Genomic DNA, 71,248 nt, shown 5'->3' with positions numbered 1-71,248 from the left:
GGGAGGGGACACGCCCAGCAGAGGGAAGAACGACCCAGCCTCCACATCCACGGGGCTGAGCCCCATCACGGGTCCATCCACACCTGCTTGTAAACTGCTCCCCTTTAGCCCCACCTGCCCAACAGCTTTCCCGCTCTTGAGACAGTGATGTCCCCCAAGCAGGGAACGGAGGACATTCGCCCAGAGTCTCCAATTTGCAGTTGGGAGGCTTCAGCGCATCACACAGGCACCAGACACCAGTGTCCCTATGTGTTTTGCCCAGTCTCAAGATTTCAGGTTCTCGTTGCTGATGAGAACAGCCGCGAGGTCCTCACAGCACCTGGAAGTGTTAATGCCCATTCCGGCATGTACACCACTCTAGGGCTCACAACAACCTCACGGGCCCCTCCTGGCCCTGGACAGCACCATGTTCTCTCTCCACCTCTGTGCGCCTGATGCTTTCAGAGGCCTCCCATATGTGCGGTCAGGCAGGTTCTGTCCCCGAGACTGGGCTGTCTCAGGAAGGACAAGGCCCCCAGGTTCACCCATGAGGTTGACAGGGCAGGATTTTCTCCTTTTTCATGACTGAATAATATTCCACCCCAGAGTCAGCTAACACTCCTGAATCTTCACTGACCTTGTCACCTTCTCCCATCTTTATGCTGGTCACACTCCCACCAACACCTGCCAGAGTTGCCCTCTCATGTTAAATGTCATTGGCGACCATGATGAAAGTCCTACAGCTCAGGGTGTTTCCCGTGACGCTGACGTCCTTCACCCCTGGAGATGATGCTATCCCTCCCCATAAAGGGCACTTAGGGCCATCGAGCATGGGGCTGCAGTTGGCAAGTTCCCACTTAGTCTCAACTTGAACGTCACTCTGAGTTGCCTCAGGCCAGCCTAACCCCTCTGAGGATTACTGGGTCTCTCTGGGGTCATGGGCAGGCGTGACCCGGTTTGGATTAGGAGCTGGACCAAAAAGACTCGAAGTTTTTCTTTCCGAGATCCTGAGTAGTGCTTAACCCAGACCCCCTCGCAATGAAAGTCTCACCTGCCATCCTCATCCCCTCTGAGATACAAGACTCGGAGCCAAACGTCACAAGAGGAATTTAATCCAAGGGAGACCCCAGATCACAGGGACAGCTTCAGTTTGCCCTGACACAGCGTCAGACTGAGCTGGAAACCCCGGGACTGTGGGGACGGCCATCGGGACGTGTGTGTCCCCGTCCGGGGCTGGGTGTTAAGGACCCTGGCGCAGCCTTGACACTCACTCCCCCTCGGATTACACTTTGATTCTGAACTTTTTCCTCCCGCAGGGAACATGGGAAACTTTCTGAGCTCAGCTGCTCATTAGGTCACCCCAGTCATTGCCCAGAGCTGTCCCCTGTGAGCCGAGGTGACTGACGGTGAGGGACTGGGGTGAGACTCCCCGGATCCTCTCAGACTCTCCACGCAGACAGTGTGTCTGCGGGCAGGTGACGTGATGACAGGGTGTCTGTGGGGAGGGCAGGGCAGGGATCACTGTCTCTATAACAGGCCAGGCCTGCTGAGCTCTCCCTGCACAGTGCTGGGAGAGAGCCTGGCCAGGTGAGTGCTCCCCTGCGCCCTATTGGGGGTCTCTGGGAGGGGGGAAGGCTCAGCCTGGGTTGTGCAGGACTCAGCAGGCTGGGGCTGGATTCACTCCAAGTGTTTGCTCTGTTGATATTCACGTGAACGGGACAGTTTCTTCCTTTCTCCTTCAGATGTTTCATGGGGGGAAAGTGACTATTTGGGTTCCCGTCACAGCTGCCAACTGGCTTCACTGATTCCAGCAGTTTTCTGGTGACTCTTTGGATATTTCTCTATCAAACCATCCCATCCTTTTAGTTTTGCTTTATCGATTGGCTGTCCCATGTCTCTTAGTCTTGCCCGCACCCAGCTGGCACCCTGTGTTCTCGGGCACGAGGGAGTCCTGTCCCATGGTGGGCATTAGAGCAGGTGCGTGGAGCCTCTCCGCTGAGTAGCCCCTGGAATGCGGGTGCTCACCATGTTGAGTTACGTTCCTCTTATGCCCAGTCTCTGGGGCTGCTGTTTCTTCGATCACGAGAGGAGGCTGTGACTGTGACAGCCTTTTCTGCCTGTCCTAAGACGACCCTGTGGCTTCCCAGCATTTGTACCCGGGCACCTCTGCTGGCCGGCGTGTGCTAAGTGCTTGTGTCTCAAGCATGGACCCCACTGGGCCATGGCGCAAAATCCTTTTACGTGCCCATGAGGGTGTGTCCTCGTGTCTGTAAGCATGTTGCCTGTCTCCCCACCAGACGCTGGACACGGTTGGCTCCTCCTGTGTGTCCCAACCGGATTTCGCATCAAGGTAAAGCTGGCTTCAAACACCAGCTTGGAAGTTTTGCTCTTTCTCTGTATGTTGTAAGAGTTGCAGGAAGTGGGTGATTCCTTCTGTTTTGGGAGAATCTGGATTCTCTGCTTTCAGAGGCTTGTGATGAGTGATTGAATCTCTTCACTTTATCAGCTGTTTCAATTTCCTCTGTCTTCCTGAAGAGTCTGGTGTGTTGTGGGTTTCTAGAATGTGTCCATGTCCTGTCGGCTGTGCTGCTCCTGGCTGGTCCCCTTCAAGGTGGTGTCTTAGGATTCTGTTTTTCTGCAGAGCGAGGGCGGTGCCCCTTTCACTACAGACTGCATTTCTTTGCATCTCCTCTCTCGTTGTTATTCTGGCGAGAGATCTGTCCACGTTTCTTGCTCTTTTTGAAGGCCCAGACCTCAGTTTACCTGTTGCATTTCCATGTTGTCCTCACCTCTACTTCACTCATTTCTGCCGCATATTTTCCACTCGCTCCCTTTTGCTTCCTCTGGGCTTAGTTTTCTCTCCTCTCTCTATCCTTGAGATATTTTTTATTTTGAACTTTAAAAATGTGCTACCCTGTGCATTTATTGCTGCAAACTTTCCTTCTACAATGGCTTTGGCTTCATCCCAGAAGCCTGTGGAGCCCCTTCAGGGCACCCTCCTTTACCCAAGGCTTACTCTAAAGTTCTTTATTGCCCCCTTGCTGACCTCTGTACTGCCTCATTTATTGAAGTTCTTTCTTTTTTAAAAAAGATTTATTCATTTATGCATACAAGTGCTGGGGTACAGGCCAGAGGTGTCTGTGGGGGGCGGTGAGAGTATTCCCCAGAGACAGAGTGGGGAACAGAACAGGCAGACTCACCGAAACACATGGCTGAGGGGAGCCGAGGGCTACAGGAGAGGTCTGCTGCGCCATGTGGGTATCTCCTTGGCTGACCGAAGAATCAAACAGGTGCTACAATGGCAGCGGACAGCTTTATAGGTTGCATCTTAACCCCTTGAGGCACCAGGCAGGCCCTAGTGAAGGTATTTTCATGTTGTTATTGTGTTTGCTTAGATTCTGGTCCTGGACATCCAAGTACAGCCCCAAGGGCAGGAAGTTCTGACTTTCATGTCCTCGAATGGCCTCCTGTTCTCCTGCTCTCCGCAGTCATCCCTACAGGCCTGTCCTGGTGTTCATGTGCTCGCTCTTCCATGTGAACTGCTGCTTCAACGCTGCTTAGTAAGTTCTCTCTCAAACTGATACTTTTCTGCTCCAGAATTTTTTTTTTTTTCACTTCTGTCCTTGGGGAGAGCCTCCTCTGCTCGATGATTGATTCCCCAGGTCCCCGCATCACCCTCTGCGATTCTGGGGCTTTGTGAAATTCCTCATCACAGCTGTCTTGCACTCTTTATCCCGGTGAGCACAGGTTCCAGGCATCCTGGTTAGTTGCCGGGATACTCTCATCACTTTGTGTCATCAATGCTTTCTCACAGTGCTGATAAGCGCCCGTGCCACCTCATTTACAGGGTGAACACGCTCCTCTAGGTGAGGTTCTGCCCATCACCCCTAATGCCTCATCAGTGGGTAGTTGGGAGCCCAGATTGGTTGCCAGGTGGGAAGGGGACTGTGGCAAGAGGCTCCACTTTCCTTTGCCAGAGTTCACTCTCCACTACGTTGGGAGGCCCACCCCTAGTTTAAAAAGTCCCTTCATTCCCCTCTGCCTCTGTCAGCAAGTCTGTGCTCCCTTGTCAGCCTGGCAGGAGCTGGTCTGAGAGCCTCAGCACACCAGAGACCCGCCTGTCCACATGTGGACCCACAGCAGGTGGCTCTGCAGTGGCAGCAGGCTCCTGAGCTCATGGACCCACACTGCTGGGCCTTGAGAAACTGAGGAGAAACAGGAGTCAATACAAAAAAGGATACTGGATATGACACCGGGGTCAGTGATATGCTCCCCTGCCTCAGCTCCTTTGGGGACACGACAGTGGCTGCCTTTGCAGGGACTGATGGCCGAGATCGTTGCACAAGGATGAGGAACGAGGACGCCAGCAGAGCCCACACACCCTTCAGCCCCGCTGAGGTGCTCTCCAAGTCCTTCCAGAACCACCACCATCAAACCACGGGAGAACTGACCATACACATCACTTGTCTTTTATTGATGGGGGTGGGGACCCCAGCCAACGTGCTCCTCTTCTTGCAAAATGTCTCCCCAATCATTTCAGGATACAGGCAGAAGCTCCCCAACACGATTCTCTCCCACATGGCTGTGGCCAATGTCTTGGTTCTTCTTTGCATCGGGATCTCAAACACAATGGCAGCTTTTGTGTTCAGGTGGCCCGTGTCCTGTCTTGGGTGTAAGTTTTTAAACTTTATTCACAGGACGGCCCGGAGCACCACGCTGTGCGCCACCTGCCTCCTGAGCACCTCCCAGCTCTTCACTCTCAGCCCTGGAAGACTGGGGTGGACGGTGCTCCCGGAAGTTTTCCCCAAGTCCCTGGGTCCTTCCTGCAGCACCTGCTGGCTGCTTGGTGTCCTCATCAATGCCTACATTCCTGTGAAAGTCACTGGTCCACGGAGCGTAGGCAATGGCTCCGAGCCCCGGGGGTCCTGGTTCTGCTCTGCCTCAGGCTCCAGCGCTGCTGCTGTGGTCCTGTGGTTGGTGCCGGACACCATCTTCATCGGCCTCATGGGCTGGGCCAGCGTCTCCATGGCCCTCCTCCTGCGCAGACACCAGCTGAGGGTGCGGCACCTCCACACCCCCAGGGCTGGCCGGGGGTGCCCCCCTGAGACGAGAGCCACTCGCACCGTCCTGATGCTCATGGTCATGTTTGTCAGCTTCTACCTGCTGAATTCTAGCATTGTGTTCTACATGACAATCTTCTTAGACACCCCTCTGTTGCTGATGCAGGTCTCCAATGTCCTGGTGTCATGTTTTCCTGCTTTCAGCCCCTTCCTGGTGATCCTCATGGACCCAAGAATGCCTATGTTTTGTCATCGGTTTTTCTGAGCCCACAGGTGTGCCTCCCTCACTCCTGATTCCCCACACAATGGAAGATAAGAAGCCATTTTGATTCAGCCTCCCCACTCTGAAAAGGTGAAATATCACATTCTGCTCTGTCCAACGTGCAGGAAGGGATGTGACAGCAGACCACCAGGGTTCCTCCAAAACCTTCATTGGAAGTGGTGGATGCCTTGTTGGGGGACTGGGTGCCATGAGGGTGGTCTTTGGTGGGCACTGCAGTCTGCACACTCCCCAGGAATGACACGACTTGCTGTGTTTGTGCCTCTTCAACTCTTGTTCCATTCAAACCTGCACTTTGCAAGGGACACCACTCCCAGAATTTTGACAGACTTGACAAGTCTTCTCTGAGAGACACAGATGTGCTTTGCGATGAGGGAGCCAACTAGGTCATGGGCCCTGGCCCAGAGAGCTTATTTCTGGGCTCCTCTGGGTCACGCACATGGAGAGGACAGCAGCTCTGTGCATCCTTGTCATCGGGGTCAGCGGGGGATGTTGCCAATTCACAGTCCTTCTTCCCAATGTACGTCCCACCACACAGGCCCATTAAATTCTGGTCTATGCTGAAAGCATCCTTAACGTTTTATTTCAAGAGCAATCATGAATACTGTTCTTGGAAATTAAAAGCAGAGATTACAAAGCCCTAAAAAGATGAGGAAGATAGGGCCTCCCTGGTGGCGCAAGGGGTTAAGCACCACACTATGAAGCGATCCACAGCCTCAGCAGCACGAGTTTGAACCCTGGCCAGCCAGGGAGCAGCCCATGTGGCGCATCAGACCTCTCCTGATTCTCCAGCAGCTCCCCTCAGCAGTGTAATTTGGTCAGTCTGCCTATTCTATTCCTGGATCTATCTCTGGTGAATCCTCTCAACCCCCGCATCTCTGGCCTGTACCCCAGCTCTTGTATGCATGAATAAATAAATCTTTAAAAAAAAAAAAAAGATGAGGAAGACAGTGGATCAAGAGGTCTCCGGCGGGTGTTCCAGCAGAAGCAGAGCTGGGTCATCAGGCCAGAGTGGGATGTGGGGCTCAGCATGCCCTCTTCTCTCCCAAGAATGGTTGGTCTCCAGGGGAAGTGATGGGTGGGCCCACGTGGACTTGATGACCCTGGAGCACCAGGGATGCCGCTGGTATGTAATGCACAGGAGAGGGGGCGGGATGCGTCTCTGCTCATCCTGTTAACATGGGGCATGGGTGGGTGGTGACCATAGTCCCACCACCTCCCCGAGGCAGACACTGGGGACTAGGTGTCTACATTCATGTTGAGAATACTTCCTGCCTCCCCCTTGGGTGGGGAAGAGAGAAAATACGGCGCCATCAACCACACAGAGCAAACGTCTCATTTAGAGATGGAGAGAGAGCAGCAGGTTGTGCTGGGAACGGCGCTCGGGTGCCTGCGAGCAGGGGAAGTAGTGGGTGCTATAGTCCAAGGACTGCATCACTCTGCCGAACAAGTGGTAAGTAGGAAGGGAATACTCAGCTTTCCAAAAAAGCAAACTCAGTTCTGCTGACTTTTCCAGTGTCTTCCTCCTCTCTGTCCTTTCCTCTCTCTGGTCCTGGTTCTGTCTGCCTAGTGATCTGATACTGGGTGGACTCTTGTTTCCTTTTAGTTCCTTGAGGCATCACGTTAGGTGGTTTGAGATGTTCTCTTCTAAATGTAGGTGCCTGTGACTGTGAACACGCCTCCTGAACAGAGAGCTGAGCCCCCGCTTGTAGCATGTTGGATCTTCACTTACACTTGTCTCCGTTCTACCCACTGTTCGTGGGGGTGGCTAATCCCCACTCTCTGTGACTTCTCTGACTATGCTGCAGTCAGTGATCTAGTTTTGTATCCAGTGTAGGAAAGAACACCGGATATGACTTCAGTTGTCTTCAACGTGTTAAAACGTGCTGGTGGACCTAACAGTTGACCGACCCCGGATGATGTCCCCTGTGTTAGGAGGAACCATCAATATGTCTATTGAGCCCAGTGGTCTAAAGTGTAAGTCAAGTCCATCGTATCCTTACTGATTCCATGTCTGGACGATCTTCCCATTTCACAGTGGATGATACAGTTCCCTGCTTCTTGAAGTACTATTTCTCTCTCTGGCTCTGTTACTCTGTCTGTGTATAGCCTGGTGCTGTCATAGATACACAAACATTACTATAACCACTTTTACAGTGATTGCTGTACCCATCCTACGATGCAGCCCTCATAGTTTCCGTTCCAATTAAAACTGTTTATTGCTTCACAGAATATTACTGAACCTTATACAGAAATTTTCCACACCTTTCCACCTGCTTTACCCTGATTTTCTATATTTAAATTCCACATTCCACCTGTGCAGAGCATGTTGTTTTTGCTTTTACATTCAGAGTTCTCTACCAAAGTGAACACTTGAAATAATAGTCCTGCGGTATCCAATATTGGATTTGCTGGAAATATTTTCATATGTTGCTTTATTTTTATATTTTATAGTTATATACAATATAAGATGGCATATTTATTTTATATTATGTATACAAACGTTTATATTTAATTATGTTTATAATGAGTCCAGCTGAAGGATAGTAATGGCCATGCAGACCTGCTTTTAATAAATCATCTCAACTTTATTTAGTTAAAAGCCGGTGCTAACAGTTGTCTCCAGATGGATCTTGTGGGAGTAGTTTCAAGCTGAAGCCCAGACCCAAAAGGACCCTGGAAAAGCCACTTCCAGTCCTTACGGCAGCATCAGCTCAATTCTGGCACCCGGGAACCAGGTGGTGACTGCTGACTGCAGAACCTGCAGTGACATGCCCAGCACACCTCCAGTGGGCCTGCCGGGAGAGCGTGCTGTTCTCGACCTAGTCACGGCCCCCTGCCACCACCCCTGCCCTCCATGATTAAGCGTTTTCCCACACTCAGAACACTGTGGGGTCCCCATATTGTAGACCCGACACCCACATTCCCCAACTATCACCCGGGTGCTCTGACCTGGCGCCATTGTTTGACACTGACTGACCACTTCCCCCTGAGAACGTTTTTGATGTGCTATGGGTTTACAACAACCCCAAGGGCCCCGGACCTCCTTTCTCCTGGCCGGGCCCCAGGCCCAGGGGTGTGGAGAGCCCGGGTCGGGGTCCTGGTCCTGTTAGGGGGAGAGGATGTGCTGAGCTCATTCCACACAGGCCCGGGGTCTCCACCCCCCTCCAGACCAGGCCGTCAGGACCCAGCCAATGACACATCCCACCGTCACCCACGGGAGGGGGCTGGAGCGGAGGGTGGGGCGAAACTGCGGGGTTTGGTAGAAAACCGGACACGAGGGCCTCGGGCCGCTCTCGGCGTCACGGCTCTGGGCCCTTCGCCAGCTCTCAGCGCGCCCGGGGGGCTCCGGGTCGGTGGATCGGGGAGGACGCCCTTAGGCCTTTATCTCCCTCTTGTCTCCCCGCGTTGGACGTTCCCTCATCGCCTTCCCCGGGAAATACGCCTCTTCCTAACCTTCCGGGCGCGCCTGCCGTGGAGTGTTAATAAGACCCTTTGAAGCCCGCGGGTGAGGACCCAGGGCCAGGCCACCCGTTTCATATCGGGGCTGCCTGTAACTGTCTCGCCGGCACCCACCGCCCTCACCAGCAGAGAGGGGTGTGGTCGGGCCCTGGGGCACCCAGGCCCTGCACAAAGGCAGCCGAGCCCCCTGGGCGGAGACCCTTCCCCTCAACCGCCCCTCGCCTGGCCGCGATGCTCCCGAGCTGTGTGGGGGGAGCCGGGGCCGCCCAGTTATAGGGTCGGGCCTGCTGCCTTCCCCACAGACCCGTCACTGTCACTGACTACAGGGACGCCTCTGCGGGTGCAGGCATGTCCGGCCGCGTCCTCCCCGGGGACACCCCCACCCGCTGGGACACTTGCTCAGAGGCTCAGGTGTGTGCTGGGTGGGGCGGGCGCCAGGGCCTGACCCTGTCCTCTTGTCCCTCCAAACAAGAAACTCTCACTGCACAAGGGGCTGCTCCCCAGACTCAATTCCAGGGGTCACAGGGGGGCCCCCAGGGAAAGGGGAGACTCCACGTTCCTTGCCCCACCCAGGCAAGTGTGGCGCTGAGCAGGGAGGAGGTGCCTGGAGAGGAGGCTGGGGAGAAAAGAAGATGGAGGAGCCCCGAGGAGACACGAGGCACAAAGACCTGGGAAGAAGCTGCACTTGCTTCTAGACCTGGGACTCGGGGGCCTGGAAGAAGACACGTGACACAGACGTGGCGTGAGGCTCGTGGGGAGGTGACAGGGGCAGCCTTCATCTCTATTGGGTTTGGTCTTTTCCTCCAACTCGCCTTGCCCTACCTCCCTTTTCTGTGGGACCCACCGGAAGATGCTGCAGACTTGGGGTGGACGTTCAGGCCACAGGCATCTGCTCTGGTCCAGCCCCACTAGGCTGGGCCTTACCCACGAGGCTACAGGCCACGTCTGGTGCTTCATGTGGACACGCATTCTTAGTCCTTCCTTGCTGCACACAGATGCATTAACGTTCCTTCCACTGAAGGTCTTTGACCTAGACTATGTTTTGTCTTGATACAGCAGGTGGCAGAAGCTATTTAGAGACGGCTTGTTTCGGGGTTGTGGGGTGTCCCTCCCCCTGCTTGCAATACAGTTGGTGAGTGAGCCAGGAGATGGGGCGTCTACACTTAGTCTACCGAGGGGGAAGGTGGCTTCCGTGGGACTGGCCACCGTAAGGCCAAGTGTAATTTTTGTTTTTTTAATATATTTGTGTAAGTTACTTGTAGACTTGCTGTTGAAAAACTTGCATGTGTTGGGAGGAAATTCTGTGTGTATGAGTGAAATCTGCTTCCAGCAGTAGTTCAGTGGCTGGACCTTTGTGGAAACTGTTCCATGTGGTAACAGAGTTTTACTCAAAAGCTGGTCACTTGGACCATGTGGGCAGGTCAAAGATGGGGCGAGGCCAACGGGGGGGCTTCTCCAGAAGTAACTTCTCAGAAGATTATGCCCTATTATCGCCTAAGATTTAATATGCTGTGAGGTGGGCTGTGACGAAAGTCCAGGAAGGGGAGCTATCGATGATGTGCAGAGACCCTCAAACATTTCTGGCTGCAACAGAAAGGGAGGGACTGTCACGGAAGAAGCTGGGAAAGGCTGCGTTGTGCTAAGAATAGAATTGCCGGGAGAGCCAGCGACCGTTGCTGAAAATATGAGGGACATGAACACACAAATGCAGACACCCTGGAGCCCCACCAGGTTCCCTGCAGGGCCCTGAGTAGCCCAGAGTGAGAAACAACCAGGTCCTCACACCCGATGGACAGATAAAGAAGACGGGACACAACACTCGGGGGACTACTACGCCTCTGTGAAGTTGGTAAAACCCTGACATCTGCAACTAATGAACAGAACTGGCCCACAGGTCTCATTACAGAAAGTCACATGAAGAAAAACACTGTATGATCTTACTCTCTGCGGCATGCAAGCACATTCATGAACTGACTAATCTAAACCACGCTCTCAGACAATAAACATTCATCAGGGATGAAGGGAAGGCGCTGGGAGTGAAGCAGGTCAGCGGTACAGGGATGAAGGGACACCTGAATTCTGTGAGGATGATGCAGGTGTTCACGCACAGTCCTCCATGGATGCACATGGATGCAACAAAACGGTACAGGGAAAATGGGGAGGAAAGGGGTGATGTGATGCTGAGCCCATTCCTAAGAGTTCAGGAGCAGAGCCCTCGCCATCTGGAGGCCCCGAGGTCCATGAGGAAGGGGCAGAGAGTAGGGAACTGGACACCTGTATCAACCGCAGACTAGTGTCTAAGGCAGCCACGATAACACAAAAGCAGTGATCAGCATGCGGAAGCTGACAAAGATGACCTGAGGATGGTGAGGGTGGCCCTGGTGCGGTGCGAACCCCTGGCCGGCCCTGGGGTTGTGGAGGTGCCGCACCCTCTGCCGGTGTCTGCACAGGAGGAGGGCCACGGAGATGCTGGCCCAGTTATGAGGCCAATGAAGACGGCGTCAGGCACCGACCACAGGACCACGCTGGCACGGCTCACCCCTGAGGACGAAGACATGGCCGAAAGACATGGCGTGGGACCCATGAGCAGGAAGACGCCAGGCACACAGGTCAGAAGGTTTCAGACCCTGAATGTGCCCGTGCTCTGCCATCGCCACTCACATAGAAACGACCTTCTTCTCAACAACAGCAGAAACGATCTAAAATTTGGATGAAACCACAGAACACGCTAGAGGGCAGGAGGAGTCAAGGCTAACGGAACAGGGGTGCGTCTCCTTCCTGATTACAAATTGTCCCGCAAACCGCAGCAAAACCACAGGCCACTGCCCAAGACCCGGCCACGGGACGGGCGGACGGCCCAGGATAAAAGCAGGCCCGGAAGCCGACTGGCACTCAGGAAGGACCCCAGGGCGCAGAGGGAGAAGATGTCACTCAACACACGGGCCTGGGGAGGCGGAGAAAACATGGACAGTGAAGCGGACCCGCCAGCAACACCCACACCCCACACCACAGCGGCGCTGAGTCTCCCTGACCCGACCCCAGACGCCCACGGCCGCAGAGGGAAGCTCAGGGACGTTGGGCTCGGGGGGAATCTGGCGGCTGAGGCCACAGACAGACATCAAAACTCAACCAATGAGCCGAAATTCAACCCAAACACCACAAAGCAAAAGACACACAGGGCAGGGCGCGGCCCTTTCCACCCGCTGAGACACAAACAGGGCGCCACGCAGGGACCCACAAGCTCCCTGGGAGACACGGGGACGCCTGCGTCCCGTGGAGCATCTCAGAGGGACCTGTCTGAACCCGCGCCCTCCCCTCCGCCCCACTGCTTGAGAGCCTGAGGGCTGGGGCTGGTATAGGGATAGTGATCCCTGCCCTCCCCTCCCCACAGACACCCCGTCATCACATTACCTGCCCCCAGACACACTGTCTGTGTGGAGAGTCTGAGAGGATCTGGGGGGTCTCACCTAAGTCGCTCACCGTCAGGCACCTCGGCTCACAGGGAACAGCCTGGGCAATGACTGGGGCGACCTAATGAGCAGCTGAGCACAGAAAGTTTCCCACGTTCCCTGCGGGGGAAACTAAGTTCAGAATCAACGTGAAATCCAAGGGAAAATAAGCATCAAGGCTGCGCCAGGGTCCTTTACACCCGTCCCCCGACAGGGACATGCAGGTCCCTTGGCCGTCCCCGCAGTCCCGGGGTGTCCAGCTCAGGCTGACGCTGTGTCGGTGCAAACTGAAGCTGGCCCTGGGATCTGGCGTCTCCCTTGGATTAAATTCCACAAATCCTGAGATTCGGGCCCCAGGTCTTCTGGCCTCAGAACAGCCCTTTTGAAGCTCATCTGAACCAGCCCAGATCCCAAGAGTGTCCTCAGGACCCCACAAGGGATTATAGCCACTTCCCCCCACCCGAAGAATGTCGGCTCCCTTGTCCCTCTCTGGATGGACCTGCCGCCCTTCCCCTGCACAATCTGCCCTGGGAATGGGACCCCAGGACGCAACGACAGGAATGAGGGGGAGAAATGACTGGACAAAGAGCAGGATCACAGCAGCTTTCTTTCAAATTCAGAACGAGTCAAAGCCAAAATATCAAACTCAACAGAATAAAAAAGAAACTTCACAAAAGAGTTGAACGTCTAATCCTGCATTCCATACATGGAAGCTGTGACCAGTCCCACCAGTGGGGACTTTTCCAGTTGGTTTGGGGAGCGACAGACTTGCATGTCCATATTGCATTTATCATAAATTCTCACTTGAGCAGTGGCAGCCACGGAGAACACGCGAGGAGAATGGAATGACCATTTGTCACCAGGCCGGATAACCGGGGTCGTGTGTAGGGCTGGGGCTAAGTGGGACATCGCTGCATCTTACTCTCCATTCCGTTGTGAATTTACAACTTCCCTATAACAAAGTCCACTGAAAATTTCAAAGTTAAAAAGAGAAACACGCACTTCTATTTCAGGCTAATGAGCATGAGTTACGCATTGTCAAGGCAACAAAGCGGCCCATATTCATTATGATAGAGGCGTTTCTACATATTTGAAAAATAAAACATTAACCGTGTAGCCACATTTGGAAAAGATCTCACTGAATTATTGAAGGCTGCTGCAGAGGCCGAAGTGGAGCTTTGGAGATGCTTTTTGGAGAAGGAACCTGAGCAACTCAGAAAGCAGACACGGTGAAAGTGGAGATAGATGTAGTGATGACAACCACATCTAACCACAACGGCATCAGGTCTGCCTCAGAAGGGCCAGGACTCGTGGCCCTTCAACTGCCAGCTCGTGCAGGATAAGGCGTCCTTTAAGAGAATTAAGTTACCTTTCCAAAGTGTTCAGCCATTGAATGTACTTTTCTCTAAGTACTGCAACGTAGTTGGGGTATTTCACCTGTGGGGGACAGAGGACCTGGCAGAGAGCACACACACCTGAGTGTCATCCCACAATCACTTGGCCAGCACACCGTGAGGGAGCAGCCTGAGGTCACAACCCCAGCGCCATAACGCACAGGGTACAATCTACAAGATGGTGTGAAAACAGGAGAAACATACATCGGAGGGAGAAGAGGCCATTCTGCAGGGCGTGCTCCATCAGATGACCAGACACACTGGTCTGCATGGAGAGTTCAGAGACCCGAGTGGCGCCTCTCCACTACAGCCCATGTGCCCTGGACCCTGGGCACCCCCGGGCAGCTCGTGGAAGGAGAAGGGACAAGGTCATGGCAGACCCCACAGTGAGCAGGGAGGGGACACGCCCAGCAGAGGGAAGAACGACCCCGCCTCCACATCCCCGCGGCTGAGCCCCATCACGGGTCCATCCACACCTGCTTGTAAACTGCTCCCTTTTATCCCCACCTGCCCGACAGCTTTCCCCGCTCTTGAGACAGTGATGTCCCCCAAGCAGGGAAGCAGGCACCAGTGTCCCTGTGTTTTGCCCAGTCTCAAGGTTTCAGCTTCTCGTGCTGATGAGAACAGCCGCGAGGTCCTCACAGCACCTGGAAGTGTTTATGCGCATTGTGGCGTGTACACCACTCTAGGGCTCACCCCATCCTCCCGGGCCCCTCCTGGTCCTGGGCAGCACCATGTTCTCTCTCCACCTCTGCACGCCTGATGTTTTCAGAGGCCTCCACATGTGGGGTCTGTCCCCGAGACTGAGCTATCTCAGGCAGGACAAGGCCCCCAGCTTCACCCATGAGGTTGACCGGGAAGGATTTTCTTCCCTTTTCAAGACTGAGTAATATTCCACCCCAGAGTCCGCTAACACCCCTGAATCTTCACTGATCTTGTCACCTTCTCCCATCTTTATGCTGGTCACACTCCCACCAACACCTGCCAGAGTTGCCCCCTCCTGTTAAATGTCATTGGCAGCCATAATGAAAGTCTTACAGCTCAGGGTGTTTCCCATGACCCTGAAGTCCTTCACCCCTGGAGACGGTGCTATCCCTCCCTGGTAAAGGGCACTTAGGGTCATCGAGCATGGGGCTGCCATGGGGAAGTTCCCACTTGGTTTCTACTTGAACCTCACTCTGCGCTACCTCCGGCCAGCCTAACCCATCTGAGGATCACTGGGTCTCTCTGGGGTCATGGGCAGATGTGACCTGGTTTGGATTTGGAGCTGGACCTGAAAGACTCGACGACACTTTCCTTTCCGAGAGCCTGAGTAGTGCTTAACCCAGACCCCCTCGCAATAAAAGTCTGACCTGCCATTGTCATCCACTCCAGGATGCAAGACTTGGGGCCAAAGGCATGAGAGGAATTTAATCCAAGGGAGATGCCAGATCCCAGGGACAGCTTCAGTTTGCACCGACACAGCGTCAGCCTGAGCTGGAAACCCCAGGACTCTGGGGACGGCCATCGGGATATGTGTGTCCCCGTCCGGGGCCAGGTGTGAATGACCCTGGCACAGCCTTGATGTTCATTCCCCCTCGATTACACTTTGATTCTGAACTTAGTTCCTACCGCAGGGAACATGGGAAACTTTCTGTGCTCAGCTGCTCATTAGGTCACCCCAGTAATTGCCCAGAGCTGTCCCCTTTGAGCCGAGGTGAATGACGGTGAGGGACTGGGGTGAGACTCCCCGGATCCTCTCAGACTCTCCACACAGACAGTGCGTCTGCAGGCAGGTGACGTGATGACAGGGTGTCTGTGGGGAGGGCAGGGCAGGGATCACTGTCTCTATAACAGGCCAGGCCTGCTGAGCTCTCCCTGCACAGTGCTGGGAGAGAGCCTGGCCAGGTGAGTGCTCCCCTGCGCCCTGTTGGGGGTCTCTGGGAGGGGGGAAGGCTCAGCCTGGGTTGTGCAGGACTCAGCAGGCTGGGGCTGGATTCACTCCAAGTGTTTGCTCTGTTGATAATCATGTGAACGGGGCAGTTTCTTCCTTTCTCCTTCAGATGTTTCATGGGGGGAAAGTGACTATTTGTGTTCCCGTCACAGCTGCCAACTGGCTTCATTGATTCCAGCAGTTTTCTGGTGACTTTTGGATATTTCTCTATCAAACCATCCCATCCTTTTACTTCTGCCTTCTCCACGGCTGTCCCATGTCTCTTAGTCTTGCCCGCACCCAGCTGGCACCCTGTGTTCCGGGGCACGAGGGAGTCCTGTCCCATGGTGGGCATTAGAGCAGGTGCGTGGAGCCTCTCCGCTGAGTAGCCCCTGGAATGCGGGTGCTCACCATGTTGAGTTACGTTCCTCTTATGCCCAGTCTCTGGGGCTGCTGTTTCTTCGATCACGAGAGGAGGCTGTGACTGGGACAGCCTTTTCTGCCTGTCCTAAGACGACCCTGTGGCTTCTCAGCATTAGTACCCGGGCACCTCTGCTGGCCGGCATGTGCTCAGCGCTTGCGTCTCAAGCATGGAACCCGGTGGGTCACGGTGCTAAATCCTTTTAACGTGCCCATGAGGGTGTGTCCTCGTGTCTGTGAGTGTGTTCCCCGTCTCCCCACCAGACGCTGGACACGGTTGGCTCCTCCTGTGTGTCCCAACCAGGTTTCGCATCAAGGTAAAGCTGGCTTCAAACACCAGCTTGGACGTTTTGCTCTTTCTCTGTATGTTGTAAGAGTTGCAGGAAATTTTACTTCTTTATATTTTGCAAGAATCTGGATTCTCTGCTTTCAGAGGTTTGTGATGAGTGACTGAATCTATTCACTTTATCAGCTGTTTCGATTTCCTCTGTCTTCCTGAAGCGTCTGGTGTGCTGTGGGTTTCTAGAATGTGTCCATGTCCTGTCGGCTGTGCTGCTCCTGGCTGGTCCCCTTCAAGGTGGTGTCTTAGGATTCTGTTTTACTGCAGAGCGAGGGCGGCGCCCCCTTTCACTACTGACTGCATTTCTTTGCATTTCCTCTCTCGTTGTTATTCTGGCGAGAGATCTGTCCATGTCTCTTGGTCTTTTGAAGGCCCAGACCTCAGTTTACCTGTTGCATTTCCATGTTGTCCTCACCTCTACTTCACTCATTTCTGCCGCATATTTCCACTCGCTTCCTTTTGCTTCCTTTGTGTTTAGTTTGTTCTCCTCTCTCTATCCTTTAGATATCATATATATGGAACTTATTTTTTTAAGATTTATTTATTTATTATACAAGCACTGGCTACAGAGGGTGTTCACCCCTGAAAACAGGAGTGTGAGAGAATTCACCGGAGCCAGAGCTGGGAACAGAGTGGCACACCAATGAAGTACACTGCTGAAGGGAGCAGTGGGCGCGGCAGGAGAGGTCTGCGCGCCATGTGGGACCCTCGCCGGTGGCCGCAGATTGAACCACGGCTGCAGAGGCTGTGGGCAGCTTCGCAGCAGGGCGCTCAACGGCTGCACCACCAGGGGAGGCCCTATATGAAATTTTAAAAATGTCCTACCGTGTGCATTGGTTGCTACATACTTTCCTTCTACATCCCAGAAGCCTGTGGAGGCACCTTGGAGGTCACAGTTGTTTTCCCAAGGCTTGCTCGAAAATTCTTTCTTGCCCTCTGCTGACCCTTGTATTACCTCATTTATTGAAGGTCTTCTATTTTTTTAAAAAAGGATTTATTCATTTATGCATATAAGACCTGGGGTACAGGCCAGTGGTGTCTGTGCGGTGGTGGTGAGAGGATTTACCAGAGTCAGAGCAGGGAGAACAGGCAGACTGGGCGAAACGCACTGCTGAGGGGAGTTGTGGGCGAGACAGGAGAGGTCTGCTGCACCATGTGAGTATCATCCTGGCTGACCAGGGGATGGCACTGGTGCTGCACTGGCTGCGGACAGCTTTACAGGTTACATCTTAAACCCCTGCGCCGCCAGGGAGGCCCTACTGAAGGTCCTTTCACATTAAGTTATTGTGTTCGCTTAGATTCTGGGCCTGGGTGTCCAGGTACAGCCCCAAGGGCTGGAAGTTCTGACGGTCATGTCCTCGATGGGCTACTGTTCTGCTCTCCACAGTGTTCCCTACAGGCCTGTCCTGGTGTTCATGTACTCGCTCTTCCATGTGAACTGCTGCTTCAACGCTGCTTAGTAACTTCTCTCTCAAAGTGATACTTTCACTCCAGAATTTGTTATTTTTTCACTTCAGTCATTGGGGAAAGCCTCTGCTCGATGATATGATTCCCGAGGTCCCCGCATCACCCTCTGTGTTTCTGGGGCTCTGTGAATTTCCTCATCACAGCTGCCTTGCACTCTTTATCCCGGTGAGCACTGGTACCAGGAGTCCTGATTAGTTGCCGAATACTCTCTCCACTTTGTGACATTAATGCTTTCTCACAGTGCTGATAAGTGCCTGTGAACCTAATTTCAGGGTGAACCTGCTCCTCTAGGTGAGGTTCTGCCCATCACCCCTGATACCTCATCAGCGGGTAGATGGGAGCCCAGATTTGTTGTCCGGGAGTGGGGGGTGCTGTGGCTAGAGGCTTTATTTTCCTTTGCCAGAGTTGACTCCCCGTTAGATTAGGAGCCCCTGAATAAAGAGTCCCTTCACCCACCTCTGCCTCTGTTGGCAAGGCTGTGCACCCTTGTCTGCCCAGCAGGGGCTGGTCTGGGCGCCTCAGCACACCAGAGACACGCCTGTCCACATGTGGCCCCACAGCGGGTGGCTCTGCAGGGGCAGCGTGTCTCCTGAGCTTACAGATCCACACTGCTGGGCAGTGAAAAACTGAGGAAAAACGAGTCAATACAAAAAAAGATGTTGGATGTGAAACTGGGCTCAGTGATGTGCTCCCCAGGCTCAGCTCCTCTGGGGACATGACAGTGGCTGCCTTTGCAGGGCGGATGGCCGAGATTGTTGCACAAGGATGAGGAACGAGGACGCCAGCAGAGCCTGCACCCCCTTCAGTCCTGCTGAGGCGCTCTCCAAGTCCTTCCAGAAACAGCACCACCAAATCGTGCGAGAACTGACCATACCGATCACTTGTCTTTTATTGATGGGGGTGGGGACCCCAGCCAACATCCTCCTCTTCTTGCAAAATGTCTCCCCAATCATTTCAGGATGCAGGCAGAAGCTCCCCAACACGATTCTCTCCCACATGGCCGTGGCCAACATCTTGGTTCTTCTTTGCATTGGGATCTCAAACACAATGGCAGCTTTTGTGCCCAGGCGGCCCCTGTCCTGCCTAGGGTGTAAGTTTTTAAGCTTTATTCACAGGGCGGCCCGGAGCACCACACTGTGCTCCACCTGCCTCCTGAGCACCTCCCAGCTCTTCACTCTCAGCCCTGGAAGACTGGGGTGGACGGTGCTCCTGGAAGTGTTCCCCAAGGCCCTGGGTCCTTCCTGCAGCACCTGCTGGCTGCTTGGTGTCCTCATCAATGCCTACATTCCTGTGAAAGTCACTGGTCCACGGAGCGTAGACAATGGCTCTGAGTCCCGGGGTTCCTGGTTCTGCTCGGGATCAGGCTCCAGCACTGCTGTTGTGGTCCTGTGGTTGGTGCCGGATGCCATCTTCATCGGCCTCATGGCCTGGGCCAGCGTCTCCATGGCCCTCCTCCTGCGCAGACACCAGCAGAGGGTGCGGCACCTCCACACCCCCAGGGCCGGCCGGGGGTGTCCCCCAGAGACCAGAGCTACCCGCACCGTCCTGATGCTCATGGTCATGTTTGTCAGCTTCTACCTGCTGAATTCTAGCATTGTGTTCTACATAACTATCTCCTTAGACACCCCTCTGTTGCTGACACAGGTCTCTGATGTCCTGGAGTCATGTTTCCCCACTCTCTGCCCCTTCCTGATGATCCTCAGGGACCCGAGAATGCCTATGTTTTGTCCTCGGATTTTCTGAGCCCACAGGTGTGCCTCCCTCCCTCCTGATTCCCCACACAATGGAAAATGAAAAGCCATGTTGATTCGGCCTCCCCACTCTGCGTATGGGAGAAATACCATGCTCTGCTCTGTGTTCAACATGCAGGTAGGGATGTGACAGCACACCACCAGGGTCCCTTCAAAACCCTCACTGGCCCCGGTGGATGCCTTGTTGGGTAAGGGGTAGCATGAGGGTGGTTCAGTGGGCACTGCAGTCTGCACTGTCCCCAGAACTGACACGACTTGCTGTGCTTGTGCCAAACCGGCGCATCCACTCCCAGATTTTTGACAGATCTCGAAAGCCCTCTCTGAGAGACACAGAAGTGCTATGCAATGAGGGAGCCAAAGAGATCATGGTCCCTGGCTTAGAGGACTTATTCCTGGGCTCCTCTGGGTCACCCCCATGGGTAGGACAGCAGTTCCCTGCATCCATGTCATCGGGGTCAGTGGGGGATGTTGCCAATTCACAGTCTTTCCTCCCAATATACGTCCCCTCACGCAGACCCATTAAGTTCTGGTCTAGGCTGAAAAAATTCCTTAGAGTGCTATTTCTACAGCAATCATGAATATTGTTCTTGGAAATTATAAGCAGGGTTTACAAAGCCCTAAAAAGATTGGAAGATAGTGGATCAAGAGGTCTTGGGCAGGTGTTCCAGCAGAAGCAAAGCTGGGTCATCAGGCCAGGGCGGCATGTGGGGCTCAGAGTGCCCTCTCCTCTCCCAATTATGGTTGTTCTCCATGGGAAGTGATGGGTGGGGCCATGTGTACTCAATGACCCTGGAGCGCCAGGGACGCCGGTGCTATGTAATGCACAGGAGAGGGGGCGGGATGGGTCTCTGCTCATCCTGTTAAGATGGGGCATGGGTGGGAGGTGATGGTCCCACCACCTCCCTGAGGCAGACACTGGGGACTGGGCATCTACATTCCTGTGGAGAATACTTCCTGCCTCCCCCATGTGTGGGGAAGAGAGAAAATACGGTGCCGTCAACTACACAGAGCGAACATCTCATTTGGAGATGGAGAGAGAAGAGCAGGTTGTGCTGAGTATGGCGCTCAGACGCCTGTGAGCAGGTGAAGTTCTGGGCTCTGGAGGCCGAGGACTGGATTACTCAGCCGGGCAAGCGGTAAGTTGGAAGTGAATACTCAGTTTTCCAAAAAATCTAACTCTCGGTTCTGCTGACTTTTCCGGTATCTTCCTGGTCTCTGTCCTTTCCTCTCTCGCTGGTCCTGTTCTGTCTGCCTAGTGATCTGACACTGGGCTCTTGTTTCTTTTTAGTTCCTTGAGACATCACGTTAGGTGGTTTGAGATGTTCTCTTTTTAATGTAGGGGCCTGTGACTGTGAAAGCACCTCCTGAACAGAGAGCTGAGACCCCACTTGTAGCATGTTGGATCTTCACTTACACTTGTCTCCCTTCTACCCACTGCTCGTGGGGGTGGCTAATCCCCACTCTCTGTGACTTCTCTGACTTTGCTGCAGTCAGTGATCTAGTTTTGTATCCCTTGTAGGAAAAAAACAGGATATGACTTCAGTTGTCTTCAATGTATTAAAACATGGTGGTGGAACTAATAGGTGATTGATCACGGACTATGTCTCCTGTGTTTGGAGGAACCATTGAGCTATTGAGGAACTATTGAGCCCATGGTCTAAAGTGTAAGTCAAGTCCATCGCGTCCTTATTGATTCTATGTCTGGATGATCTTCCCACATCACAGTGGATGACACAATTTCCTGCTTCTTGTATTACTATTTCTCTCTCTGGCTCTGTTACTCTGTATTTGTATATCCTGGTGCTGTCATAGATACACAACATTACTATAACCACTTCAATCAGTGATTGCTGCACCCATTGTACGATGCAGCCCTCAGATTCTGTTCCAATTAAAATGTTTCTGACTTCACAGAATATTACTGAACCTTAAATAGAAAATTTCCACACACCCTCTCACCTGCTTTACCCTGATTTTCTATATTTAAATATTCTACAATCCACCTGTGCGGAGCATGCTGTTTTTGCCTTTACATTCAGATTTCTCTACCAAAGTGAACACTTGAAATAATAGTCCTGTGGTATCCAATTTTGGATTTGTTGAAAGTATTTTCACGTTGCTTTAATATATGTTTATATTTTATAATTATATGTCATATAAGATGGCATATAAATTTAATATTATGTATATAAATATATTTATGTTTAATTATGTTTATAATAAGTCCAGCTGAAGGTCAGTAATGGCCATGTGGACCTGCTTTTGATAAATCATCTCAACTGTATTTAAGCTTAAAGCCTGTGCTAACAGTTCTCTCCAGATGGACCCTTGCGGGAGGAGTTTCAAGCTGAGGCCCAGACCGAAATGGACCAGGAGAAGCCACTTCCAGTCTCCTTATGGCAGCATCAGCTCAATTCTGGCACCTGGTGACCGGGTGGTGACCGCTGACTGCAGAACCTGCAGTGACGCGCCCAGCACACCTCCAGTGGGCCTGCCGGGGGGGGGCGCTGATCTGGACCGGGTCATGGCCCCCAGCCCCTGCCCTCTGTGATTAAGCATTTTCCCGCACTCGGGACACTTGTTCAACTTTGGGGCCCCTGACTTACAGACCCGACACCCCCCTCCTCTGGTTTCCTCCCGGGTGCTCAACCCTGGCACCATGGTAAATGACCCTGGCCGGCCACCTCTCACTGAGAACATTTTTGAAGTACCGCAGTTTTACAATAAGGCAACTGGCAAATTAACACTTGCACTCAGAGCACCCTCTGCCGTGCCTAGAAGCCTCTGCCCCATATCTAAACTCGGTGGGCCAGTGCTGGGGGCGATTCAGGTGAACATTTAAGCCTTGAAAATGGCCGGTGAGCAGCTCTCACCACCTACAACATGCAGGTGCCTCCTTCTCTCTCTCCTTTGATCTCGACACCGTCCTTTTAACATGTGAAAGATAAAGAAATAAAATTGCTCGTGACTTCCTGCAGCTTTTGTTGTCCTCCTGTTTAACAGAGATCCCTGGAGAGGTTTGGCTGCAGGCGCCAGGAGCGCAACTCCCCACAGGCTGCGGATGCGCAGTTTGCACCCAATCCTCACGTCTCCCCACAGCCGTTTCTGCTGGGCTTCCAGTCATCCCGTTTCTCGGTCATGCGCTATTTTATTTCCTTATTTGATGGCCTGGCTGTTTCATTGTGGTAAAGACTGATGTTGTATTTGGATTGGAGTTTGCTGGACTCAGTTCACAATGACAGAACAGGCAGAAGGACCAAGGTACACTGCTGAGGGGAGCAGCAGGCGGCAGGAGAGGTCTGCGCGCCATATGGGACCCTCGCCCGGTGGCCAGGAATCGAACTGGAGCTGCAGAGACTGCGATCAGCTTCGCAGCCCAGCACCCAACGGCTGCACCACCGGAGAGGCCCACAATGACTTTCTTTTATAGCTGGAAACTGTGCAGCTCCCACTTTAAGTGTCTGCATGTGTGTGGGTGGGTGTGTACGACAGTGTCCACGTACAAGCACAGGTCAACCTGCCACCAAGGACCCCAACCCCATCTTGTGAATCCACTGTTGGGGCAGCACCAGCCTCGTCACCCAGCAGGAGGCTCCCAAGCGGAGGCTGGGGCCCTGCAGGGGGTTGTGGATGGGTGGGTCGGGGGCAGGACTGTGGGGACCAGGTCCTTCCAGTGAACTGTCTCCCCGCCTGGGCCAAGTGAGGCTAGAGAAGACGCCCTGGCCACTGTTCACCCAGGGCCCCTCATGACCTGCCCTCTGACTGGGATCCTGACCTGGTTTCTGAAACCATCAGGTCATCTGCCAGGAAGGAGGGGGTGCATTAACAATTTTCCTTGGAGTGTCTGATTTGGGAAAGGAACGAGGTGGAGAAACAGACAGAACAGAATGATGTGACATCACTGGACGGCCCCACCCTGGCGGTCCCTTGTCACTGTCAAATCGCTACTGGGTCGGGTCTGTCCAGGCACGAGGGTCCCTTTCCACACCCAAGAGGGTCCCTGCGCCCTTCTCCTGCCCCAGACCCAGGAGGACAGAGGCCTGGTCAGGGAGAGGCACCGCAGAGGGCGGTCCCGCGGGCAGGACTGCTTCCCTGGCACAGGTGTCCTTACAGGTGGGTCCTCACAGGCGGGGTTCCTGCTCCTTGTCAGGGTGCACTGACCCCTGCTCAGGTCTCCTGCGCAGGTGCATCACGCATGTGAGCTCAGGCGATCTCTCCTTAGATACTGGTCTCCGCCTCCATGGGACTGAGGGCTGAGGCTCAGGCTGTCACCGCTGCAGCACCAGTTTGATCCCCAGCCAGGGAGCTGACCCACATGTCGCAGCTGACCTCTCCTGTCTCCCCGCTGCTCTCCTCAGCAGTGTTTCAGTGCACCCACCTGTTCTGCACCCGACTCTGTCTCTAGTGAGTCCTCTTGCACCCCACACCTCTTTCCTGAACCCAAGTTCTTCTGCACATAAATAAATCTTTAAAACTTAAAATCTGGTCCCAGAAATAAGTGACCACCAACAAAATAAAGGAGGAGGGTGGTCACCACTGTAGCAGCGCAAGCCATGGTCACCAGGGAAGGAGGCCCCATTCTTGGGGGGCTAAACAGATAGATGGAAAGACAACAGCATTTTTTAATTTCTGCTGTTCCAGGCCTACCGCCCAGATGCAATCACAGGAGGTGACCATCTTTTTATGAGCAGCTGTCATGGATGGACCCGTCTCAGGGTGGACTCACATATTTTTATTTATTGTAAACTTACGAGGTTACTTTTTGATGGAGATATTTTTCACATAAAAACTCTGAAAATAACAGAAAAATCCTGGGGATACTCTTACTCATCCTAACAGGGAACTGGGGGCCACACTGCATGCTCAAGGCCACAGGCTGGCAGTTGGCAGAAAGAGTGAGAGAGAAGCCAGGTCACCTATAAGGGGAGGGACTGAGCCAACATGCAGAAAGACTCAAAATCGAGAAAAAAGAATCAAAAAGTGGGGACAGACTCTGAATCTGAGCAAAGCGCTCTCCAAGGAGACACGGAAGCCGACCCGCAGGCGGAAGGAGCTCACCATCGCTCCCTGCAGACACTGTCACGCCGGGATGGGGTGGGGGCACCGACAGCAGGATGACCAGAGAGTGGATGATGTGCAGAGGCCCCTCAAACAATGTTGTCAAGAAAGGCAATGGTCGCGGCCATCATAGACAATGCTGGGAAGAGGCCACGTTGTGTTATGAACAGAATTGCCTGAGGACACAGACACAGGAGGGTGAAAATCTGAAGGACATGAAAAGACAAATTCTGACACACAAGCACCACCAGGTCCCCTGCAGTAGCCCAGAGTGAGAAAGAACCAGGTCCTCAGCAACAGATGGCCAGCTAAGAAGATGAGGCTCGTGGCTGGTGGAATACTACGCAGCCGGGAAGATGGTAAGACCCCGACATATACAATGCATGGATAAAAATGGAAAATAGGTGCTCAGTACAAAACGTCAGGTGGAGAGAAACACCGTATGATTTCACTTTATGTGGAGTGCGATACATACATGGGCTAAATAACTGAAAACATCCCCTCAGACAACAAATACACTATAGTGGCCACCAGAAGGGAAGCGGGCACGGATAAGCAGAGCACTGACACAGCATGACGGGACACCCGAATTCTGTGAGGGTGATGCAGGGGTTTATGCCCAGCCCTCCACAGTGTATAAACCAACATTCCACGGATGGGACACGTGGGTACAGGAAATGGTTAGGAAATGGGCAACTGTCAAAGCCGAGGCTGCTCCTAACAGCTCAGGAGCAGAGCCTTCCCTGTCTGGAACCCCTGATGCTCATCAGGAAGGGGCAGAGTGTGGGAAAACAGGACAGCAGGAGCTTGGACACCTGCATCACCCACAGGCGGGTGTCTCTGAAGGCAGACATGTAAAAGGTGAGCATAGAATTCAGCAGGTAGAAGCTGACGAAGGTGACCATCAGCCTGAGGATGGTGCGGGTGGCCCTGCTCTCCAGGGGGCACCCCTGGCTGGCCCTGGTGGCATGGAGATGCCGCACCCTCTGCTGGTGTCTGCGCAGGAGGAGGGCCATGGAGACACTGGTCCAGCCCATGAGGACGATGAAGACAACATCCGGCACAAAACATAGGACCACGACGGTGGCATTGTGGCCTGAGGACGAACAGAACCACCCCCCGTGGGGCTTGGAGCCATTGCTCATGCGCCCTAGACCACTGACTGTGACAGGGATGGAGACATTGACAAACGCACTGTGCAGCCAGCAGGTGCAGCAGGAACCACCCCCCGGTGAAACCCCCCCCCCATGGAGCACTGTCCACCCTGGTCTCCCAGGGCAGAGCGTGAGGAGCTGGGAGGTGCTCAGGAGGCAGGTGGAGCACAGCGTGGTGCTCCGGGCCGTCCTGTGAAGAAAGGTTACCAACTGGCACGCAAGCGTGGACGGGGCATCCTGGACACCCAGGCGGCCATCAGGTGCGGAACACTGGTGGAGAGGAGAACCAAGATGTTGGCCACGGTGAGGTGGGGGGCACGGTGCTGGGGGGCATCTGCCGGGGCCCACAAATAATGGTAATGTCATGGACAAAGCAGACAGTAGTGGCCAGCGTCCCCACCCCCGCCTGGAGGAGGAAGAGCAACGTCAGGGCCTGTGCTGCTGCGGGGCCCAGGGCAGGGCACTAGGGAGATGGGGAGAGGGCCCTGGGGTGTGCCCAGGCGAGGGCAGCCACGCGGGACCCCTACATCGGGACCCCTCTGTCACAGGGCATGTCCTGGAGCGAGTCCCCTGAGCTCTAGCTTCCCTTTGGGGAGGGGACCTCGGCCGGACATCGCCCACTCAGCTTGCTCCTGCTGCTGTCTCCATCCCGACTCCTCTGGCACGGGAAGTCCCTGACCCTGGACCTGCTCTTGGGGACCAGAGAACGACACACGGAGAGGGAGACTCGGCGGAGCTCGGGTGAGCACAGGACAGGCCACGCGTGCTGGCAGCGTCCTCCCGGCGCCGGGTCAGCAGCAGCCGGAGCTCAAACACCAGACAGAGGCTCAGAGCCGCGGATTCCGGCTGCGGACCCGAGACGCCCCCAGACTCTTCACGGGAACACAGAGGCGGGGCCGCGAACCCAGACACCAGGGTCTCCTGCCCGGGCGGCCTGGACATGCCAAGGGCCGGGATCTGGGTGAGCAGCGCAGCCTCCGGCCCCGCCCCGCGCACTGGCCGCCCCTGCAGTGTCCACTGACCACAGACCAGGCTCTTCCCATCACACGCCCATGAGCCCGACACAGCCTGGCGCATCACTGCCCTCCTCGGGGCGCTCCTGGCGGGGTTCCAGGCCTGCTCCCCGACTCCAGGTGGGTCTGGTCACCCAGCCTGGGAGAGACGGGGCCGACCCGGCCAGGTCCCTGCGCAGGTGTGTGAGTCACGTCCTCACTGAACAGGGGACCCTCGTCAGGCAGGAAGTTCAGGGTCCTCCACCCCAGCACCCAGGGAAGGCGCGGGTGTGGGGGGGCCAGCGTGGCGCACGACAGCAGACACAGCCCTGAGCCCGGAGGGGCTGCACCTGAGTGTCTCCCCCACCGCGGACGGGACCTTTCTGGGCCAGCGGGGACTCCAGGGACCACTCAGAACCAGGAGGCTGAGCACAGAGCGACCCGGGTCCCAGCCCCTGCCCCTCATGCACGAGCCCCAGACTGTCTCCTGAGGCCACCTGCCCCCCCAGACCCCAAGCCAGGGGAGGCGCCAAAGGAGGGCTGGACCGAGGGCGACAACAGACCAGAGACCCCGACGCAGGCGCACAGGACGGACAGCGGAGGTCAGGACCCCAAGACGTTCCTGTGAAAAAGTGAGGGTCGTCGTTCGTACCCCTCTAAGCAGGAGTTATGGGAGAAATAAGAGAAAGGCTCGGGGACCACAGCCCTGGCCCTGCCCGAGCAGCTGAGGGTCTCCCCTGCATGACAGGACACCCCAGCTCCCGCCTGCACCCTCCTCCCACCCGCCCAGAATCCCCATATGGGGCGGCAGGGCAGGGTTGGGCCCCCTGGTCTCGCCAGCACCTACCACCCTCACCAGCAGAGGGGTGTGGTGGGCCCTGGGGTGCCTTGGCCCTGCACAAAGGCAGCCGTGCCCCTGGGTGCATCCCCTGAGAAGCATCCATCCAAGCATCCAAGAGGATCCTGGGATGACTGTGGATCCTGGCACTGGACCACGTGGGAGAGCTTCTGACTGAGGCAGAGGAGGGTGAAGGCACATTATTTACCAATGGGCTGCCGGCCTCAGCAGGGACTCAGTACTGGCACATAAAACAACAACAATAATAATAATAAACCTGTAACCTTGGTATTACCTCACCTTCTGCAAAACAAACGAAGCTTCCTAATTTCCAACCTGTTGAACATCTGGAAACAAATTAAACAAAGCCTTAATGGACGGAAGTGTGGAGATTGCTCAAAAAACCAAAAATGGATCAACTGTAACCCAGTCATTCCACCCTAGGAATCTGCCCAAAGGACACAAAAAAGCTATATCAAAAGAACACCTGCACCCCTGTGTTCACAGCAGCGCTGCTCACAATACCCGAGATACGGAGGCTAAATGCCCCGGAACAGATGACTGGATCAAGAAGATGTGTTTTATATACGCAATGGAATATACGCTCAGCCATCAAGGAAGATAAACACGCCGTTTAAACATGGATGGAACAAGAAGGGCTTATTCTAAGTGAAGTGAGTCAGAAGGAAAAAGATCAACACTGGATCATTTCACTTCCATGTGGAATCTAGAGTAATCACACAAAGCATCAGACAAAGACACACTGTAAGAAAGTTTCATGAAAGCCGACCATGGATCAAAGACACTCAGAATGGAAGGGGAGAGAAGGGATGGCAGCAGATTACAGAGTGGGGGAGAGCAAGTTGGAGGGAAGCTGAGGCCTGAGGGTGATTTGGCGGTGGGAAGCCATGGTGTCCACCACAGAGGGGAGAAATTCTGCAATGTGAAAAAAATAAAGAAGGATAATTAAATCAATTATTTTTCAAATAAAGTGGCAGTTGAGGCACTTTTCATAAATTCTATGATAATCATGTTATGGGGTGTCACAAAAAGGACAATTTGACAGTGATGGATCCCAAAGACACTGGCCCAAAGCTAGACACTGTGATGCAGCTAACGAATAATTCAAAAGAGCTCCGATGACAAAATTCTAGGTGCTGAGCAAAACACAGGAAGGGAGTACACCAGGAAGGACATTAATGAGCCCCAGTACTGCCCAACAACACAGACATTCTACAAGGAGCCAAGAGGAATTTCTACAGCTGAAAATTTCAGTGAGATGACAAAGGCCTTGAACAATATGGAGCAGATCACATGGAATAAAGAAAATGTGAACAGGAGGGTGGGAATTTAGAAATGACTCAGACAGAGTAGAGAAAGAATTCAGAGTTCTTAAAAGGGAGGAACCCTTATGAGATCTGGGGTTCAGCAGGTTCCATTAGAAACGCCAACCTAACTCTAATCAGGGCACGGGCAGGAGAGGAGAGCAAAGTAAGTCACAGAACTTATTAAAAGATAAAGTAGCTGAAAACTCCCCAAAACTGCAAAAAGAACTTGACTTCCAAGTCTGAGAGCTAAGAGAACTAAGTATCTCACTGCAAAAGGACCTTCTTTAAGAAACATGGTCTTGCAACTGTCAGCGGTCAAGGACAAGTGTGAAAGGACAGGACTCTGCAGGGAGGCCTCACTAGACTCTACGGAGATTTCTCAGAAAACTCTACAGGCCAGGCCAGAGGAAAGTGACATATTCAAAGTGTTAAAAGACACACCTGCCTGAATCTGACTTTGCCAAATTATGCTGAAAATAGCTCTTCAAACAAACAAACAAAAGAAAGAAACAAAACTCTGATGAAGGTAATACACAGCCAGAATTAGAACCCAGGACCTCTTCTCCAGGTTCATTGTAACATTTGGTTGCAGTATTAGAAGAAAGTAAGTATTAAAACAACGGTACCTACTACAAAAGGCAAAAAACAATCAAAAATATAAAAGGAGAACGATGGGAGGACAGAACTACTTAAGCGCAATGAAAGAATTGCTAAAACAAATGGACTATTCTCTCAGGTGTTGGTGTAAGATGGTGGAATCCACTGCACAAGTCTAGAGCAGAGACATGAAACATAAAAGCCAGACCACACCAGTGTGGAAACTGCCAAAGAAGGAAACCAAAAAAGCCAACAAACCAGAATGAAACAGAACATGCAGTATTAAACCCCTGAAACTGAAGGACATCAAAGACTAAGCCTGTACCTACTGTCAGATAAGCAGGATTTCTCCTCACAACATCTCTACACCAAATTCAGGAGCACATGGCAGACCAGGCACCGGCCCCGAGCGGGTGCAAGAATGTTCCACATGCTCAGGTCAACGTCAGGGATCCGCACGGTGACAGAATGCAATAAACACACGCACGTGTGAGCACAGCGACCTTTCATTAGATCTAAAAACAAAGATCTAAAAACAAACAGACCGGGCAGAGAGGGAATATAACTCAACAGGGCAGAAGCCACAGATGACAGGCCCTCTGGGACATGTTCAATGGAGAGAAATGGAAAGTGTTTCCTCCGATGTCAATGACATCCACGGTGCTGGCTCTCCCCACCCCGTAACAGGAGAGGCGGGGTGTCCCAGCTTGCACACACGGGCCAGAGAAATGAAAGGAACCCCAGCTGAAGAGCAGTAGACAAGTGGCTCTTTGCAAAGGAGATGATTCATACACGGACACTCCTGAGTCGATCCACTGGCAGTTGGATGATCGGCCCATGGGGCAGGGAGGCGGGCACCCAGTGGGCACCAGGAATGCAGCTGCGTTTCCTCACACTCAGGATGAAGCATCCGATGAGGAAAGAAAACCACCCCACCGACAGCGGCATCACGGCGATAAAACACTTTGAGTCAGGGTCACGCAGGGCATGAGAGTGGACGCCAGGAACCCGCGGGCTCGGCTGAAAGACATGGCGTGAGACCCACGAGCAGGAAAACGCCCAGGCACACGGGTCAGAAGGTTCCAGACCGTGAACATGTCCGTGCTCTGCCATCGCCACCCACATAAAAACGACCTTCTTCTCAACGACAGCAGAAACGAACTAAAATTTAGATGAAACCACAGAGCACGTCACAGGGCTGGAGGCGTCAAGGCAAACAGAACAGGGGTGCGTCTCCGTCCTGATTTCAAATTGTCCCGCAAACTGCAGCTACAGACACCAGCCATGGGACGGGCGGATGGCCCGGGGTAAAACCTGGCCTGGACACTGACTGGCACTCAGGAAGGACCCCAGGGTGCAGAGGGAGAAGATGTCACTCAACACACGGGCCTGGGGAAGCGGAGAAAACGCGGACAGTGAAGCGGACCCGCCAGCAACACCCACAACCCACACCACAGCGGCGCTGACACACCCTGACCCGACCACAGATGCCCATGGCCGCAGAGGGAAGCTCAGGGACGTTGGGCTCGGGGGGAATGTGGGGGCTGAGGCCACAGACAGACATCAAAACTCAACCAATGAGCCGAAATTCAACCCAAATGCCACAAAGCAAAAGACACACAGGGCAGGACACGGCCGTATCCACCTGCTGAGACAACAACAGGGCGCCACGCAGGGACCCACAAGCTCCCTGGGAGACACGGGGATGCCTGCGTCCCGTGGAGCATCTCAGAGGGACCTGTCCGGGCCTGCGCCCTCCCCTCCGCCCCACTGCTCGTGAGCCTGAGGGCTGGGGTGGTAATAGGGACAGTGTTCCCTGCCCCGAGCTCCCAACAGATGCCCCATCATCACGTCACCTGCCCAGAGACACACTGTCTGCATGGAGAGTCTGAGAGGTTCCTGGGGTGTCTCACCCCAGATCATCACCATCAGTCACCTTGGATGACGGGGGACAGCTTTTGCAAATTAATGAGCATCTGAACACAGGAAGTTTCCCACGTTCCTGCGAGAGGAACTAAGTTCAGAACCAAAGTGTAATCCGAGGGGGAATGAATGTCAAGCCTGCGCCAGGGTCCTTCACACCTGTCACTGGCCAGGGACAAGCACATCCAGATGGCCGTCCCCAGAGTCCCGGGGTGTCCAGCTCAGGCTGAAGCTGTGTCGGTGCAAACTGAAGCTGTCCCTGGGATCTGGCGTCGCCCTTGGATTAAATTCCATAAATGCTGAGATTCTGGCCCCAGGTCTTCTGGCCTGAGAACAGCCCTTTTGAAGCTCATCTGACCCAGCCCAGATCCGAGAGTGTCCTCAGGACCCCAAAAGGGATGACAGGCCCCGCATCCCAAGAAGTTCGGGTCCCTTGTCCCTCTCTGGATGGACCTGCCGCCCTTCCCCTGCACAATCTGCCCTGGGAATGGGACCACCGGACGCAACGACAGGAATGAGGGGGAGAAATGACTGGACAAAGAGCAGGATCACATCAGCTTTCTTTAAAATTCAGAATGAGTCAAAATCAAAATATCAAACTCAACAGAATAAAAAAGAAAATTCACAAAAGAGTTGAACGTCTAACCCTGCATTCCATACATGTAAGCTGTGACCAGTCCTACCAGTGGTGACTTTTCCAGCTGGTTTGGGGAGCGACAGACTTGCATGTCCATATTGCATTTATCATAAATTCTCACTTGAGCAGTGGCAGCCACGGAGAACACGCGAGGAGAATGGAACGACCATTTGTCACCAGGCCGGATAACCGGGGTCGTGTGTAGGGCTGGGGCTAAGTGGGAAATCGCTGCACCTGACTCTCCATTCGGTTGTGAATTTACAACTTCTCTATAACAAAGTCCACTGAAAATTTCAAAGTTAAAAAGAGAAACATGCACTTCTGTTTCAGGCTAATGAGCATGAGTTATGCATTGTCAAGGCAACTGAGCAGGCCATATTCATTATGATAGAGGAGTTTCTACATATTTGAAAAATAAAACATTAACCGTGTAGCCACATTTGGAAAAGACCTCACTGAATTATTGAAGGCTGTTGCAGAGGCCTAAGTGGAGCTTTGGAGATGCGCTCTGGAGAAGGAACCTGAGCAACTCAGAAAGCCGAAACGGTGGAAGTGGAGATAGATGTAGTGATGACAACCACATCTAACCACAATGACATCAGGTCTGCCTCAGAAGGGCCAGGACTCGTGGCCCTTCAGCTGCCAGCTCCTGCAGGCTGGGACATCCTTTAAGAGAGTGTTCAGCCCTTAATGTACTTTTCTCTAAATACTGCAAGGTAGGTTGGGTATTTTACCTGTGGGAGACAGAGGACCTGGCATAGAGCAAACACTCCTGAGTGTCATCCCACAATCACTTGGCCAGCACACCGTGAGGGAGCAGCCTGAAGTCACAACCCCAGCACCATGACCTGCAGGGTACAATCCACAAGATTGCATATAACAGGAGAAACATACATCTGACCGAGAAGAGGCCATTCTGAGAAGGTTACTGCAGGGTGTGCTCCATGTGATGATCATGCACCTGAGCCTGCACTCAAAGGCAGCCCAGGAGTGATGGGAATGGTCAGGTGGGGATTTTCTCTTCCGTGGTCATCAGCAGTGTCTGCGTCTCCTCATCACATAAACACTTGTCCAGACTGGAAAATGGGGCACAGTTTTCTGACTATACACATGACTGTTAGCGTCTCTGAATCCCAATGTCTCCATCCCCTCTTAATACCAGGACAGGTGTATTAGGAAAGGACAAAGAAAAAGGCACCTGCATGGTGAAGGAGAGCAGCCCTTCCTGTTTTGCTGCTTTCTCTGTCTTCATCCCTATGAACAACTGGGGAAGTCATGCCAAGTGTGAAGAGAAAACCTGAGACTTTGCAGGACGGTGGAAATCTGTGGAGAAACGGAACATGGTCCAGCAGACACTCAGATGTCCGTGTGTGGCTGTGGGACCCACTTGATGCTGGGCAAGGCTGACGCCTCTCTCAGGCTGACCCTATGGGCTGGTGGGGCCCAACCTTACAGGGCCCCTCCACACTCAGAGCTGGGCTGACACCTTTACACACAACCAAAGTTACAGGCAGAGGTTTCCGCAGACCACTCGTTCTAGCTGAGCTGTCTGAGGCCATTTCAGAGCCATTTCCTGTCATCGCGAAGGGTGGAGGGAGTGCTGACCTGTAACGAGTGGGCAGAGGAAACTCCATGACATGTCTCTGAGCCGGAGACTTCAGAGTCCTAAGTGGCGTGTCTCCACTACAGTTCATATGCCCTGGACCCGTGGCACCCCCCAGGTGGGGCTCCGGCAGCTCGTGGAAGGAGAAGGGACAAGGACATGGCAGACCCCACAGTGAGCAGGGAGGGGACACGCCCAGCAGAGGGAAGAACGACCCAGCCTCCACATCCCCGGGGCTGAGCCCCATCACGGGTCCATCCACACCTGCTTGTAAACTGCTCCCTTGTAGCCCCACCTGCCCGACAGCTTTCCCTGCTCTTGAGACAGTCATGTCCCCCAAGCAGGGAACGGAGGACACTCGCCCAGAGTCTCCAATTTGCAGTTCTGATGCTTCAGCGCGTCACACAGGCCCCAGACACGAGCATCCTTATGTGTTTTGCCCACTGTCAAGGTTTCAGCTTCTCGTTGCTGATGAGAACAGCCGCGAGGTCCTCACAGCACCTGGAAGTGTTTATGCGCATTGTGGCGTGTACACCACTCTAGGGCTCACACCATCCTCACGGGCCCCTCCTGGCCCTGGACAGCACCATGTTCTCTCTCCACTTCTGCGTGCCTGATGCCTGCAAAGGCCCCGCATACATGGGGTCAGGCAGGGTCTGTCCTAGAGACTGGGAGGTCTCAGGAAGGACAAGACCCCCAGATTCACCCATGAAGTTGACAGGCCAGGATTTTCTCCCCTTTTCAAGACTGAATAATATTCCACCCCAGAGTCAGCTAACACCCCTGAATCTTCACTGACCTATGTCACCTTCTCCCATCTTTATGCTGGTCACACTCCCACCAACACCTGCCAGAGTTGCCCCCTCCTGTTAAATGTCATTGGCGACCATGATGAAAGTCCTATAGCTCAGGGTGTTTCCCATGACCCTGACGTCCTTCACCCCTGGAGACGGTGCTATCCCTCCCCACAAAGGGCACTTAGGGCCATCGAGTATGGGGCTGCATGGGGAAGCTCCCACATAGTATCAACTTGAACATCACTCTGTGCTGCCTCCGGCCAGCCTAACCCCTCCAAGGATTACCGGGTCTCTTTGGGGTCATGGGCAGATGGGACTTGGTTTGGATTTGGAGCTGGACGAAAAAGACTCGATGAAGCTTTCCATATCGAGATCCTGAGTAGTGCTTAACCAAGACACCCTTCGCCATAGAAGTCTCACCTGCCGTCTTCATCCTCCCTAGGGTACAAGACTCGGGGCCAAAGGCACTAGAGGAATTTAATCCAAGGGAGACGCCAGATCACAGGGACAGCATCAGTTTGCACCAACACAGCGTCAGCCTGAGCTGGACGCCCCGGGGACTGTGGGTACGGCCATCGGGACGTGTGTGTCCTTGTCCTGGGACGGGTGTGAAGGATTGTGGCACAGCCTTGACATTCATTGCCCCTTGGATTACACTTTGGTTCTGAACTTAGTTCCTTCCTCAGGGAATGTGGGAAACTTTCTGAGCTCAGCTGCTCATTAGGTCGCCCCAGTAATTGCCCAGAGCTGTCCCCTGTCAGCCGAGGTGAATGACGGTGAGGGACTGGGGTGAGACCCCTCTGGATCCTCTCAGACTCTCCACGCAGTCAGTGAGTGTGAGGGCAGGTGGCGTGATGACAGGGTGTCTGTGGGGAGGGCAGGGCAGGGATCACTGTCTCTATAACTGGCCAGGCCTGCTGAGCTCTCCCTGCACTGTGCTGGGAGAGAGCCTGGCCAGGTGAGTGCTCCCCTGCACCCTGTTGGGGGTCTCTGGGAGGGGGAAGGCTCAGCCTGGGTTGTGCAGGACTCAGCAGGCTGGGGCTGGATTCACTCCAAGTGTTTGCTCTGTTGATATTCACGTGAACGGGGCAGTTTCTTCCTTTCTCCTTCAGATGTTTCATGGGGGGAAAGTGACTATTTGTGTTCCCGTCACAGCTGCCAACTGGCTTCATTGATTCCAGCAGTTTTCTGGTGACTCTTTGGATATTTCTCTATCAAACCACTCCATCCTTTTACTTCTACTTTCTCCCCGGCTGTCCCATGTCTCTTTAGTCTTGCCCGCACCCAGCTGGCACCCTGTGTTCTGGGGCACGAGGGAGTCCTGTCCCATGGTGGGCATTAGAGCAGGTGCGTGGAGCCTCTCTGCGGAGTAGCCCCTGGAATGCTGGTGCTCACCATGTTGAGTTACGTTCCTCTTATGCAGAGGGTGAGAGGATTCACCAGAAACAGTGCAGGGAACAGAACAGGCAGATTGTCCCAAATACAATGCAGAGGGGAGCAGCGGGTAAGCCAGGAGAGGTCTGCTGAGCCATGTGGGTATCTCCCTGGATGACCGGGGATTCGAAGTGGTGCTTCAGTGGCTGCGGTCAGCTTCATGGGTTACATCGTAACCCCTTGCACCACCAGGGAGGCAGTATTGAAGGTCTTCTCACATTAAGTTAATGTGTTCGCTTAGATTCTGCATCTGGACGTCCAGCTACATCCCGAAGGGCAAGAAGTTCTGACTGTTATGTCCTCGAAGGGCCTCCTGTTCTCCTGCTCTGCACAGTCATCCCTACAGGCCTGTCCTGGTGTTTACGTGCTCGCTCTTCCATGTGAACTGCTGCTTCAATGCTGCTTAGTAAGTTCTCTCTCAAATTGATACTTTGTGCTCCAGAATTTCCTTATTTTTTCACTTCAGACCTGGGAGGGCCTCCTCTGCTCGACGATATTTTCCTGAGGTCCCCTTATCACCCTATGTGTTTCTGGGGCTCTGTGGATTTCCCCATCACGACTGTCTTGCACTCTTAATCCCAGTGAGCACAGGTTCCAGGCGTCCTGGTTAGTTGCCGGGAAACCCTCATCACTTTGTGACAATAATGCTTTCTCACAGTGCTGATAAGCACTTCTTTCACCTCATTACAGGGGAGAACAAGCTCCTCTAGGTGAGGTTCTGCCCATCACCCCTGATGCCTCATTAGCGGGAAGGAGGGGAGCCAAGATTTCTTGTCCAGGTGGTGGGGGCTGCTGTGGCGAGAGGCTTGACTTTCATTTGCCAGAGATGATTCCCCACCTGATTGGGAGCCCCTGAATAAAGACTCCCTTCATCCCCCTCTGCCTCTGTCAGCAAGGCTGTGTCCCCTTGTCTGCCCAGCAGGGGCTGGTCTGGGTGCCTCACCTCCCCAGAGACCCACCTGTCCACATGTAGACCCACAGCAGGTGGCTCTGCATGGGCAGCATGTCCCGTGAGCTCATGGACCCACACTGCTGGGCAGTGAGAAATTGAGGAGAAACAGGAGTCAATACAAAAAAGGATGTTGGCTGTGATGCTGGGGTCAGTGATATGCTCCCCAGGCTCAGCTCCTCTGGGGACACAATAGTGGCTGCATTTGCAGGGACGGATGGCAGAGATCATTGCGCAAGGATGAGGAACGAGGATCAGCCCTGCCATGACGCCAGCAGAGACCACGCCCTCTTCAGCCCCCATAAGGCCTTCTCCAAGTCCTTCCAGAACCACCACCATCAAGCCGCGGGAGAACCGACATTACAGATCACTTTTCTTTTATTGATGGGGGTGGGGACCCCAGCCAACGTCCTCCTCTTCTTGCAAAACGTCTCCCCAATCATTTCAGGATGCAGGCAGAAGCTCCCCAACACGATTCTCTCCCACATGGCCGTGGCCAACGTCTTGGTTCTTCTTCCCATTGGGATCTCAAACACAATGGCAGCTTTCATGCCCAGGCGGCCCCTGTCCTCTCTTGGGTGTAAGTTTTTAGGCTTTATTCACAGGATGGCCCGAAGCACCACGCTGTGCGCCACCTGCCTCCTGAGCACCTCTCAGCTCTTCACTCTCAGCCCCGGAAGAGTGGGGTGGACGGTGCTCCCGGAAGTGTTCCCCAAGGCCCTGGGTCCTTCCTGCAGCACCTGCTGGCTGCTCGGTGTCCTCATCAATGCCTACGTTCCTGTGAAAGTCACTGGTCCACGGAGCATAGGCAATGGCTCCGAGCCCCGGGGGTCCTGGTTCTGCTCGGGATCAGGCTCCAGCGCTGCTGTTGTGGTCCTGTGGTTGGTGCCGGACGCCATCTTCATGGGTCTTATGGGCTGGGCCAGCGTCTCCATGGTCCTCCTTCTGCGCAGACACCAGCGGAGGGTGCAGCACCTGCACAATCCCAGGGCCGGCCGGGGGTGCCCCCCAGAGACCAGAGCCACCCGCACCGTCTTGATGCTCATGGTCATGTTTGTCAGCTTCTACCTGCTGAATTCTAGCTTTGTTTTCTATGTGACTATCTTCTTAGACACCCCTCTGTTGCTGATGCAGGTCTCTGATGTCCTGGAGATGTGTTTCCCCACTCTCTGCCCCTTCCTGATGATCCTCAGGGAATTGAGAATGCCTATGTTTTGTCCTCGGATTTTCTGAGCCCGCAGGTGTGCCTCCCTCACTCCTGATTCCCCACACAATGGAAAAGGAGAAGCCATGTTGATTCAGCCTCCCCACTCTGCGTATAGGTGAAATATCACGCTCTGCTTTGTGACCAACGTGCAGGTAGGGATGTGACAGCAGACCACAGGGTCCCTCCAAAACACGTGTTTTGTGTGGATGCTTCTCCCCGCTCCTGCAGCGAGCCCCCCACTTTGGGTTCAGCGCCACCCCGTGTGAACAGACAGCCCCATGGACGATTAAGTACTGGAAGGTGCCTCAGTTTACCTGTAAACTCACACGGCGCCGCCTTACATTTACTGAAGCATCCCACAAGCAACAAACCCCCAGCCCGGGATGGGGGCGTCCAGGCCTCTCTGGACGACTCGCCCCATCTACCCCAGGGCATCTCCCCCCTCACTCCCTACCCTCCCCTCCTCCCCCAGGTCTGGCACCCCTGGCTCCCGGCCAGGGGCTCTGTGGTAATGGCTCACCTGGAGCCTGCGCACTGAGAGGCGCCCAAGGCTGCTTGTGTGCATAGAACAGTCCGGCCCCGGCCCCTCCAGGGTGTCACCTGCAGACACATGCTCCCGGGGCAGCGCTGACCATCCGGTGGGCCCCAGCCTGACCGCACGTCGGCTGGGCCCACACCTGAGGTCGCACACGGGGGACCTGGGCGAGCATCTGCCTTTTGCTCAGATGGTCACACAAGCGCACAGAGAACGCAGGTTCCCCACGGGGCTTGGCACCGCCCCTCAGTGCAGGCGGCTCGACAGCGCCCACGGGGGTGGACAGTCCACCAAACGCCCCAGATGCACGGGGCGCCCGTCGGGCCTACCTCTACGAGGGACCTCGAGGCTGCCAGGTTTGTTCCAGAGCTCACGTCTAACACCTGGGCTGAAGGGCCCCAGAATTCACATCCAGACACCGTTCTCCCTGCATGACCTCTGACACCAAGGCCCGGCTCCGCACCCTCCCCTGCCCCAATCCCCCAAGAAGAGACCAGAAGCCAGGGCTCCCCAGCACTCCCCAGCACCCAGAGCTGCATTTCTGGCTTCATGGAGCTCTGACTCAGAACAGGGAACCCACAATCTGGTGATTCACTTTCTCTGTGGGGTCCCAGTGGAGAGAACCAAGACATTGGCCCTGACAGCTGGGGGAGCACGGTGCTGGGGACGTCTGACTGGGCCCACACAGGACAGGGAATGGGTGGAGGAAGAGTGGGCTTTGGCCAGCGTCCCCACCCCTATGGAGAAGGAAGAGCCATGTCAGGGCCCTGCCAGGCCCAGGGCAGGGCTCTGGGGAGACAGAGAGTGGGCCGTTGGGCGTGCCCAGGCAAGGGCTGGCGCAGGGGACCCGGGCATGAGGATGCCCCATCAGAGGGCACGTCTAGCCTGGCCGGACATCGCCTACTCACTTTGCTCCTGCCGCTGTCTCCTTCCTGACTCCCCCAGAACCTGAGGTCCCTGACCCTGGACACTGCCTTGGGGACCAGAGCGACGACACAGGGAGAGGGAGACTCGGCGGAGCTCGGGTGAGCACAGGACAGGCCACGCGCGCCGGCTGCGTCCTCCCGGCGCCGGGTCAGCAGCAGCTGGAGCTGAAACACCAACATAGGCTCAGAGCCACGGATTCCAACTGTGGACCGGAGATGCACCCAGACTCCTTGCGGGGATGCTGATGCCCCCACTCCAGACACGAGGCTGCGCCCCCAGACACCAGGGTCTCCTGCCCGGGCGCCAAGACAGGCCGAGGGCCGGGTCCTGGCTAGGCAGAGAGGCCTCTGGATCGGCCCTGAGCGCTGGCCACACCCACAGTGTCCCCTGACCACAGCCCAGGCTCTTCCCATCACACGCCCATGAGCCCGACAGAGCCTGGCTCATCACTGCCCTCCTGGGGGCGCTCCTGGCGGGGTTCTAGGCCTGCTCCCCAGCTCCAGGTGGGTCTGGTCACCGAGCCTGGGGGAGACGGGGCCTACACGGCCGGGTCCCTGCACAGGTGTGTGAAGCACGTCCTCACTAAACAGGGGACCCTCGTCATGCAGGAAGTTCAGGGTCCCCCACCCCAGTACCCAGGGTGGGCACCCGGGGAGAGCCAAGCAGGGCACGGATCAGCAGAAACAACCCTGAGCCCAGAGGGGCTGCCCCTGAGAGTCTTTCTCTACTGCCGCCTCCCCCAGCATGTATGGGGCCTTACCAGGCCAGCAGGGGACAGGGGAGACCCCTCAGCACCAGGAGGCTGAGCACAGTGTGACCCGGGTTCCCGGCCCCTGCCCCCCATGCACGAACCCCAGCCTGTCTCCCAAGTCCACTCGTCCCCGCACTGCCCCAGCCAGGGGAGGCGCCAAGGGCAGGGCTGGACCGAGGACAAACACAGACCAGAGACCCCAACACAGTCTCCCAGGGCGGATGGCGGAGGTCAGGACCCCAAGCTGCTCCTGTGAAAAAGTGAGGGTCGTATCTCGTGTCCCTCGCGAAGCAGGAGTTTTGGGAGAAATAAGAGAAAGGCTCGGGGACCACAGCCCTGGCCCTGCCCGAGCATTGAGGGTCTCCCCTGCATGAGAGGACACCCCAGCTCCCGCCTGCACCCTCCTCCCACCCACCCAGGGTCTCCGTGTGGGGCGCAGGGCAGGGGCTTCTGCTCCCCGAGCCCGGACCCAGGCCCTCCCTGACAGGGAAACCCCACAGTTCTGAGAGGAGACCCTGAAGCCACAGACAGTTGAGGGCAGGTCTCCCCTGGATGCACCATCCCAGAGTCGGGTCCCCACCCAGGGGTGGGCTTCTGGGCCCCCACCCCAAGGGCCCCGGACCTCCTTTCTCCTGGCTGGGCCCCGGGCCCAGGGGTGTGGAGAGCCCGGGTCGGGGTCCTGGTCCTGTTAGGGGGAGAGGATGTGCTGAGCTCATTCCACACAGGCCCGGGGTCTCCACCCCCCTCCAGACCAGGCCGTCAGGACCCCGCCAATGACACATCCCACCGTCACCCACGGGAGGGGGCTGGAGCGGAGGGTGGGGCAAAGCTGCCGGGTTTGGCAGAAAACCGGACACGAGGGCCTCGGGCCACTTTCAGCTTCACGGCTCTGGGCCCTTCGCCAGCTCTCAGTGCGCCCGGGGGGCTCCGGGTCGGCGGGTCGGGGAGGACGCCCTTAGGCCTTTATCTCCCTCTTGTCTCCCTGCGTTGGACGTTCCCTCATCCCCGTCCCCGGGAAATACGCCTCTTCCTAACCTTCCGGGCGCGCCTGCCGTGGAGTGTTAATAAGGCCCTTTGAAGCCCGCGGGTGAGGACCCAGGGCCAGGCCACCCGTTTCATATCGGGGCTGCCTGTAACTGTCTCGCCGGCACCCACCGCCCGCACCAGCAGAGAGGGGTGTGGTCGGGCCCTGGGGCGCCCAGGCCCTGCACAAAGGCAGCCGAGCCCCCTGGGCGGAGCCCCTTCCCCTGGACTGCAGCTCGCCTGGCCGCGTCGCTCCCGAGCAGTGTGGGGGGAGCCGGGGGCGCCCAGTTATAGGGTCGGGCCTGCTGCCCTCCCCACAGACCCGTCACTGTCACTGACCGCAGGGATGAGTCTGAGGGCACAGGCATGTCCGGCCGCGTCCTCCCCCCCCCCCCGACACCTCCACCCACTGGGAGCACTTGCTCAGAGGCTCAGGTGTGTGCTGGGCAGGTCGGGGGCAGGGCCTGACCCTGTCCTCTTCTCCCTCCAAACAAGAAACTCTCACTGCACAAGGGGCTGCTCCCCAGACTCAATTCCAGGGGTCACAGGAGGGACCAAGGGAAAGGCAAGATTCCAGGTTCCCTGCCCCACCCCCCCCCAGGCAAGTATGGCGCTGAGCAGGGGGGAGGTGCCTGGAGAGGAGGCTGGGGAGAAAAAAAGAAGATGGAGCAGCCCCGAGGAGATACGTGGCACAAAGACCTGGGAAGAAGCTGCACTTGCTTCTAGACCTGGGACTCGGGGGCCTGGAAGAAGACACGTGACACAGACGTGGCGTGAGACTCGTGGGGAGGTGACAGGGGCAGCCTTCATCTCCATTGGGTTTGGTCTTTCCTCCAATTCACCTGGTCCTACCTCCCTTTCCTGAGGGACCCACCGGAAGGTGCTGTAGACTTGGGGCGGACATACAGGCCGCAGGCGTCTGCTCTAGTCCAGGCCCCCTAGGCTGGGCCTTCCCCAGGAGGCTACAGGCAACGTCAGGTGCTTGATGTGGACACGCATTCTTAGTCCTTCCTGCTGCACACAAATGATTAACGTTCCTTCCACTGAAGGTCTTGTGCACTACACTATGTTTTCTCTTGACACAGCAGATGGCAGAGCTAGAGACGGCTTATTTTGGGGTTGCGGGGTGTCCCTCTCCTTGCTTGTAATAGATTTGGGCTTGAGTCAGGAGATGGAGCATCTGTGCTTAGTCAGCCTAGGGGGAAGGTGGCTTCTGTGGCTCTGGCCACTCTCAGCCCAAGTGTAATTTTTGGTTTTTTAATATATTTGTGTAAGTTGCATATAGATTTGCTGTTGAAAAACTGGCATGGACCGCGAGGAAATTCCGTGTTTATGAGTGAAATCTGCTTCCAGCATTAGTTCAGTGGTTTGACCTTTGTGGAAATTGTTCCATTTGGTAACAGACGGTTTTACTCAAAAGATGGTCAACTTGGACCATGTGGGCAGGTCAAAGATGGGGTGAAGCCAATGGGGGGATTCACCAGAAGAAACTTCTCAGAAGATTACGCCCTTTTATCTCCTAAGTTCTAATATGCTGTGAGGTGGGCTGTGACGAAAGTCCAGGAAGGGGAGCTATCGATGATGTGCAGAGACCCTCAAACATTTCTGGCTGCAACAGAAAGGGAGCGACTGTTACGGAAGAAGCTGGGAAAGGCTGCTTTGTGCTAAGAATAGAATTGCCGGGAGAGCCAGCGACCATTGCTGAAAATATGAGGGACATGAACACACAAATGCAGGCACCCTGGAGCCCCACCAGGTTCCCTGCAGGGCCCTGCAGTAGCCCAGGGTGGGAAACAACCAGGTCCTCACACCCGATGGACAGATAAAGAAGATGGGACACAACACTCGGGGGACTACTACGTCGCTGTGAAGTTGGTAAAACCCTGACATCGGCAACTAATGAACAGAACTGGACCACAGGTCTCATTACAGAAAGTCACATGAAAAAAACACTGCATGATCTTACTCTACGTGGAATGCAAGCACATTCATGAACTGACTAATCTAAAACACACTCTCAGACAATGAACATTCATCAGGACCACCAGAAGGGAAGGCGCTGGGAGTTAAGCAGGTCAGCGGTACAGGGATGAAGGGACAGCGAATTCTGTGAGGATGATGCAGGTGTTCACGCACAGCCCTCCACAGGGATGTACATGGATGTAACAAAAGGGTACAGGGAAAATGGTGAGGGGATGGGGTGATGTGATGCTGAGCCCATTCCTAAGAGTTCAGGAACAGAGGCTTCACCATCTGGAGGCCACGAGGTCCATGAGGAAGGGGCAGAGAGTAGGGAACTGGACACCTGTATCAACCGCAGACTAGTGTCTAAGCAGCCACGATAACACAAAAGCAGTGATCAGCATGCGGAAGCTGACAAAGATGACCTGAGGATGGTGAGGGTGGCCCTGGTGCGGTGTGAACCCCTGGCCGGCCCTGGGGTTGTGGAGGTGCCGCACCCTCTGCCGGTGTCTGCACAGGAGGAGGGCCACGGAGATGCTGGCCTAGCCTATGAGGCTGATGAAGACGGCGTCAGGCACTGACCACAGGACCACGCTGGTGCAGCTGACCAATTCGCCAGGGGGTGAGTCTCATAGATCATACTCCTTGAACCAGTGACCTTCACAGGTATATAGACATTAATTAAGAAACCGAATATCCAGCAGATGTAGCTGGAAGGACCTGGGAACTTGGGGAGTCCTCCCCAGAGCACCGTCCACCCTACTCTCCCTGGGTGAGAGTGCAGAACTGGCAGGCGATCAGGAAGCAGGTGGAGTACAGTGTCGTGTTCCGGGACACTCTGTGTGCATAACATACTATTTTACACCCAGGAGAAGGCGGGGTCTCCTTGAAACAAAAGTAGCCATTGGATGGGGAATCAAAATAGAGCAAATCACCAAGACATTGGCCATGGCCAGGTGGGTTAGAATCGTGTGTGTGAACTTCTGCCTCTGTCCAAAAATTAGTGGGCCGATGTTATGGAAGATGAGAATGACATAGCCCAGGGTCCCCACCCCGATATAGAAAAGAAGATGGTGTGCAGGGCCGCCCCCGCTGCAGACTTAGGGATTTGTGATGTACCAGCAGGGCGACGGCTTCCAGCTGGGCCCAGTGCAGAGCAAGCTCTCCCCATGGTGTGACGGGATTCTTCGCAGTTATTGGATCACAGTGAAGTATCCTGAGCCATTCATCTCCTGAGAAGGCAGACACTGTCATGTTCCGCAGGGAGGCTCCACTTGGGGGACATACTACTAACACCAGTTTCGCTTGCACCCTTTGTGTCTTGTATCTACTCTATGCTAGCTCATGTTCGACCTCCCGGCAGGATGTACACCATGAACTCTGGAACCAAGCAGTGTTGTCCAAAGGATGGTTGAGGGAGAACCACAGGAATCCCCTGAGAAGCATCCCTCCAAGCATTCAAGAGGATCCTGGGATGACTGTGGATCCTGGCACTGGACCCCGTGGGAGAGCTTCTGACTGAGGCACAGGAGGGTGAAGGCACATTATTTATCGATGGGCTGCCAGCCTCAGCAGGGACTCAGTACTGGCACATAAAACAACAACAACAACAACAACAATAATAATAATAATAATAAACCTGTAACCTTGGTATTACCTCACCTTCTGCAGAACACATGAAGTTTCTTAATCCAACCATTGACCATTTGGAATCTAATTAAACAAAGCGTTAAAGGAAAGAAACGTGGAGACTGCTCAAAAAATAAAAATGGATTAACCATAACTCAGCAATTCCAATCTCAGGAATCTGCCCAAAGGATGCAAAAAAGCTAAATCGAAAGAACACCTGCACCCCTGTGTTCATAGCAGCGATGCTCACAATACCCGAGATACGGAGCCTAATGCCCCAGAACAGATGACTGGATCAAGAAGAAGTGTTTTATATACACAGTGGAATATACACTCAGCCATCAAGGTAGATAAACACGCCATTTAAACATGGATGGAACAAGAAGGGCTTATTCTAAGTGAAGTGAGTCAGAAGGAAAAAGATCAATACTGGATCATTTCACTTACATGTGGAAACTAGTATAACCAGCCAAAGGATCAGACGAAGTCAAACTGTAAGAAGGATCCTTGAAAGCAGATCACAGATGTAAGACATTCAGAAGGGAGGGGGAGAGAAGGGGTGGCAGCAGATAACAGAGGGTAGGAGAGCATGTTAGAGGGGAGTGGAGGGCTGTGGGCCATTTGGTGGTGGGAGGCTAACATGACACAGCAGAGGGGAAAAATTCTACAATATGAAAAAAATAAAGAAGGATGTTTAAATAAATAATTTTTTTAATAAAGTGGGAGTTGAGGCACTTTTCATAAATTCTACGATAATCATCTTATGGGGTGTCACAAAAAGTAAAGGACAATTTGACAGTGATGGAACCCAAGACACTAACCCAAAGCTAGACACTGTGATCCAACTGATGAATAATTCAAAAGAGCTCCAATGACAAAATCTAGGTGCTGAATAAAACTCAGGAAGGGAGTACACCTGGAAGGACATTAATGAGCCCCAGTACTGCCCAACAACACAGAAATTCTAGTAGGAGCCAAGCAGAATTTCTACAGCTGATAATTTCAGTGAGATGACAAAGGCCTTGAACAACGTAGAGCAGATCACATGGAATAAAGAAAATGTGAACAGGAGGGTGGGAATTTAGAAATGACTCAGACAGAGTAGAGAAAGAATTCAGAGTTCTTAAAAGGGAGGAACCCTTATGAGATCTGGGGTTCAGCAGGCTCCATTAGAAACGCCAACCTAACTCTAATCAGTGCACGGGCAGGAGAGGAGAGCGAATTGTCACGAAATTATTAAAAGATAAAGTAGCTGAAAACTCCCCAAAACTGCAAAAAGAACTTGACTTCCAAGTCTGAGAGCTAAGAGAACTAAGTATCTCACTGCAAAGGACCTTCTTTAAGAAACATGGTCTTGCAGCTGTCAGCAGTCAAGGACAAGTGTGAAAGGACAGGACTCGGCAGGGAGGCCTCACTAGACTCTACGCTGATTTCTCAGAGGAACTCTACAGGCCATGCGGAGGGAAGTGACTTATTCAAAGTGTTAAAAGACACACCTGCCTGAAGGGGAGACCACATTTGGCAAAGTCACCCTTCAGATGTGAAGGGGAAACAAGGGGCTTTCGAGGCAAATAAAAGTTGAGGGTGTTCACCAACACTATCCCTCTCTCACAAAAATTATGCTGAAAGCAGCTCTTCAAACAAACAGACAAACAAAAAAAAAACAAAACGAACAAAACTCTGATGAAGGTAATACACAGCCAGAGTCAGAACCCAGGACCTCTTCTCTAGGATACGCTCCAAATTTTCATTGTAACATCTGGTTGTAGCATTAGAAGAAAATAAGTAATAAAATAATGGTACCTCCTACAAATGGCAAAAAAATAAAAAATTTGTATCAAAAATATAAAAGGAGAACGGATGGGAGGACAGAACTACTTAAGCACAAGGAAAGAATTTCTGGAAGAACAAATGAACTATTATTCTCTCAGGTGTTGGTGTAAGAGGGTGGAATCCACTGCACAAAGCAGAGACATGAAACATAAAAGCCAGATCACACCAGTGTGGAAACTGCCAAAGAAGGAAACCAAAAAAGCCAACAAACCCGAATGAAACAGAACATGCAGTATTAAACCCCTGAAACTGAAGGACATCAAAGACTAACCCTGTACCTAGTGTCAGATAAGCAGGATTTCTCCTCACAACATCTCCAAACCAAATTCAACAGCACATGGCAGACCAGGCACCGGCCCCGAGCGGGTGCAAGAATGTTCCACATGCTCAGGAAAACGTCAGGGACCCGCACGGTGACAGAATGCAATAAACACACGCACGTGTGAGCACAGGGTCCTTTCATTAGAACTAAAAATAAGCATCTTAGGAGACCGGGCAGAGAGGGAATATAACTCAACAGGGTAGAGGCCACAGATGACAGGCCCTCTGGGACATGTTCAATGGAGAGAAATGGAAAGTGTTTCCTCCGATGTCAATGACATCCACGGTGCTGGCTCTCCCCACCCCGCAACAGGAGAGGCGGGTGTCCCAGCTTGCACACACGGGCCAGAGAAATGAAAGGAACCCCAGCTGAAGAGCAGTAGACAAGTGGCTCTTGGCAAAGGAGATGATTCATACACGGACACTCCTGAGTCGATCCACTGGCAGTTGGATGATCGGCCCATGGGGCAGGGAGGCGGGCACCCAGTGGGCACCAGGAATGCAGCTGCGTTTCCTCACACTCAGGATGAAGCATCCGATGAGGAAAGAAAACCATCCCTCCGACAGCGGCATCACGGCGATAAAACACTTTGAGTCAGGGTCACGCAGGGCATGAGAGTGGACGCCAGGAACCCGCGGGCTCTGCTGAATGACATGGCGTGAGACCCACGAGCAGGAAGACGCCCAGGCACACGGGTCAGAAGGTTCCAGACCGTGGACATGTCCGTGCTCTGCCATCGCCACCCACATAGAAACGCCCTTCTTCTCAACAACAGCAGAAACGATCTAAAATTTGGATGAAACCACAGATCACGCCAGAGGGCCGGAGGAGTCGAGGCAAACAGAACAGGGGTGCGTCTCCTTCCCGATTTCAAATTGTCCCGTAAACCGCAGCGACACCACAGGGCACTGGCCAAGACAGACACCATCCTTGGGATGGGCAGACGGCCCGGGATAAAACCTGTCCTGGATGCCGACTGGCACTCAGGAAGGACCCCAGGGCGCAGAGGGAGAAGATGTCACTCAACACACGGGCCTGGGAAGGCGGAGAAAAAGCGGACAGTGAAGCGGACCCGCCAGCAACACCCACAACCCACACCACAGCGGCGCTGAGACTCCCCAACCCGACCCCAGACACCCACGGCCGCAGAGGGAAGCTCAGGGACGTTGGGCTCGGGAGGAATGTGGGGGCTGAGGCCACAGACAGACATCAAAACTCAACCAATGAGCCGAAATTCAACCCAAACACCACAGGGCAAAAGAAACACAGGGCAGGGCGCGGCCCTATCCACCTGCTGAGACAACACCAGGGCGCCACGCAGGGACCCACAAGCTCCTTGGGAGACACGGGGATGCCTGCGTCCCGTGGAGCATCTCAGAGAGACCTGTCCGGGCCTGCGCCCTCCCCTCCACCACACTGCTCGAGAGCCTGAGGGCTGGGGCGGTTATAGGGACAGTGTTCCCTGCCCCGCCCTCCCCACAGACACCCCGTCATCACGTCAATTGCCCAGAGACACACTGTCTGCATGGAGAGTCTCAGAGGATCCGGGGTGAGGGTCTCACTCCAATCCCTCCCCATCAGTCCCTCTGCTGATGGGGGACAGCTCTGGGCAATTACAGGGGTGACCTAACAAGCAGCTGAGCGCAGAAACTTAATCACGTTCCCTGTAGGAGGAACTAAGTTTGGAATCAAAGTGAAATCCGAGGGGGAATGAACTTCAAGGCCGCACCAGGGTTCTTCACACCCATCCCTGACAGGGACATGCAGATCCCGAAGGCCGTCCCCACAGTCCCGGGGTGTCCAGCTCAGGCTGACGCTGTGTCGGTGCAAACTGAAGCTGGCCCTGGGATCTGGCGTCTCCCTTGGATTAAATTCCACAAACCCTGAGATTCAGGCCCCAGGTCTTCTGGCCTGAGAACAGCCCTTTTGAAACTCATCTGACCCACCCTAGATCCCGAGAGTGTCCTCAGGACCCCACAAGTGATTACAGCCCTCCCACACCTAGAGAACCTTGGCTACCTTGTCCCTGTCTGGATGGACCTGCCGCCCTTCCCCTGCACAATCTGCCTGGGAATGGGACCCCAGGAAGCAACAACACGAATGAGGGGGAGAAATGACTGGACAAATAACAGGATGGCGTCAGCTTTCTTTAAATTCAGAACGAGTCAAAATCAAAATATCAAACTCAACAGAATAAAAAAGAAACTTCACAATAGAGTTGAATGTCTAATCCTGCATTCCATACACATAAGCTATGACCAGTCCTACCAGTGGTGACTTTTCCAGCTGGTTTGGGGAGCAACAGACTTGCATGTCCATATTGCATTTATCATAAATTCTCACTTGAGCAGTGGCAGCCACGGAGAACACGCGAGGAGAATGGAACAACCATTTGTCACCAGGCCGGATAACCGGGGTCGTGTGTAGGGCCGGGGCTAAGTGGGAAATTGCTGCACCTGACTCTCCATTTGGTTGTGAATTTAAAACTTCTTTATAACAAAGTCCACTGAAAATTTCAAAGTTAAAAGAGACACATACACTTCTACTTCAGGCTAATGAGCATGAGTTGTGTATGGTCTAGGCAACAAAGCGGCCCATATTCATTGTGATAGAGGCGTTTCTACATATTTGAAAAATAAAACATTAACTGTGTAGTCACATTTGGAAAAGATCTCACTGAATTATTGAAGGCTGCTGCAGAGGCCTAAGTGGAGCTTTGGAGATGCATTTTTGGAGAAGGAACCTGAGCAACTCAGAAAGCAGACACGGTGAAAGTGGAGATAGATGTAGTGATGACAACCACATCTAACCACAACGGCATCAGGTCTGCCTCAGAAGGGCCAGGACTCGTGACCCTTCAACTGCCACTCTCTGATGCTAAGACGTCCTTTAAGAGATTGTTCAGGCATTTAATGTACTTTTCCATAATTAGTGAAAGGTAGGTTGGGTAATTTACCTATGGGGGACAGAGGCCTAGAGCACACACACCTGAGTGTCATCCCACAATCACTTGGCCAGCATACCATGAGGGAGCAGCCTGAGGTCACAACCCACGTACCATATCCTGCAGGGTAGAATCTCTAAGATGATGTGTAAACAGGAGACACATACATCTGACCAAGAAGAGGCCATTCTGAGAAGGTTACTGCAGGGTGTGCTCCCTGTGATGATCACGCACCTGAGACTGCAGTCTATGGCAGCCCAGGAGTGATGGGAATGGTCAGGTGGGGATTTTCTCTTCCGTGGTCATCAGCAGCGTCTGTGTCTCCTCATCACATAAACACTTGTCCAGACCGGAAAACAGACTACACTTTTCTGTTAGCCTGTTAGCCTCTCTGAATCCCAAGTGTTTCCTTCCCACTTTATACCAGTTTATTAGGAAAGGAGATAGAAAAAGGCACCTGCATGGTGAAGGAGAGCAGCCCTTCCTGTTTTGCTGTTTTCTCTCTCTTCATCACTATGAACAACTGGAGGAATCATGCTAAGTGTGCAGAGAAAGCCTGAGACATTCCCAAGGGTGGAAATCTGCAGAGAAGGGGGATGTGGTCCAGCGGACACTCAGATGTCCAGTGTGTGGCTGTGAGACCCACTCGCTGCTGGGCAAGGCTGACAGCACTCTCAGGCTGACCCTCTGGGCCGGTGGGGCCCAACCTTACAGAGCCCCTCCGCACTCAGAGCTGGGCTGACACCTTTACACACAACCAAAGTCACAGGCGGAGGTTTCCGCAGACCATTGTTTCTAGCTGAGATATCTGAGGCCATTTCCTCACCATTTCCCGTCATTGTGATGGGAGGAGGGGGTATTGTCCTCTAATAATGAGTGGGCAGAGGACACTCCATGACATGTATTCTTTGAGCCGGTGACTTCAGAGATCCGAGTGGCGCGTCTCCTCTACAGCCCGTGTGCCCTGGACTCGGGGCTCCCCCAGGCAGGCTCTGGCAGCTCGTGGATGGAGTAGGGACAAGGTCATGGCAGACCCCACAGTGAGCAGGGAGGGGACACGCCCAGCAGAGGGAAGAACGACCCCGCCTCCACATCCCCGGGGCTGAGGCCCCAGCTCAACCACACTTGCTTGTAAACAGCTCCCTTTTAGCCCCACCTGCCCGACAGCTTTCCCCGCTCTTGAGACAGTCATGTCCCCCAAGCAGGGAACGGAGGACACTTGCCCAGAGTCTCCAATTTGCAGTTGGGAGGCTTCAGCGCGTCACACAGGCCCCAGACACCAGTGTCCCTATGTGTTTTGCCCAGTCTCAAGGTTTCATCTTCTCGTGCTGATGAGAACAGCCGCGAGGTCCTCACAGCACCTGGAAGTATTTACGCGCATTCTGGCGTGTACACCACTCTAGGGCTCACACCATCCTCACGGGCCCCTCCTGGCCCTGGACAGCACCATGTTCTCTCTCCACCTCAGTGCACTTGATGCTTGCAGAGGCCCCCACACGTGGGGTCAGGCAGGGTCTGTCCCTGAGACTGGACTGTCTCAGGAAGGACAAGGCCCCCAGGTTCACCCATGAGGTTGACAGGGCAGGATTTTCTCCCTTTTTCAAGATTGAATAATATTCCACCCCAGAGTCGGCTAACACCCCTGAATCTTCACTGACCTTGTCACCTTCTCCCATCTTTATGCTGGTCACACTCCCACCAACACCTGTCAGAGTTGCCCACCTCATGTTAAACGTCTTTGACGGCCATGATGAAAGTCCTACAGCTCAGGCTGTTTCCCGTGACCCTGACGTCCTTCACCCCTGGAGACGGTGCTATTCCTCCCTGGAAAAGGGCACTCAGGGCCATCAATATGGGGCTGCAGTGGGGAAGTTCCCACTTAGTCTCAACTTGAACGTCGCCCTGAGCTGTCTCCGGCCAGCCTAACCCCTCTGAGGATCACTGGGTCTCTCTGGGGTCATGGGCAGGTGTGACCTGGTTTGGATTTGGAGCTGGACCAAAAAGATTCGATGAAGCTTGTATTTCCGAGATCCTGAGTAGTGCTTAACCAAGACCCCCTCGCAATAAAAATCTCACCTGCCATCCTCATCCCCTCTAGGATACAAGACTCGGGGCCAAACGTCACAGGAGGAATTTAATCCAAGGGAGACGCCAGATCAAATGCACAGTCAGTTTGCACCGACACAGCGTCACCCTGAGCTGGAAACCCCTGGACTGTGGGGACGGCCATCGGGACGTGCGTATCCCTGTCTGGGGACTGTGTGAAGGACCCTGGCACAGCCTTGATGTTCATTCCCCCTCGGATTACACTTTGATTCTGAACTTAGTCCTCCCACAGGGAACATGGGAAACTTTCTGTGCTCAGCTGCTCATTAGGTCACCCCAGTAATTGCCCAGAGCTGTCCCCCATCAGCCGAGGTAACTGACGGTGAGGGACTGGGGTGAGACCCCCCGGAGCCTCTCAGACTCTCCACACAGACAGTGTGTCTGCGGCAAGTGACGTGCTGACAGGGTGTCTGTGGGGAGGGCAGGGCAGGGATCACTGTCTCTATAACAGGCCAGGCCTGCTGAGCTCTCCCTGCACAGTGCTGGGAGGGAGCCTGGCCAGGTGAGTGCTCCCCTGTGCCCTGTTGGGGGTCTCCGGGAGGGGGGAAGGCTCAGCCTGGGTTGTGCAGGACTCAGCAGGCTGGGGCTGGATTCACTCCAAGTGTTTGCTCTGTTGATATTCATGTGAACGGGGCAGTTTCTTCCTTTCTCCTTCAGATGTTTCATGGGGGGAAAGTGACTATTTGGGTTCCCGCCACAGCTGCCAACTGGCTTCATTGATTCCAGCAGTTTTCTGTGACTCTTTGGATATTTCTCTACCAAACCATTCCTTCCTTTTACTTCTGCCTTCTCCACGCTGTCCCGTGTCTCTTAGTCTTGCCCGCACCCCGCTGGCACCCTGTGTTCTGGGGCACGAGGGAGTCCTGTCCCATGGTGGGCATTAGAGCAGGTGCGTGGAGCCTCTCCGCTGAGTAGCCCCTGGAATGCGGGTGCTCACCATGTTGAGTTACGTTCCTCTTATGCCCAGTCTCTGGGGCTGCTGTTTCTTCGATCACGAGAGGAGGCTGTGACTGGGACAGCCTTTTCTGCCTGTCCTAAGACGACCCTGTGGCTTCCCAGCATTAGTACCCGGGCACCTCGGCTGGCCGGTGTGTCCTGAGCGCTTGTGTCTCAAGCATGGACCCCGCTGGGTCACGGTGCTAAATCCATTTAACGTGCCCATGAGGGTGTGTCCTCGTGTCTGTGAGTGTGTGGCCCGTCTCCCCACCAGATGCTGGACACGGTTGGCTCCTCTTGTGTGTCCCAACCAGGTTTCGCATCAAGGTAAAGCTGGCTTCAAACACCAGCTTGGATGTTTTGCTCATTCTCAGTATGTTGTAAGAGTTGCAGGAAGTGGGTGATTCCTTCTGTTTTGGGAGAATTTGGATTCTCTGCTTTCAGAGGTTTGTGATGAGTGATTGAATCTCTTCACTTATCAGCTGTTTTGATTTCCTCTGTCTTCCTGAAGCGTCTGGTGTGTTGTGGGTTTCTAGAATGTGTCCACGTCCTGTTGGCTGTGCTGCTCCTGGCTGGTCCCCTTCAAGGTGGTCTCTTAGGATTCTGTTTTTCTGCAGAGCGAGGGCGGTGCCCCCTTTCACTACTGACTGCATTTCTTTGCATCTCCTCTCTTGTTATTCTCGCGAGAGATCTGTCCATGTTTCTTGGTCTTTTGAAGTCCCAGACCCCAGTTTACCTGTTGCATTTCCATGTTGTCCTCACCTCTACTTCACTCATTTCTGTGCATGTTTTCCACTCACTTCCTTTTGCTTCCTCTGGGCTTACTTTGTTCTCCTCTATCCTTGAGATATTATTTATTTGAAACTTTAAAAATGTCCCACCGTGTGCATTTGTTCCTACAAACTTTCTTTCTACAACAGCTTTGGCTTCATCCCAGAAGCCTGTGGAGGCACCTTGGAGGTCACCCTCCTTTTCCAAAGGCTGCCTCTAAAGTTCTTTATCGCTCACTCCTGTACTACCCCATTTATCGAAGGTCTTCTCTTTTTTTGAAATGATTATTCATTTAGTATACAAGAGCTGGGGTACAGGCCAGAGGTGTGTGTGGAGCCGAGGGTGAGAGGATTCACCAGCAACAGTGCAGGGAACAGAACAGGCAGATTGTCCCAAATACAATGCAGAGGGGAGCAGCAGGTGAGCCAGGAGAGGTCTGCTGGGTCATGTGGGTATCTCCCTGGGTGACTGGGGATTCGAAGTGGTGCTTCAGTGGCTGCGGTCAGCTTCAAGGTTACATCTTAACCCCTTGCAACACCAGGAAGGCCCTATTGAAGGTCTTCTCACATTAAGTTATTGTGTTCGCTTAGATTCTGAGCCTGGACGTCCAGCTACATTCTGAAGGGCAAATAGTTCTGACTGTCATGTCCTCGAGCAGCCTCCTGTTCTCCTGCTCTGCACAGTCATCCCTACAGGCCTGTCCTGGTGTTCACGTGCTCCTCTTCCATGTGAACTGCTTCTTCAACGCTGCTTAGTAAGTTCTCTTTCAAATTGATACTTTTCTGCTCCAGAATTTCCTTATTTTTTCACTTCAGTCCTTGGGGAGAGCCTCCTCTGCTCGACGATATGATTCCCAAGGTCCCCACATCACCCACTGCGTTTCTGAGGCTCTGTGAATTTCCTCATCACAGCTGTCCTGCACTCTTTAACCAGGTGAGCACAGATTCCTGGCGCCCTGGTTAGCTGCTGGGATATTCTCATCAAGTGATGACATTAATGCTTTCTCACCGCACTGATAAGTGCCTGTGCCACCTCATTTACAGGGTGAACATGCTCCTCCAAGTAAGGTTCTGCCCATCACCCCTGATGCCTCATCAGTGGGTAGGTGGGATCCCAGATTTGTTGTCCATGCGAATAGCTTGACTTTCCTTTGCCAGAGTTCTCACCCCGCTAGATTAGGAGCCCCTGAATAAAGAGTCCCTTCATCCCCCTCTGCCTCTGTCTGCAAGGCTGTGCCCCCTTGTCTGCCCAGCAGGGGCTGGTCTGGGTGCCTCAGCTACCAGAGACCCATCTGCCCACATGTGGATCCACAGCAGGTGGCTCTGCAGGGGCAGCAAGTTTCCTGAGCTCATAGACCCACACTGCTGGGCAGTGAGAAACTGAGGAGAAACAGGAGTCAATACGAAAAAAGATGTTGGATGTGATTCCGGGGTCAGTGATGTGCTCCCCAGGCTCAGCTCCTCTGGAGACACGACAGTGGCTGCTTTCCAGGGACGGATGGCTGAGATCATTGCACAAGGATGAGGAACAAGGATGACAGCAGAGCCCGCACCCCCTTCAGCCCCGCTGAGGCGCTCTCCAATTCCTTCTGGAACCACCACCATCAAACTGCGGGAGAACTGACCATTCTGATCACTTGTCTTTTATTGATGGGGGTGGGGACCCTAGTCAACATCCTCCTCTTCTTGCAAAACTTCTCCCCAATCATTTCAGGATGCAGGCAGAAGCTCCCCAACACGATTCTGTCCCACATGGCTGTGGCCAACGTCTTGGCTCTTCTTTGCATTGGGATCTCAAACACAATGGCAGCTTTTGTGCCCAGGGAGCCCCTGTCCTCTCTTGGGTGTAAGTTTTTAGGCTTTATTCACAGGATGGCCCGGAGCACCACGCTGTGCTCCACCTGCCTCCTGAGCACCTCCCAGCTCTTCACTCTCAGCCCTGGAAGACTGGGGTGGACGGTGCTCCCGGAAGTTTTCCCCAAGGCCCTGGGTCCTTCCTGCAGCACCTGCTGGCTGCTCGGTGTCCTCATCAATACCTACGTTCCTGTGAAAGTCACTGGTCCACGGAGCGTAGACAATGGATCTGAGCCCCAGGGGTCCTGGTTCTGCTCCGGATCAGTCTCCAGCGCTGCTGTTGTGGTCCTGTGGTTGGTGCCAGATGCCATCTTCATCGGCCTCATGGGCTGGGCCAGCATCTCCATGGCCCTCCTCCTGCAGAGACACCAGCAGAGGGTGCGGCATCTCCACAATCCAAGGGCCGGCCGGGGGTGCCCCCCAGAGACCAGAGCCACCCGCACCGTCCTGATGCTCATGGTCATGTTTGTCAGCTTCTACCTGCTGAATTCTAGCATTGTGTTCTACATGACTCTCTCCTTAGAAAACTCTCTGCTGCTGATGCAGGTCTCTAATGTCCTGGAGTCGTTTTTTCCCACTCTCTGCCCCTTCTTGGTGATCCTCAGGGACCCAAGAATGCCTATATTTTGTGCTCCATTTTTCTGAGCCCGCAGGTGTGCCTCCCTCACTCCTGATTCCCCACACAATGGAAAATGAGAAGCCATGTTGATTCAGCCTCCCCACTCTGCGTACAGGTGAAATATCATGCTCTGCTCCGTGTCCAATGTGCAGGTAGGGATGTGACAACAGACCACCAGGGTCCCTCCACAACTCTCATCGGCCGTGGTGACTGCCTTGTTGGGGGAAGGGGTGCCGTGAGGGTGGTCTTCGGTGGGCAGCAGTCTGCACGGTCGCCAGCAATGACACGACTTGCTTTGTTTGTGCATCTTCAATTCTTGTTCCATGCAAAACCTGCACTTTGGATGGTGACTCCACTCCCAGAATTTTGACAGATCTTGACAAGCCCTCTCTGAGAGACACAGATGTGCTTTGCGATGAGGGAGCCAACTAGGTCATGGGCTCCAGCCCAGAGGGCTTATTCCTGGGCTCCTCTGGGTCACCCACAAGGCTAGGACAGCAGCTCTCTGCATCCTTGTCATCGGGGTCAGTGGGGGATGTTGCCAATTCACAACCTTTCTTCCGAATATACATCCCCTCACACAGGCCCATTAATTCTGGTCTGTGCTGAAAGCATCCCTTAACGTTGTATTTCAAGAGTGATATGAATATTGTTCTCGGAAATTTTAAACAGCGGTTACAGTCTGAAAAAGATGAGGGAGACAGGGCCTCTCTGGTGGCTCAAGGGGTAAAGCACCACACTATGAAGCGATCCGCAACCTCTGCTGCTAAGTTCCATTCCAAGCCGGCCTGGGAGCAGCCCGCGTGGTGCAGCAGACCTCTCTGACTCGCCAGCGGCTCCCCTCAGCAGTCCACTTTGGTCAGTCTGCCTACTCTGTTCCCGGCTCTGTCTCTGGTGAATCCTCTCAACCCCCCACATCTCTCCCAGTACCCCAGCTCTTGTATGCATGAATAAATAAATCTTAAAAAAAAAAAAAAAAGATGAGAAAGACAGTGGATCAAGAGATCTTGGGCAGGTGTTCCAGCAGAAGCAGAGCTGGGTCATCAGGCCAGAGCGGGATGTGGGGCCAGCGGGCCCTCTCCTCTCCCAAGAATGGCTGGTCTCCAGGGGAAGCGATGCGTGGGCCCCTCGTGGACTCGATGACCCGGGAGAGCCAGGGATGCTGGTGCTATGTAATGCACAGGAGAGGGGGCGGGATGGGTCTCGGCTCCTCCTGTTAAGATGAGGCATGGGTGGGAGGTGACGGTCCCTCCACCTCCCCGAGGAAGCACTGGGGACAAGGGGTCTACATTTCTGTGGAAAATACTTCCTGCCTCCCCCGTGTGTGGGGAAGAGAGAAAATATGGCGCAGTCAACCACAAGGAGCGAACGTCTCATTTGGAGATGGGGAGAGAGCAGCAGCTTGTGCTGGGGACAGTGCTCGGCGAGCAGGGGAAGTTCTGGGCGCTGGAGGCCGAGGACTGGCTCACTCTGCCGGGCAAGCGGCAAGTAGGAAGGGAACACTCAGCTTTCCAAAAAAGCAAACTCAGTTTTGCTGACTTTTCCGGTGTCTTCCTCGTCTCTGTCCTTTCCTCTCTCTGGTCCTCGTGACATCACTGGACGGCCTCTCCCTGGCGGTGCCATGTCACATCTAATCGCTGCAGGGTCGGGGCTGTCCAGCCACGAGGGTCCCTTTCCACACCCGATTCAACCCCTGCGCCCTTCACCTGCCCCAGACCCAGGAGGACAGAGGCCTGGTAGGGAGAGGCACTGCAGTGGGTGGCCCCACAGGCAGGACTGCTTCCCTGGCACAAGTGTCTTCACAGGCGAGTCCCCATCTGGGGCTCCTGCTCCTTCTCAGGGTGCACTGACCCCTGCTCAGATCTCCTGCCTCAGGCGCATCACACATCTGAGCTCAGGCGATCTCTCCTTAGATAGTGGTCACCACGTCTGTGGGGCTGGGGGCTGAGTCTCAGGCTGTCACCGCTGCAGCACCAGTTTGATCCCCAGCCAGGGAGCTGACCCACATGGCCCAGCTGACCTCTCCTGTCTCCCCGCTGCTCTCCTCAGCAGTGTTTCAGTGCACCCACCTGTTCTGCTCCCCACTCTGTCTCCGGTGAGTCCTCTCACCCCCCACACCTCTTCCCTGCACCCAAGTTCTTCTACACATAAATAAATATTTAAAACTTAAAATCTGGTCAAAACGTAAGTGGGCTTCAGCAGTATCAAGGAGGAGGGTGGTCACTCACCACTGCGGCAGCGCAAGCCACGGTCACCAGGGAAGGAGGCCCCATCTCTTGGGGATCTCAATAACAGGTACATGGAAGGACAACCGCATTTTTGTCACTTCTGCTGTTCCAGGCCTACAGCCCAGATGTGATCACAGGAGGTGACCATCTTTCTATGAGCAGCTGTCATGGATGGACCCGTCTCAGGGTGGACTCACGTATTTTTATTTATTGAAAACTTAAGAGGTTACTTTTTGATGGAGATATTTTACACATAAAAACTGAAAATATCGAAAAATCCTGAGGATTTTCTTATTCTTCTTAACAGAGAACTGGGGGCCACATTCATGCTCAAGGCCACAGGCTGGTGGTTGGCAGAAAGAGAGAGAGAGAAGCCAGGTCACCTACAAGGGGAGGGACTGATCCAACATGCAGAAAGACTCAAAATCAAGAAAAAAAGAATCAAAAAGTGGGACAGACTCTGAATCTGAGCAAAGGGCTCTCCAAGGAGACACAGAAGCCGACCCGCAGGCGGAAGGAGCTCAAGATCGCTCCCTGCAGACGCGGTCACGCCCGGGATGGGGTGGGGGCACCTACAGCAGGATGACAAGAGAGTGGATGATGCCCGGAGGCCCCTCAAACATTAATGGCTGGAACAGCAATGGATGCGACTGTCACAGACAATGCTGGGAAGAGCCCATGTCGTGTTATGAATAGAATTGCCCGAGGACACATGGGCCTCCCCGGTGGCGCAGCGGTTGAGCGCTGGGTTGCGAAGCTGCCCGTGGCCTCTGCAGCGCCGGTTCAATCCCCGGCTGCTCCCGGCCACCGGAGGAGGGTCCCACATGGCGCGCAGACCTCTCCTGCCACCCGCTGCTCCCCTCAGCAGTGTCCTTCGGTCCTTCTGCCTGCTTTGCTCCCCGCTCTGGCTCTGGTGAATTCTCTCACCCTCCCGCGCTTCTGACTGTACCCAGTGCATGTATAAACAAGAAAACAAATAAATAAATAAATAAATAAATAAAAAAACATGCCTCTATAAAAAAAAAAAATATAAAAAAAAAAAGAATTGCCCGAGGACACAGACACAGGAGGGTGAAAATCTGAAGGACATGAAAAGACAAATTCTGACACACAAGGGCCTGCAGGTGCCCTGCAATAGCCCAGAGTGAGAAAGAACCAGAACCTCAGCAACAGATGGGCAGCTAAAGAAGAGGAGGCGCGTGACTGGTGGAATACTACACAGCCGGGAAGATGGTAAGACCCCGGCATATACAATGAATGGATAAAACTGGAAAATAGGTGCTCAGTACGAAACGTCAGGTGGAGAGAAACACCGTATGATGTCACCTTACGTGGAGTGCGATACATACATGGGCTAAATAACTGAAAACATCCCCTCAGACAACAAATACACTATTGTGGCCACCCGAAGGGAAGCGCACGGATAAGCAGAGCACTGACACAGCATGACGGGACACCCGAATTCTGTGAGGGTGATGCAGGGGTTTATGCCCAGCCCTCCACAGTGTGTAAACCAACATTCCACGGATGGGACACGCGGGTACAGGAAATGGTTAGGAAATGGGCAACTGTCGAAGCCAAGGCTGCTCCTAACAGCGCAGGAGCAGAGCCTTCCCTGTCTGGAACCCCTGAGGCTCATCAGGAAGAGGCAGAGTTTGGGAAAACAGGACAGCAGGAGCTTGGACACCTGCATCAGCCACAGGCGGGTGTCTCTGAAGGCAGACATGTAAAAGGTGAGCATAGAATTCAGCAGGTAGAAGCTGACGGGGTGACCATGAGCCTGAGGACAGTGCAGGTGGCCCTGCTCTTCGGGGGTCACCCCTGGATGGCCCTGGTGGCATGGAGATGCCGCACCCTCTGCTGGTATCTGTGCAGGAGGAGGGTCATGGAGACACTGGTCCAGCCCATGAGGACGATGAAGACAATATCCGGCACCAAACACAGGACCACGATGGTGACATTGTGGCCTGAGGACGAGCAGAACCACCCCCCATGGGGCTTGGAGCCATCGCTCATGTGCCCTGGACCACTAACTGTGATAGGGATGGAGATGATGATGAACGTACTGAGCAGCCAGCAGGTGCACCAGGAATGATCCCCCTGGGAAACCTCCCCCACTCCTGGGAGCATTGTCCACCCCAGTCTCCCGGGGCGGAGCGTGAGGAGCTGGGAGGTGCTCAGGAGGCAGGTGGAGCACAGCGTGGTGCTCCGGGCCGTCCTGTGAAGAAAGGTTACCAATTTCCACGCACGCGTGGACAGGGGCATCCTGGACACCCAGGCGGCCATCAGGTGTGGAACACTGGTGCAGAGGAGAACCAAGACGTTGGCCACGGCGAGGTGGGGAGCACGGTGCTGGGGGGCGTCTGCCGGGGCCCACAAACAATGGGAACGTCATGGACAAAGCAGACAGTACTGGCCAGCGTCCCCACCCCCGCCTGCACGAGGAAGAGCCACGTCAGGGCCTGTGCTGCTGCGGGGCCCAGGGCAGGGCACTGGGGAGATGGGGAGAGAGCCCTGTGGTGTGCCCGGGTGAGGGCAGCCACGCGGGACCCCTACATCGGGACCCCTCTGTCACAGGGCATGTCCTGGAGCAAGTCCCCTGAGCTCTAGCTTCCCTTTGGGGAGGGGACCTCGGCCGGACATCGCCCACTCAGCTTGCTCCTGCTGCTGTCTCCATCCCGACTCCCCCGGCACGTGAGGTCCCTGACCCTGGACCCGCTCTTGGGGACCAGAGAACGACACACGGAGAGGGAGACTCGGCGGAGCTCGGGTGAGCACAGGACAGGCCACGCGCGCCGGCTGCGTCCTCCCGGCGCCGGGTCAGCAGCAGCCGGAGCTGAAACACCAGACAGAGGCTCAGAGCCGCGGATTCCGGCTGCGGACCCGAGAGCCCCGAGACTCCTCACGGGGACACAGAGGCGAGCCCGCGCCCCCAGACACCAGGGTCTCCTGCCCGGGCGGTCTGGACATGCCAAGGGCCGGTCCTGGCTGGGGCAGTGCAGTCTCTGAGCCCGCCCTGAGCGCTGGCCGCCCCCTCACTGTCCACTGAGCACAGCCCAGGCTCTTCCCATGAGCCCGACACAGCCTGGCGCATCACTGCCCTCCTCGGGGCGCTCCTGGCGGGGTTCCAGGCCTGCTCCCCGACTCCAGGTGGGTCTGGTCACCCAGCCTGGGAGGGACGGGGCTGACCCGGCCGGGTCCCTGCGCAGGTGTGGGAGTCACGTCCTCACTGAACAGGGGACCCTCGTCAGGCAGGAAGTTCAGGGTCCCCCACCCCAGCACCCAGGGAAGGCACGGGTGCGGGGGGGCCAGCGTGGCGCACGACAGCAGACACAGCCCTGAGCCCGGAGGGGCTGCACCTGAGTGTCTCTGTCCACGGCCGCCTCCCCCACCACGGACGGGACCTTTCTGGGCCAGCGGGGACTCCAGGGACCCCTCAGAACCAGGAGGCTGAGCACAGAGCGACGCGGGTACCAGCCCCTGCCCCTCATGCACGAGCCCCAGACTGTCTCCTGAGGCCACCTGCCCCCCCAGACCCCCAGCCAGGGGAGACGCCAAAGGAGGGCTGGGCCGAGGACAAGGACAGACCAGAGACCCCGACGCAGGCGCACAGGATGGACGGTGGAGGTCAGGACCCCAAGACGTTCCCGTGAAAAATGAGGGTCGTCGCTCGTGTCCCTCTCGAAGCAGGAGTTATGGGAAAATAAGAGAAAGGCTCGGGGACCACAGCCCTGGCCCCGCCCGAGCAGCTGAGGGTCTCCCCTGCAAGACAGGACACCCCAGCTCCCGCCTGCACCCTGCTCCCTCCCCCACCAGGGTTCCCGTGTGGGGCGGCAGGGCAGGGGCTTCTGCTCCCTGAGCCCGCACCCCGGCATGCCCTGACGGGGGACCCCACAGTTCTGAGAAAAGACCCCGAAGCCACAGTCAAGGGCAGGGCTCCCCTGGATACCCCATCTCAACCCCGGGTCCCCACCCAGGGTTGGGCTGCTGGGCCCACACCCCAAGGGATCCAGACCTCCTTTCTCCTGGGCTGGACCCGTTCCCAGGGGTGTGGAGAGCCCGGGTTGGGCCCCCTGGTCTCGCCAGCACCTACCACCCTCACCAGCAGAGGGGTGTGGTGGGCCCTGGGGTGCCTGGGCCCTGCACAAAGGCAGCCGTGCCCCAGGGCGAAGCCCCTTCCCCTCCCTCTGGCTGCTGCTCACCTGGCCGCACTGCTCTGAGCTTGTGGGGAGGGAACCGCAGGCGCTGAGTTACAGGGTCAGGCCTGCTGCCCTCCCCACAGACCCGTCACTGTCACTTCCCGCAGGGACGTGTCTGCAGGGCCCTGCATCAACGGCAATGTCCTCACCCCATATACCCCCACCCGCAGTGAAGGGGGCAAGGCATCGGGGCTGCCTCTGCTCAGCAGGCTCAGGTGTATGCAGGGATTGGCGGGTGCCCAGGGCCTACCCCTTCCCTGTTCTCTCTCCAAACAAGAAGTTCTCATTGCACAAGGGTGCTGCTCCCCAGCCTCAATTCCAGGGGTCACAGGCGGGACCCAGGGAAAGGGGAGATTCCAGGTTCCCTGCCCCACCCAGGCAAGTGTGGCACTGAGCAGGCAGGAGGTGCCTGGAGAGGAGGCAGGAGAGGAAGGAAGGAGGAGCCCCAAGGAGGCACGTGGTGCCGAGACGTGAAGAAGCTGCACTTGCTTCTCGGTCTGGGACTCGGGGGCCTGGAAGAAGACACGTGACACAGACGTGGCGTGAGGCTGGTGGGGAGGTGACAGGGGTAGCCTTCATCTCCATTGGGTTTGGTCTTTTCCTCCAACTCGCCTGGTCCTACCTCTCTTTCCTGTGGGAACCACCGGAAGGTGCTGTAGACTAGGGGTGGACATTCAGGCCACAGGCATCTTCTCTGGCCTAGCCCTGCTAGGCTGGGCCTTTCAGTGAGGCTATAGGCAACGTCAGGTGCTTGATGTGGACACGCATTCTTAGTCCTTCCTGCTGCACACAGATGATTGACGTTCCTTCCACTGAAAGTCTTGTGCACTACACTATGTTTTGTCTTGATACAGCAGGTGGCAGAAGCTATTTAGAGATGGCTGATTTCTGGGTTGTGGGGTGTCCCTCCCCATGCTTCTAACACATTTGTTGAGTGAGTCAGGAGACGGAGCATCCGTGGTTAGTCACCCGAGGGGGAAGGTGGCTTCTGGGGCTCTGGCTACCATGAGCCCAAATGAACTTTTCGGTTTTTTAATGTATTTGTGTACGTTAAACGTAGATTTGCTGTTGAAAAACTGGCTTGGAATGTGAAGAAACTCTGTGTGTATAAGTGAAATCTGCTTCCAGCATTAGTTCAGTGGTTTGACCTTTGTGGAAACTGTTCCATTTGGTAGCAGACAGTTTTACTCAAAAGATGGTCAACTTGGACCATGTGGGCAGGTCAAATTTGGGGTGAGGCCAACGGGAGGCTTCTTCAGAAGAAACTTCTCAGAAGATTACACCCTTTTTATCTCCTAAATTTTAGTATGTTGTGAGGTGGGCTGTAATGAAAGTCCAGGAAGGGGAGTTATCAATGATGTGCAGAGACCCTCAAACATTTTTGGCGGGAACAGAAATGAGGGGACTGTCACGGAAAAAGCTGGGAAAGGCTGCATTGTGCTAAGAAAAGAATTTCCTGCAGAGCCAGCGACCATTGCTGAAAATCTGAAGGACATGAATACACAAAAGCAGACACATTGAAGCACTTCCAGGTTCCCTGCAAGGACATGCAGTAGCCCAGAGTGAGAAACAACCAGGTCCTCACAACAGATGGACAGATAAAGAAGATGGGACAGGGATCTCCCCTGGTGGCGCAGTGGTTGAGCGCTGGGTTGCGAAGCTGTCTGCAGCTGTTGCAGCGCCTGTTCGATCCCCGGCCACCGGCGAGGGTCCCACATGGCGCGCAGACCTCTCCTACCACCCGCTGCTCCCCTCAGCAGCGTATTTCGTCCATCTGCTTGTTCTGTTCCCTGCTCTGGCTCTGGTGAATTCTCTCACCCTCCCGTGCTTCTGACTGTACCCAGTGCTTGTATAAATAAATAAATACATCTTTAAAAAAAAAAAAAAGAAGCTGAGACACCACACTCGGGGGACTACTACACCGCTCTGAAGATAGTAAAACCCTGACATCTGCAACTAATGAACAGAACTGGCCCACAGGTCTCATTACAGAAAGTCACATGAAAAAAACACTGTATGATCTTACTCTCTGCGGAATGCAAGGACATTCATGATAGGACTAATCTAAACCACGCTCTCAGACAATAAACATTCATCAGGGCCACCAGAAGGGAAGGGGCTGGGAGTTAAGCAGGTCAGCGGCACAGGGATGAAGGGACACCTGAATTCTGTGAGGATGATGCAGGTGTTTATGCACAGTCCTGTACATGGGTGTAACAGGTACAGGAAAAATGGTTAGGATTAGGGGTGATATGATGCTGAGCCCATTCCTAACAGTTCAGGAGCAGAGCCTTCCCATCTGGAGACCTCAAGGTCCATGAGGAAGGGGCAGAGAGTAGGGAATTGGACAGCTATATCAACCGCAGACTAGTGTGTTAGAAGGCAGCCACACATAGCACGAAAGTAGTAATCAGAGGTAGAAGCTGACAAAGAGGACCGTCAGCCTGTGATGGTGAGGGTGGCCCTGGTCTCCGGGCGGGGTAGCCCTGGTCTGAGGGTTGGAGGCACTGCATCCTCTGCCATTGTCTGCGCAGGAGGAGGGCCATGGAGATGCTGGTCCAGGCCATGAGGCCGATGAAGACGGCATCAGGCATTGACCACAGGACCACACTGGCATGGCTGACCCCTGAGGACGAGCAGTACCACCTCGCCATGGGGTCAGTGTCATTGATCATACTCCTTGGACCAGTGACTTTCACAGGTGTATAGACATTAATTAAGAAACTGAATATCCAGGAACAGGGAGTGGGCGGAGCAACATGGCGGCGAGGAGACGCTGCGAGTAAGATCTCCCATTAAAAAAAGTGAATAGGGAGGAAAAGCGGCAGGTCCCAGTGAGAACTGGGATACGGAAGATAAACGGGTGACTCCAGCAAACTACCCGAAGAAGAAAGTGGCCATAAAAGAGGACCAGAAGGGAGGGAAGCGCAGAACCCTGCTCCCCTCCCGCGCCCACAGAGGCGGCACTCTCCGACCCGCAGAGAGGAGGAAAACAACAAACCAAAACGGCCCACAAGAACAAACGACGCAGCAAGCGGGACTGTGAGTGGAAAGGAACTATGGCAGCCACCACACCCCGTGAACGGGAGCTGAGGCGAACCCTGCAGGATCCGCCGCGGCGGTGAGCGAACGGCTCCGGGCGCCATTAGAGAAGGACAAAGACCCCGGGAGACGCGCACACAGCCCGGGCCGCCGGTAAGCTTGCGCGGAGAGCGGCGCACTCGGGGCGCGCTTGAAAAGCAAGTGCAGACCGGGATTGCGGCTGCCCAGGTCCCCGCGCCTGCGACCTAGGCTTGCGGGGAGACGACCTAGGCTTGTGGGGAGACGTGCGGAGGTCCTCACTGAGGTGAAGGTCCCTCCCTGAGTAAGCAGGAACCAGGCGCCCAGGCACGGGAGCAGTGCAAAAGGCGCCATTCCCGCGCCACTGAACTGGGCTACAGCCCGCGTCCTGGAACTGAGGGCTTTGAACTGAGACCTGGGGCACGAAAATTCGGGGCGTGGGTTCTCCACGATGGTGGGGCACAAGGCAGACACAGCACCCCAAAGCTGTTGAGGTGTACCCTACCATTCCCGCTCTGCTCCCTGTCCCACGGGGTGGGGGGAGGCGAAAAACAGCCCCCCAAGGACAATAGGAGAGATCTCTGGCGCCACCTAGCGACCAGGAAAAAAAAGTCACTAACACCCCATAAAACAGGAAATTTCTTAAGACTGCTTGAAAAGGGCAGAAGGCTTCTGGAGGACCCAGTGGCCAGCCGGGAAGTTATTCCACGCCAGGCCCCTTCCAACCAGCAGTCTGAGCCCACAGAGGGAGCAGGCACCCACGTCCGGGGCAGACCGGGTGCGCAGAAGAGTGTGCCTGAAACCGGAGGCACAGGGACTGCATCCCGCTTCGCCATTTGAGAACAGGGACATTTCTTCAGTAAAAACTGCCTAAAACCAGCAGAAAGCTCCCCCAGAAGACAGAGATGGCTCCTGGAAGAGCCAGAGGGGACCGGAGAAGTTCACCCAAGATGTCAGTCAGTCCGAGCAACACAGTGTCCCAACGCATACGACAAATTAGAAAACAGACAGTAGGGAGTAGAAGAACCACACGCAACCTAACAACTCCTCAGGAAAGAAGCACACCACAAAAAGAAAACCACTCCCCAGATTGCAACGACAGCAACTTGGAAGAACTTCTGAGCCTTCCAGAAAGAGAATTTAAAATTGCCATGATTAAAAAAGTGATAGATCAGAAGAAGGAAATTGAGTCCCTAAAGAGGGAAGTAAGAGAAATGCAGGAGATCAAAGAATTAATGGAGGAACTAAAGAACTCTGGGAAAAGCAATGAAAGCAGAATAGATGAAATGGAAGAACGAATAAGTAATCTTGAAGACACAGAAATAAAAAGAACCAAAACAGAAAAGGAAAGAGAAGTACGAAGGAAAAAGAATGAAGAAAGACTTCGGGAACTATCTGACTCCATGAGGAAAGGAAATATAAGAGTTATAGGAATTCCAGAAGGAGAGGAGAGAGATGTAGGAACAGAGAAAATATTCATGGATATAATTGAAGAGAACTTCCCAAATGCAAAGAAGGAGCTGAAAATTGATATACAAGAAGCAAGAAGAACACCAAACTTCCACGACGAAAGGAAAAACACAGCAAGACACATAATAGTAAAGCTCCCAAGAATCCAGGACAAGGAAAAAATAATGAAGCTGACAAGAGGGAAGAAACAGATAACATTCAAAGGAAAACCAATCAGGCTGACATCAGACTTCTCTGAAGAAACACTACGGGCAAGGAGAGAGTGGAGGGACATAGTCAACAGACTCCAAGAAAACAGATGCCAACCAAGAATACTCTATCCCGCAAAGCTCTCTTTCCTCCATGAAGAAAGAATATGGACCTTCCCAGACAAAGAGAAACTCCGGAATTTCACTGCAACTAAACCCCCACTCCAAAAAATACTACAAGGAATCCTAAAGCCAGAACCTCAGAGGGACGAATAACAACGAAAGAAGACCAAAAAAAAAAAAAAGTTATTAAAGGAATAAATAAATAAAATCAAAGGAAAGACAAACATAATGGCAAATACAGATGCTAACATATCAATATTAACTCTAAATGTAAATGGACTAAACTCTTCAATAAAAAGACACAGAGTTGCAGCCTGGATTAAGAAACAAAACCCAACCTTTTGCTGTCTCCAGGAAACACATTTAGCTACAAAAGATAAAAATAGGCTCAAAGTCAAAGGATGGAAAACAATCCTACAAGCAAATGGGCCAAAAAAGAAAGCAGGAACAGCTATACTTATATCAGATAAAACAGACTTCAAACTCAAAAAAATAAAAAGAGACCCCAATGGTCACTACATTATGATTAAGGGGACAATACTTCAAGAAGAAATAACACTCATTAACATATACTCACCAAACGAAAGAGCACCAAAATATATCAGACAACTGTTGTCCTCTCTGAAAACAGACATCAGAGAAAACACATATGTAGTGGGAGACTTCAACACACCACTATCAACAATGGATAGATCAACAAGACAAAAAATAAGTAAAGAAACTAAAGCTCTAAATAAGGACCTAGAGCATTTGGGCTTAACAGACATCTATAGAACACTAAACCCAAAAAAAACGGAGTACACATTTTTCTCAAGCGCACACGGATCATTCTCCAGGATCGATCACATACTGGGGCACAAGACAAACATCAACAGATACACCAAGATTGAAATCATACCAACCATCTTTTCTGACCACGAAGGCATCAAACTAGAAATAAATCATAAAAAGAAGGCAAGGTACTATCCTACCTCATGGAGATTAAAAGCCACACTACTGGAAGACCACTGGACTAACGAGGAGATCAAAGAAGAAATTAAAAAATTCTTTGAATTGAATGACAAGGAGGACACCAATATCCTAAATGTATGGGATGCAGCAAAAGCAGTAATAAGAGGAAAATATATAGCAATAGAAGCTCACATCAAAAAACAAGAAAGAACTCAAAGAAACAACCTAATCTCGAAGCTCAAAGATCTAGAAAAAGAACAACAAAAAAACCCCAGAACCAGTAGAAGAAAAGAAATAATAAAAACCAAAGCAGAAATAAATGAAATTGAAACTAAAAAAACAATCCAAAAGATCAATGAAACCAAGAGCTGGTTCTTTGAAAAAATAAATAAAATAGACAAACCCCTAGCCAGGCTCACAAAGGAAAAAAGGGAGAAAGCACAAATACACAGAATCATAAATGAAAGAGGAGAAATCACAACGGACACGGCAGAAATCAAAAGAATAATCAGTAACTACTATGAACAGTTATATGGAAACAAGTTCAACAATCTAGAGGAGATGGACAAATTCCTACAACTCTACAATCACCCAAAGCTAGATAAAGAAGAAATAGAACACCTAAACAGACCAATTACAAGCAGCGAAATTGAAATGGTAATTAAAAACCTCCCCAAAAACAAAAGCCCAGGACCTGATGGATTTACAAATGAATTCTACCAAACATTCAGAGACGAATTAGTGCCTATCCTTCACAAACTCTTCCAAAAAATTGAGAAGGAAGGGACAATACCAAACACGTTCTATGAAGCCAATATTACACTAATACCAAAACCGAATAAGGACAACACAAAAAAGGAAAACTATAGGCCAATCTCCCTAATGAACACTGATGCAAAAATCCTCAATAAAATTTTAGCTATCAGAATCCAACAATGTATCCATAAGATAATTCACCACGACCAAGTTGGATTCATTCCAGGGGCACAAGGATGGTTTAACATCCGAAAATCAATCAACGTTATCCAACACATCAACAAAAAGAAATATAAAAACCATATGATAATATCAATAGATGCTGAGAAAGCTTTCGACAAAGTGCAACACCCATTCATGATAAAAGCCCTTGAAATTCTTGGGATACAAGGAACATACCTTAACATCATAAAGGCCATCTATGACAAGCCAACAGCCAGTATCATTCTCAATGGTGAAAAGCTGAAAGCAATTCCATTAAGATCTGGAACAAGACAAGGATGTCCACTCTCACCACTGCTTTTCAATATAATACTGGAAGTCCTAGCCAGAGCAATAAGACAAGAGAAAGACATCCAAGGAATCCAAATAGGAAAAGAAGAAGTCAAACTATCACTATTTGCAGATGATATGATAATATACATAGAGAACCCCAAAATCTCCACAGAAAAACTAATTCAACTCATCAATCAATTCAGTAAAGTGGCAGGATACAAAATCAACACGCAAAAGTCAGTAGCCTTCCTATACACAAACAATAAATCTGAAGAAGAAGAAATAAAAAAAAACACCCCTTTTATTATCGAAACAAAAAAAATCAAATATTTGGGAATAAATCTAACAAAAGAGGTAAAGGACCTATACAAAGAAAACTATAAAACACTGTTAAAAGAAATAGAAGAAGACACAAAGAAATGGAAAGACATCCCCTGCTCATGGATTGGAAGAATAAACATTATTAAAATGGCCATCCTACCAAAAGCAATATACAGATTCAATGCTATTCCAATCAAAATCTCAATGGCATTCTTCAAAGAAATAGAACAATTATTGATGAAATTCATATGGAATCACCAAAAACCCCGAATAGCCAAAGCTCTACTGAAAAAAAAGAAGGAAATGGAGGCATCACACTCCCAGACTTCAAACTCTACTACAAAGCCATAATCATCAAAACTGCATGGTATTGGAACAAGAACAGACATACAGACCAATGGAATCGAATAGAAAATCCAGAAATAAACCCACAGATTTATGGTCAACTAATCTTTGACAAAGGAGCAAAGACTATGCATTGGAGCAAAGAAAGTTTGTTCAATAAATGGTGCTGGGAAAACTGGGTCGCTACATGCAAAAGAATGAAGCTTGACCACTACCTCACACCATACACAAAAATCAACTCAAAATGGATTAAAGAACTAGACATAAGACCTGAAACCATAAAATACATAGAAGGAAATATAGGCGAAACACTATGGGATTTGCACATCAAAGACATCTTTACAGACACATCACCCAAAGCAGTGATAGTGAAGAGAAAGATAAACAGCTGGGACTACATCAGATTAAAGAGCTTCTGCACAGCAAAAGAGACAATAACAAAAACAAAGAGAAACCCCACCAACTGGGAGAACATTTTTGCACCCAACACTAATGATGAAGGACTGATCACAAAAATCTGCAAAGAGCTGATGAGACTCAGCAACAACAAAGAAAATAATCCAGTCAAAAAATGGGCAGAAGAGCTAAAAAGAAACTTCTCTGAAGAGGAAATGCAAATGGCCAACAGACATATGAAAAAATGTTCAACATCACTTGTCATCAGGGAAATGCAAATCAAAACTACCATGAGATACCATCTCACACCAGTGAGAATGGCACATATCAAAAAAACTAGCGACAACAAATGTTGGCGAGGATGTGGAGAAAAAGGAACTCTTGTGCACTGTTGGTGGGAGTGCAAACTGGTCCAACCACTATGGAGAGCTGTGTGGAGATTTCTGGACCTACTAAACATAGAGCTTCCATATG

The 71,248-nt window shown here is 53.4% G+C and overlaps 3 protein-coding genes across 3 annotated transcripts; all 3 read left to right on the top strand.

The window, feature by feature from the left end:
• Positions 1 to 18,528: 18,528 nt before the first annotated feature.
• On the top strand, positions 18,529 to 19,506 carry LOC119248716 (vomeronasal type-1 receptor 4-like). Its single transcript, XM_037515592.1, has one exon. The coding sequence runs from the start codon at positions 18,529 to 18,531 to the stop codon at positions 19,504 to 19,506; it is 978 nt and encodes a 325-aa protein (XP_037371489.1).
• A 17,533-nt stretch (positions 19,507 to 37,039) lies between these two features.
• On the top strand, positions 37,040 to 38,057 carry LOC119248715 (vomeronasal type-1 receptor 4-like). Its single transcript, XM_037515590.1, has one exon. The coding sequence runs from the start codon at positions 37,065 to 37,067 to the stop codon at positions 38,055 to 38,057; it is 993 nt and encodes a 330-aa protein (XP_037371487.1). The 5' UTR covers positions 37,040 to 37,064.
• A 17,584-nt stretch (positions 38,058 to 55,641) lies between these two features.
• Positions 55,642 to 56,268, top strand: LOC119248714 (vomeronasal type-1 receptor 4-like). Its single transcript, XM_037515589.1, has one exon. The coding sequence runs from the start codon at positions 55,642 to 55,644 to the stop codon at positions 56,266 to 56,268; it is 627 nt and encodes a 208-aa protein (XP_037371486.1).
• The last annotated feature ends 14,980 nt before the right edge of the window (positions 56,269 to 71,248 follow it).

The sequence above is a fragment of the Talpa occidentalis genome, unplaced genomic scaffold (assembly GCF_014898055.3).
Source record: "Talpa occidentalis isolate TD23 unplaced genomic scaffold, MPIMG_talOcc4v2.1 talOcc4.17, whole genome shotgun sequence".
NCBI classification, from domain to species: Eukaryota; Metazoa; Chordata; class Mammalia; order Eulipotyphla; family Talpidae; genus Talpa; species Talpa occidentalis.
The sequence above is the reverse complement of the archived record's forward strand: the minus strand, read 5'-3'. Positions and strand labels throughout refer to the sequence as shown.

Coding starts and splice junctions, on each gene's coding strand:
- LOC119248714 (XM_037515589.1), top strand. CDS start 55,642: ATGGCCCGGAGCACCACGCTGTGCTCCACCTGCCTCCTGAGCACCTCC.
- LOC119248716 (XM_037515592.1), top strand. CDS start 18,529: ATGAGGAACGAGGACGCCAGCAGAGCCTGCACCCCCTTCAGTCCTGCT.
- LOC119248715 (XM_037515590.1), top strand. CDS start 37,065: ATGAGGAACGAGGATCAGCCCTGCCATGACGCCAGCAGAGACCACGCC.